This window comes from Chlorocebus sabaeus, chromosome 9, assembly GCF_047675955.1.
Source record: "Chlorocebus sabaeus isolate Y175 chromosome 9, mChlSab1.0.hap1, whole genome shotgun sequence".
NCBI classification, from domain to species: Eukaryota; Metazoa; Chordata; class Mammalia; order Primates; family Cercopithecidae; genus Chlorocebus; species Chlorocebus sabaeus.
In genome coordinates, this window is record NC_132912.1 from 120,952,679 (window position 1) to 121,024,767 (window position 72,089).

Consider the following 72,089-nt stretch of genomic DNA (forward strand, 5'->3'; position numbering starts at 1 on the left):
CCCAAAGCATTGCCTTGGAAAGTCTGATGATAACTAATTTTCTTTCCCCTTTAAGTTACAGGCTTTTTGCTAGATGATTGCTTTTTTTCTTTACCAGCAATTTTACTAGTTTACTACAATTTGTCTTGGTGTTGGACAAGACTCAGTAATTACATTACAGTATGGTTTTGTGTTCGTTATTCTGGGTAACACTCTCAGGTACATAGCATGCTTTTTCTTTTTTTTTTTTTTTTTCTTTCTTTTTTTTTTAATCTTGGGTTTTTTTTTTATTATTATTATTATACTTTAAGTTCTAGGGTACATGTGCATAACGTGCAGGTTTGTTACGTATGTATACTTGTGCCATGTTGGTGTGCTGCACCCATCAACTTGTCAGCACCCATCAACTCATCATTTACATCAGGTATAACTCCCAGTACAATCCCTCCCCGCTCCCCCCTCCCCGTGATAGGCCCCAGTGTGTGATGTTCCCCTTCCCGAGTCCAAGTGATCTCATTGTTCAGTTCCCACCTATGAGTGAGAACATGTGGTGTTTGGTTTTCTGTTCTTGCAATAGTTTGCTGAGAATGATGGTTTCCAGCTGCATCCATGTCCCTACAAAGGACACAAACTCATCCTTTTTTATGGCTGCATAGTATTCCATGGTGTATATGTGCCACATTTTCTTAATCCAGTCTGTCACTGATGGACATTTGGGCTGATTCCAAGTCTTTGCATAGCATGATTTTTCAACATGCGTTTTCAAATCATTTTCTTTCTGATTTTTGAAAATATTTGAAGCAGGGTTTTTAGTAGTTGCTCTGTTTCTTTGCATTAGATTTCCTCTTCGATACTTCTGTTATTTATATTTTGTCTTCTTTTTTAATTTTGAAATTTTTCTCCTTTTCCTTCCCTATTTCTCTTAAAATATTATTTGCCATTTATTTCCTGTCTGTTCCTTCTGGATTACTCTTCTTCTAAAATTATTTTTCTTTGTAGTTTTTTCTCGAATTCTGCTGTCTCATTCTTGAGTTTTTCTAATTCTGATTTATGCTGCTCTTTCACAGCCCATGTCATTTTCTAATGTCTTTTAGCCTGTTTTGAAGCGGTGCATTACAATTTCTGTGAGCTTTACATTTTTTTCACTGCCTGTAGGAATGTCATTAGGCTCCTTATTCTCTTTTAACTTTATATGGCATGTTTTTGTTGTTATCTATGCGTGACTTTAGTTTTCCTAAACTTTTAGAGGGAAGATTGGTTCAATGAGCTTTTCTAACTTCACAGAGTTCTGAACATTCTCTCTCTCTCTTTCTCTTTCTCTGTGTGTGTGTATGTGAGTGAATAAATATGCTGGCTTGCTTTCTGTGAATTTCTGGCTGTTTCCCTCTGTAACAGTACCCAGGACCTTCCCTTTCCTTCTTCATTTTGATTTCATTCTCAGTTTTCAGGACTCTGTTTTGAGAGTTCACAGTGGCCCGGCTGCTCCACCCCCTAAAGGTTTTATTGCAGGTGTCTTGCACCCACCCTTTCAGCTTTACCTGTTCCCAAACTGTGTTGCTCTGCTTCCCCGTGCATACCTGGTGTCTATTCTGAAGTTATCCTGCTCTCCAGCACATACCTAGTGGCTATTTGGAAGTTTTCCCAGATGCCCTGTTGCTTACCTCTGCTTTCTCCTGAAGAGATGCCAATTCTAGGCAGGCCTCGAAGTTGTTAAAGGGTTTCCCCCAACCACTCGAATGTTGGAGTTCACGGTTTGGATGTCTAGTTGCTGTGACTTTATTTTTTCTCTAATGTAGAGATTTGGAGAAATCTAAGAACTATGTTGCCATCATCATCACAATCTTCTGGAGTTCAATAGTTTAATGAGTAAGCAAATAGCCTAGGGGGGAGGAAAAGGGTAAAATAGGATAGGCACAATTAACAGATTTGTGGATTGTTTGTATATACCAGCAAATTTAAAACAACAGTCCTCTTGCAAAATTTTTAAAGTGAAGAATTAGTGAGGTTTTATACAAATCTGTATATTTGGTTTCTCCTTAAAACAGAAGACCTGGTAATACTGGGCCTCTGTACCTGGCCTAGCAATTCCTACTCCACCCATGTTCTCATTTATGTGATTTATGTTATCTGTCTGTTCCCTGAAGGCTTTGGGGTTAGAACCTCCAGTCTAGAGTAAAAGCCACCACGTACATGTGATTCAAAGCTCAAAAACTATGAATGAAACACAAATTCTAAACAGACATATTAGCTCATCATAATTTTAAATTACTCAATTAATTTTACCAAATATATATATATAAGCTTATTTTCTAATAAAGTATGATTAGAAAATAAAGTTGGTTTGCCTATATGAAAAATAAATGAGTGCTACTGTCACACACAACATGAGTATATCTCACAAGCATAAGATGAACAAAAGAAGCTTGACACAAAAGGACCTCATACTTTAAGATTTCATTGATATGAAGTGCAAGAACAGGCAAAACCCTCTAGGATCAGAATGGTGGTTACCTCTGCGTGGAGGTGGTGATTGACTGGGAAGAGATGTTAGAAATACCTTGATCCAGGAAGAGGTGGTTTCATGGGAATTATATATAAATTCATCAAGCTATGCACTTAAAATTGATTACTTTTACTGTATATATATTAAAACTCAATAAAAATTTTTGACTGTCATTTTAAAACCATGCTACAATGATATACCATGTACATCAATTGGAGGTGGCACAAGAAGGCATCAGTAAGGAGTCTCCACATGGCCACCACCACCACCAACTTGAAAATAGGTTAGTCTCAGAAGATTAAATTCCAATTCTGTGCCTAAAAGATGGGAGAACAGACAAGCAGTCACTTTAGAGAGGCCCAGAGGACATGAATCTGATGGAATGTATTGGCATGGAAAAAGGAAGAAGGCACCCATAAGAATGGTGGTGCTGGTGCCGGGTGGGTCAAGGGGCGAGGGGTCTGCTGAAGTTTAGAAAAGGGAGTCATCATGGCTAAAGAAAGCTGACTGTGATTTTGGGCCTCCTGTGTCATTTTCTTACAAGAGGAGACTGCTAATCCACGGATGCAAGAGTCCAGTTCCCTGCGGAGTTTTGTGTCTTCTTGTAAATTAACCAATTAGCATCTTGTTTACATAAATTGGGCTCTTGTAAGTAAAGTTAGCACAAGTCAGCTTCTCTGCGTGGGAATACCTCTGAAACGCTGGCAAGGCCAGGTGGCTGGATCTGCACAACTGGGGGTCAGACTCAGACTCTGGCAACTTCCCCAAAGTCTGGCGTTGCAGGAAAACCTCTTTGTGGCCAAATGGGGAGTCTTCGGGGTGGCCTCAGCCTGCACCATCGTGGCCCCTGGGCCCTGCCCGGGCAGTGGCAGCACTTCTGCCCTGCAATGGGGACATGGAACATGTGTGAGCATGCGTTGTGGGTGACTGGGACTCTCATGGCAAACAGCACATAAGTTGAAGGCTCTGTGAAGAAGCACTGACAGCTCTGGTCACTTCCTATCAGGCAGGAACCCCTAAATATTGATTTATTTGAAAACCTCAACTATAATTCTCCTAAAATTCTCCAGATCAAAAACACGTTGTCCTTTCCTAACAAAATAGAATCATTTGAATGGGATTATTACAACAATGCACCAATTTCAAAGTTCTTATAAGCCACAAAATGAGGGGAATTTGTGTTTAGATATCTTTCAAAGCAATTAATTTTTAATTAAAAATTGAAATTAGAGGAAAAGCTCAGCTCTAACGGAAGGGCTCTATATCCATGCTCTGGGTAGTTTACTACAGTGACCAAGTTGATACAGTTTTTATATTTGCTAACTAGTATCACCTTATTCAAAAATTATTTTGCCGATGGATCTTCAACTGAATCACGCTTGTAGTTACTCAGGAATTTTCTGGCATATGTCCTTTTAACTAGTTGATGATAAAAAATGATGATAATAATAGGAGTGATTTTTCACTAAACTGTAACCATGCCCTCCTAAAGTATCGCATGTCTGCATGGCACCAAAGGCCAATGAACCCTCACCCTTCTACAGAATCCGGCAGGGGGAGCCTGATCATTCTGGGAGTGAATGGGAAGCACCCTTGTATGGTCAGTGGTCAAGCTGCTGCCTTCCTAAGGATGGCTTTTCCACCTGATGAAGCCTCTTTCAGAACCATGGTCCCCTTTAGAGCAGTGGCAGATCATAGCAGATGTAACAGCTCTAAGTAGAAGCTCTTTGACAATAGAGGGAAACAGGCTGTGACTCAATGATGCTGCTCAGAGTGGGTGACAGGTGTGTAGAAAGGCTGAGGGCCACAAGCAGTGCTCCCAATGGAGCAGGTTGCTGTGGGGATCTGGGGCAGGGTGGGCCCACATGCTGTACCTGTTCCCATTAGCAGCCCTGGGATCCACGAGCCTGGACACTGTGTGGACTTGACAAATTCTACTCATTGTGCAAGTGCTTTGGTCAAGCTCTAAGTGTACCCTGCCTCCTTCTCCTCAGAGGACCTTTGCAGAGGCTGTTCCCTCTGCACAGAGCCCTCTTACACACTCTCTTGTTCTAGTTCACTTTCTCCCTTTCTAGAGAAGTCTCCCCAATCAGGTCACATTCACCATCTTACTCTCCCTCCTGAAACCACAAACTCCATTACAGCATTTATCCCAGGTAGACTTTTTATTCGTCTGGGTGATTCTTTGATGACATCTTTCTTTAGCACTACACTGTAAGCTACAAGAGGGAAGTGACTGCACAAGAAAAGACTTCTTCTCCTTCTTCTTCTCCTTCTTCTCCTCCTTCTCCTTCTCCTTCTTCTTCTTCTTTTTCTTGGCTCACCATTCTATCCCCATGACTAGTACAGTCCCTGGCTAAGTGTGTCTTAAATGAATAAATAACTGAATAAATTTCTTCTCATTTTGTTGAGTCTAGACAACCAAATTCCTCTGGTTCAAACTTTCCTCCTTCTCCTAATTCATTCATCTATTTATTCTCTAAACCGGGCAACCACAGTGCTCAAATGCACATCTCATGTCTCCCATCCCTGTTGGCTGCACCAGAAGGGGCCTGTTGGTTTTCCGGGAGTTCATGTCCTAAGTATGCTGCCATTCTTTGCACTGGGTGAGGCCTATATAATCCTATACCTCACTGGCCTCTCAGAAGATGGGGACTTGAACTTCCATGCAGATGTGTGGTCTGCCCAGGCCTTCTTTTTTCTCATTACCAGATGGCCCACTGGACACGCCAGGGGCCATTGTGTTACTAATGGTCTAGCAGAGCTTCAGGCCTTGGGTTTGCCATTTACCATGGGTTTGGTCTTAGGAAAGTTGTGTAACTTCTTTGCATGTAAGCTTCCTCATGTGCAAGATAAGGATAATAGCATTTGCTTCACAGAGTTGTAAAATTAAATAAGATAATGCATAAGAAGTACTTAGCATGGTGTTGGGCACATAGGAAAAAATGGCGGTTCTATCTCAGTACATGTGAGGATCTGCAAAGACTATGAAACTGACACCTGTCACACTGGGCCTCACACCCTGGCAGGTATCACGATCACGAAGTTGGTCTACCCTTGCCTGTAGGGTGTCAATTACTCCACAAGCCAGGTATCTGGTTGGGTACAGCTGAGCCTGGAGTCCCTTCCTGTTAAAGGGCCCTGAGCAACATATATCATACTCTTCTTATCCAGATGAAATTGCACTTAGAGCACCAAAGGCAGCCTGAAAGAACACAAATCTGAAAGGCGCAACCAAAGGCAGTGTTTCTGTAGCTGTACAGGAACAGTATTAGAGGTGGAGGTGGTGATAACCGCAACAATAAAGTCGTAATAGTAATTATTATACTTAACTGCAATTGACCACGTTTTATTGCTGAATTGTCACAGCAGCCCTGACCAAGTAGTTATTATTGCCCTCACTTACAGAAAAATGACCCAAAAAAGTTACCCAAGATCAGACTAGTGAGCAGAACCAGTATAGAAACCTAGCTATCTGCGTATTCCATCCTCCGGGTGGCACAACACTGCCATCTCCTTTATCTTAAATGTGTGTGGGAGTGAGAAAGCTAATGTTATGTGTGGCTTTAAATTTTTGAGCCCCAGTCCATGGAACTAACCCATCTACTTTCCTTCAATCTCTTCCTAAACAGGTGCCCTGAGCCACTGGTGGCTGGGTGAGGCCTCCATAATCCTATACCTCACTGGCCTCTTAGTGATCTGGACTTGAACTTCCGTGCAGACGTGTGGTTCGCCCAGGCCTTCTTTTCTCTCATTACCCTAGGAAATCCACTGGTATTTAAAAAGATAGGCTGTGTGCATGGTGCAGGACAGGCTAGCAGTAACTCTCTTCATCCTGATTTCCCACCCTCTTGCTGGGTACCTCAGTGTCCTCTTGTTCTAAAAGTCATTAGGTATGTTTAAAATCCGAATGCAATGTATATCTGAACAAAGATGCTTATTCGCTCCTACCAGTTACTTTTCATTTTTATGTGTCAGAAAGCGTTTCTTGCATAAACAGGTGTTATTTGCATGTATTTAAGCTCAGGTTCTTTGGATATCATGATTTTAGCTATCTGCAAAGCTTACCAGGGTTAGAACTCCATTCTACCACCTCTCACATCCACTCTTTGCCCATAGAGAAACTTGCTTCAGGACAAGATCTAGCTTGGAGCAGCTGGTAGCAGAGGACAGAGATTACTCAAACTAGATCACTGTAAAGATCCCAGGCCCTACGTTTTACAATGTTCAGAGATTATTATGTCCACAGTGTTATTATTTTTGGCACTAGGAAACATGAGGACCAGTGATGAAATATTTGGGGAAGAGATTTCAGTCAACTGCCACTATCTTCGGCATCCACCCAAGAGTGATCTAACCTTTGCAAAGCCTTCACTGATTTGGGAATCTCAAATGCTTTTTCATTGTTAGGTTGCACCGTTAATTCTCTGTTGCATTACCTTTCCCGTTTAAAAAAATAAATTAAAACAATCTAAAAAGCCAGATAATGTTTAATTGAAAAGGGCAGCGATGGGCTAATGGTTGCCTAGCAACCAGTAGACATTGTTTTGCTGCTTCACTCTAGAGAAGCCAAAATGGCGGCTGTAATCCTTCTCCGGCCCCCTGGACAGTGTACCTGTGAGTGACAGTTCCCTCTGGGCCCATATCATTTTCTTGTCTTGGGCAGCAGATCATTCCTTTTTCAGCTTCCAAATGGGGAAAACTCTTTGCCTGATTCTTGAGTATGCTAATGCCTACACTTTCATCTTCTCAGAAAATCTATGGCTGAACTTTTCAGGTTCTTCCTTTGGGCAGTACTGCTTAAGTGTTTTCATACCATTCTCCATTTCCTGCTTTGAGCTGCCCGTCCTGTCAATCAATTACCAACTCTGCTTCTGTGTTTTTTTGAGGTCAAGCTAGGTACTTGATATGGTTTCGGAAAACCTCCTCCTCTCTGCTTCCAGAAGGGTTTTTTTGTTTGTATTTTTGTTTTTTGTTTTTTTTGAGACAGGGTCAGGCTGGACTGCAGCAGTGCAATCACAGCTCACTGGAACCTCGACCTCTTGGGCTTAGGTAATCCTCCCACCTTAGCCTCCCGAGTAGCTGGGGACTACAGGGGTGTACCACCACATATGGCTAATTTTTTATTTTTTGTAGCAATGGAGTCCTGCTATGTTGCTCAGGCTAGTCTTGAACTCCTAGGCTCAAGCAACTCTCCCTCCTCGGCCTCCCAAAGTGCTAGGATTACAGGAGTCGGTGACCACACTTGGCCCAGAAAGGTCTTGAGTGCTCATTCCCTAAGGCCAAGGGAAGGTTGACAATTATTGGACAACTGGGTTTTCTCACAACTAGAGAATGGAAGAGAAGAGAAATATGGTTACAAAAAGTACATGTGGAATCTTCAGAATTACAAGCATGATCAATAAGACCGAATGAACCTATTTTTACTAACAATTTTTCCATTCGCTTGTTTTGAAAACCACAATTCTGCTATAAATAGGAATCTAAAATACTTGAATTGCTTTAATCCTTTGCTACCCCTAAATCACAAGTAGATTGGAAGTGGGTCTTGTGTGGCCTTGATTAGAGGAACAAAGTAGCAACTGTGTTTGAGGACGGTCCATGACAGCTTGCTGATTTTGGGGAGACGAGTAGGATGTGATTTCTTGGTCATCTCAATAGGCTGGACACCCTGGAATGGAAGTGGTTAAGCAGGGTCCTCTAGAGGGAAAAGTTCAGGTGGTCTCTGAACCACGGAAATTGTGTGCAAAATGCAGTGCTTATGTTCACATGTCCATCTTTCTAGAGAGAGGGTCTGTAGCCCCCAGCAGCTGAAAAACCAGTGGCAGAGAGGGAGGTGAGGAAATGAAGAGCTTTGGGAAAAACTTGGCTTTCAAAAAAATATACTGAGGATGATTTAATGCAGAAATATCTTGAAAGAAAAGATGAAAGGACTTATTCTTTCATTCACTCAAGCCAATTAAATCAACAAATATTTACTGAACACCTACCATGTATGAGTCATTGAGAAATACCCTAGGAATAGTCATGAAAATTGAATGGGCCATTAAATCATGGTGTTGTAGCCGTGAGCACTGATTAACATTGGCTGAACACATATTGTGTGCTAGGACTATTATGCACATTAATAAAATCATCAAAAACAACCACATAAACTTCAAAGCATTATATATCATATTAAATCTCAAAGAATACATGCACTGAGAGCTGTCTGACTCCGAAGCCAGTCCTTTAGCCACCCACCTACAGGAGCTTAGCCCTGGGGAATTCTTTGGGCAGAATCCAGGGACATACTGAGTTGGGGTTTGGTGGTTCCAAGGAAAGCAGCTTCCACCTGAAAGGAAGTACAGTACTGGGGCCTTACTTCCCTAAAGACCCAGGGAGGGGAGAGAAAGTGCTCTCTGCTTGTATCCTAAGCACAAAAGCAATAGAGCAACACCAGTAATGGTAACTGAGTGCTTACTGCATGCCAGGTCTGTGCTAAGCTCTCTCCATGCACTATCTTAATGTTCACAACCTCACAAAGTAAGCATTATTAGCAATAGCACTTTACAAATAGAAATTTGAGGCACAGAGTTGCCATAGCTGGCGAGCATCCATAGCCTACATTCAAACCCAAGTTTTATTCTAAAGTCTGTGCTTTCCTGCTACTGTATGCCTTTTGTGTCATCTTTGCATATTTAACCCCCTTGACTCAAATGGGAACTCTTTGAAGGCTAGGGCCATGAGTTACATTTTTGTTTCTTCCAGAAAATTGGCACGTAATGTGGAATAATAATGACAGTAGTACTAACAAACACACACTTTCACAGAATTGTCAAGAACTATGAAGGGTCTGAGATTTCACCCTACTTGCAAGTTAGCAAGTCAGTTGGCCAGTTTTACAAATGCTGGTAGAAGACACTAGACTTTCAGTTCAGACATTTACTCACAACAGAAATAGCTATCAGCATTTCTGCATTGATTCCTAAAGCATGACAGTAAGAGGGCCAAAAGACACCTGTACACTGCAGGGCTTTCATTCAAGAACAGGAACTCTGAGTTAGGAAACCGAATCTTTTGTAATGGGAGTAAGCATGTCTGTTCTTTGCTCTTGAGTGAGACACTATCTCAATCTTCCAAGGGTGTTATATACAAACATCCTTGCAAAGATAGTTTGGAACAAAAGCGTACTTAGTGCCTTGCTTCCAAGACACGTAGAAATACAAGAATCGTCCAGAGAATTGTCTCCCAACAAGTATATTGTTTGCTATGTGTGAGAATCTATTCTAAGCACTTTCATATTCATTAGTCCCTTTAATCCTCACATCTCTATCAGCTAGCTACTATTATTATCTCCATTTCTCAGAAGGAGAACACAAGGTATAGAGAGATTAAGTAGCTTGCCGGAGGTTACACAGCCTTTAAGTAGCAGAGCTGGGATTCAAATCTGGCTTGCTTCATAGTCCAAGGGTGTAGCAGTTTCACTATTCTAACATTTGCTGGTGTCAGCAACACACCTGCCTCCGCCCTTTTTCTCCATAGTTTATCACCATATGGGAGTCCAGTGGTTCTCACACTTCAATGTCCCATCAGAAGACACAAGGTCTTGCTACCACAGTTAATTCACGTTTGGCCTGGTGCCCGAGCACTTGCATCTCTACATTTCCTAGGTGATGTTGTGTGACATTGCAGAGTCTGCTTATTACGTCTTTCCCTCTAGAATATGAGCTCCATGAAGATCCAGCTGCTTTGTTCAGCGTGGCATCCTCAGTGCCTGCTGTAGTGCCAGACACATCACAAGCCTTCGATGCACATTTATTGAAAGAATGAGAAAAGGAAATGCAGGAAGAGGGATCCATTTCTTCCAGATTCTGTTACCTGACCTTAACCTTGGAAAATCCTCTAGTGCCATCCTGGCAGTTGAAGGCCCTTGAGCAGCCCTCACTGCCACAGGCTACAGAGGTAAAGGAAGCGGGACACCAAATCTTGAAAAAGGCAGCTTGCTCGTGATGGAGCTGCATGAGTTACAAGGTTTTTAACTGCAAGAATTGTTGGAGCCACTTCTGGTAACATATAATTTCATAAAAATGCTTCCCAAGGTACACAGAAACATCTGAGGACTTTAATTAAGCCTCCACCATCGGGAATGGAACTTTTATGTACATGGACTTTGGATTTTCTTTTTCTCTTTTTGAGCACTGCTGGCAAGGAAGCAAGTATCAAGCGAGGATTCCAATTGAGTTCTTTGACACGGAACCTTTCCTTTCGTTTTTTTGGAAAATGGAAGTAATGTACTAGTATAGGCATTGTTTGGGAATATGAGCATTTATGTTAATGGCATTAGACTCAGTGTTTATACCACATGGCACCTCCCTCCCTATGGTTTGTGATAAGACATGTGCAAGTTGCACTGGCTTGCTTTCTTCTTTCCCATCCCAGACTCCCCATGTTAGAAGCAAGTGTTGTTCCAAGACAATGAGTCTTCTTTGTATGCACTAATTACAGAGGAGCTTTTTAAAATGTGGAATCCCAGGCCCTGCCCCCAGAGAGGGACCCTGGAGTTTACATTTTTAACAAGTGATTCTGCTTGCAGGTGGGCATGGATCACACTTCAAGAACCACTGGAATGGGGTGGGGAAGAGGCAAAGGCCTGGCCTGGGTTCTAACATCAGCCCTTTTATGCTAGATGAATGGCTGTAGAGTTCGCTTAAACTTCCCAGGACCTTGATTTCCTCATCTATAAAACAAGTATAATGTGTCTTTGGCTTTCTTAGAGGAACAGTGCAAGAGCACTCTATGGAAAGAGTAATGAAAGAATTGTAGATTTTCAATCTGCTAGACATTTATATGTATGTAGAACCAAGATGTCCCTCCAAGGCAAGGAGCATATATAACAATGAATCCTCAAAATGGTTTTTAAAAATTTACAGAACAATAACAGTAGTTATAAGGCTTATATTCTCAGTCATGACTATTTATTAAATAGTTTAACTGGAAGGACCAGGTATGTATCCTCCACCCCTTCCATCCATCTCTCCTTTAATTCCATGTAAAATGCTGGCCTGCACTGCAGTGCAGGCACTGACTGACTGACAGACTGATAGAGGGTTTAAAAGCCAGCTCCAGCCGGGCGTGGTGGCTCACACCTGTAATCCCAGCACTTTGGGAGGCTGAGGTGGGCAGATCACAAGGTCAAGAGACCGAGACCATCCTGCCCAACATGGTGAAACCCTGTCTCTACTAAAAATACAAAAATTAGCTGGGCGTGGTGGCACACACCTGTAGTCCCAGCTATTTGGGAGGCTGAGGCAGGAGAATTGCTTGAACCTGGGAAGCAGGGGTTGCAGTGAGCTGACATCACGCCACTGCACTCCAGCCTGGCAATAGAGCGAGATTCCGTCTCAAAAAGAAAAAACCAACTCCTTTGCCACAAGCAGAGTTCACAGAGCCCTCTCCCCCCAGCACAAGGCCAAGGCTTTACCCCTTTCAGGTATTCCTGTTCCTCATCGGCTTTGCTCCCTCCCTTACAAATGTTTCCTGAAGTGCATACTTTTACAAATCACCTCCACATGAGATCTGAGGCACTGTTTCTAGGAATCCAACCTAAGACTGCAATTGCACCATCTATTGCAATTCTGGTCTGGATGTCTGATTTGGCCAAGATCACCGGTGCCATCTGACACAAACTCCAACAGCCACCTCTCCACCATTATCTTGCCTGACAGCTCAGCGGCATTTGTTCCTGTTGACGTGCCACCTTTTAAGATCCCTTTCCTCAACCTGTCTCTGCAGCCTCTCTCCCTTCTGTCCTCCAGACTGCTACATACAAGTGTCCATTTGACATTTCCATGGCATCCCACAGGTACCATGACACAAGTATAAATATGACCTTACTAAATACTAAATGTCTAACTCAGTATTACTGAACTACTAATATAACATTACTCTTTAAAAGCCTGCTCTCTGACTTCCTTCTTCATCCCACATCACCATCCATAGACACCCAACTCTTCCCTGCACAAGTTCAATGTCCCCAGCATCTCTCAAAGTTGCGTGTGAGTTGGTTCTGGCCAGCTCTTTTCAACGCCATCTCTTTCTGCTGCTCCACTTCCCTGTTCTCATTCTCTCCCCCGCCCCTGCTAAAGTCTCTGCTGTACTTCAAATGTGTTACGCCGTTCCTTCTACCTAGGACCTACTCGCTTCTATTCGCCTACCTGGTAAAGTCCCAACAGCGCTTTATGATATACTCAGCACTACCTTTGCCTCACCAACTGAGCATGCAGTGCTCTTTCAGCAGGTATCACACTGTGACACCACACCCACTACATGGTAATGAGCGGCTACTTTGACTCAGCTGTCAACACACCCCAGTAATCACAAATAGTAGTTTGTGCTACTCAACATCAGCAAAATGTAAAGTTACTACTTCATCATATGTGATTGAGGCAATGTGGTAGATACTGCGAGCTATTTACTAAAATTTCTTTCCTCCCAGTCTACATTTTCCAGCCTCCCTTGTGGTGAGTGTGATGAAGGAAGTCTGAGCCAGTGTAAAGAGAGAACTAATGTGTTCCACTTCCAGGCCAAGCCCGTAACTTCCCACCAGTGCTCTTCCATGCTGTTTTCCCTTCCAGCTGACTGGCATGGAGGAGACACCCAAGATTACTAGGAAAAGAAGGCAGGGAGTCGCTGTCAGCCTGGGTCTCTGAATGACAGCCCGGAGCAGAGCCCCTGTTGATAGCAAGCAACATCCTCCTTTGTCTCATATACAAGAAATAAACTTGCACTGTGCTTGAGTCATTATATTTTGGGGGGCATATTTGTAGTAGTAGCAAGCATTACCCTAACACGGGCAGGTACTGTGGCCCACCCAAGCTAAAATAAAGGACACATTAATGCAGTCTAAGAAAACTTTAAGCTTAAAATCACTGAGTAATGTGCAGAACAAATATTTGCACTAATTCCTGAATCAAACCCCACCAATGCTCCTCATCTCCAGGGGAGACAGGGCATCAATCCCACCCACTCTGATGTGAGCATGTATGGATTAGTCACTAAGCTGGTGAGCCACTATAGCTGACTGCCTAGCTAGGAAATTCAGCAACCTGTAGAGTAAGTATATACTCAGGTAACTAAAATTTTTAAGTTTACATTACTTCTTATATGTAGATTAGGTCCTTGTATTCAGCAAAGAAAAACTCACTGATTTTCTAATAGTCCACCTGAAAATCGAGTTGTTCAAAACATGGCTTACATATATTTCCTATTAGATTGTGCTTATTCATCTTTTCACCTGCAAGCGTTAAGTTTATCTGACATATAGTAGGCGTTCAGTAAACGTTCCTTGGGCATTATGTAGGGAGCAATTCAAAGAAACGCAAAGCTTCATTGTTTCACTATTCCTTGTGACATTCATAATTACTTCTGGTATCACCCATCTTACAAATGAAAACACTTTTGATTGTGGGCAGTCATAATTGTATGCTATCCATCAAACAATAAAACCTTTATAGCTGAGACACATTCGCCTGAAGATGAAGTGATACATTAACTTCTTGATCACATGCCAGAACTTACAGATGAATATGAAACAGACATCAATAATTACAGCTTGTACTGTAGCTGTTGGTTTCTAAGGTTTTAAGTTCAATGAACAAGTAAAAACTGGACAGACACACCCTTCAGAAATTAGAGGTGGAAAAAGATTACCTCATTTCATACCTGTCACATAGCAGGCCCCCTGCAGCTATTCAGCAAGAGGCAGCCCAGGGCCCAGGAGGGGGTGTGGGCTGGAGCTGCCAGGATGGTGCCAGTGGGCAGGCACGGGGGAAACCTGGCAGGGGAGCACTTAGGAGCTGAGGTTTCTCTTGGGCATTACTCTCCCTTCCCCTTTCATTCCCTTGTATTCTGTTTCCTTGAGAAACCTGGTCCGGATATAAAAGCACATATTTAAATTCAATTTCTTAAAAATGTCATCTCACCTGGAAAACAAACTTTACTTGACTCTAAAAATGAGTTACTACTACTACTAATAATAAAAAGATAATTATTCCTCAGCTAATTCTTGATTTTACATGCACATCTAAAAACATAGCATTCTGCATGGCATTTAATAAACTGTCTCCCAGAAGCCTATAGCTGTGTTCCAGGGATTGAGATCGTGAAAGCCAATGTGGCAGGAAGCTACTCTGAAGCATCGCTGTATTTGAAGAAATTCCAGAAAGGGAACAGACACCTCCAGAATACTCACAGTGGAATAGGAGGAGATACCAAAGACACAACACACTTCACTTTTACATTAGAGCAAAATGGTCCGAAGCCTTTCCAAGTTTCCTCGTGGCATTCTCCACTGGCCACATGCTGTCATGTCCTATACTGAAGGCAGGAATCCCTTTCCAGGAAGTCTGTGCTGATTACAGCAGTAACATTAGAAAATGTGTGTAGGTATTTTTTTCTTTTAAAGCAAGCAGTGTGGAGGGAGGATGAAATAATAAAGATTAAAGAATGCAGTTCTGCACATTTTATCAAAATCTATAGAGTGCCCCAACCTCAAAAATGAAAAATGGACCTTATTGTCTCAGTATCCTACAAAGACCAAGAATATATATTGATAAACTTATTCTAACACATATTCTACTTTCTAGCATAAAGTCACCCACTAATTTAAATTTGAAAACCTAGATACTCTGATTACATCATAATAAAAATCACTTGAGATGCACTGCCGTGGGTTTACACAGCCTTCGACTTTTCAAAGTATTTTTCGACCCGTCACCATGCTAGAAGGCACTGATGTCACAAATACCAATCTACATTTGGTTCTGGAAAAAGATTTTCATGTACATATTTTGTCCAAATATTACTATTTGTTTCGTGAAAGTCAGAGCTAAGACTTTAGTAGACTGTAAATTTTAAGCCAATGAATAAACAGTTGGCAGTAAAAAATATTAAACTGACATGCAAAGCATTTGTTGCTCTGCCAGATACTAAAAATAAAAGCAACTTCTGCCAAAATGGAAAACTTGGATTCAGTTGGTTCTGGATTAGACTAGGTTTCACTAACTTCAAAATGAGATCTGACATAACATCGGCTTGCCTCCTCAAACTTTATCATCTCTTAAAAAATAATGTACAGTTCTCATTTTGCTTAAACAACAACCTCATACAATGTTTTATATTTAGCAAGATACACATTTCTTAAAAAGTAATGTCTCACCAAAAATTTGGACGTTTTATAAATTATATCTTCATTTTTTGAGAATTAAATTCAAACTTGTCTTATTAAAATTATTAATAAGCTAATAGTTAAAAGATAAGATTTTAGACAAAAGGTATAAAGAAAATCAGAAGATTTTAATGTGAGTTCTAAGTTGTGACTTAAAAGTGCAGATAACATTTTATTCCTATCCTTAGCCTGCTGCTCCCTTATCTGTCAGCCTAAAAAAATAAGTGTGTTTAAAATATGGAGTTTGAGATTTATGATCAGTTGCAGAAACCTGTTTACGTACTGATTTACAGTCTTGGCTGAGGTATTTAACTCTGTCATCAGAACTAATTATAGCAAACCTAAGATTATATATTCAATCTCTCCTTTCGGTGAAAGACATAGAATGTTCTGCTGAAAACCAGAAACATCCTGAGGGCTCCCAAACAAGAATGCACTGCCAACTTTACTTCTCAGAACCAGTGCTGTAAAGCTCAAAATTACTATTCTTTAGTAAGTTGTTTTAGCCTAAAGTACTTAAAGAGTAAATCATAGTTCCATTAATTCCATACCCAATGGCCTGAAACATATTAATCTCAGTGAACAATAACTGACGTTTACATTACTGATCTAACTCAGGCATTCTGGTAGTAGTAAATACACATATTGAAGTTTTAGGAACCAAAGTTATTACTGATCCAAAAAGAATCCTTATTTTGCTATGACTAGAATGGAATGGATAAATGACTACATCCTTTGAGCAGCATGTGTACTCAAAGAATAATGTTCCTATGAGCAAAATGCGTAATTGCTATTAGAAAGGATAAAACTGCTCTCAAATGACATGTCAGCAGGGCCAACCCAAGACCTCTCCCCACAACCCTCCAACCCCTCCTTCTGCTATACATAATATTTTAGAGCTTTCCACAACCCATGCCCCGAAAAGAGTGAGGACTTGGGAGACGTGGCTTCCTTTATTAAATGAGCCCCCACTACACTTAATTCTGCTGCAATGCCTGCCTTCCGCTTAGCTAAAATGTTCCCATCTACATGAGAACCCCAAGGGGGCGCTGAGGGGGCAACTGCAGGCATTGGAGCAGGCTGAAGAAGGGCTTCCTTGGCTAGACAGGATTCCAAGTCAGACCCTACAGGAGGCCACTCCAGCAAGGCCTCAATATGGGAAGTGCAACATGCCTGCAGGGGTCACTGGTCACTAAATGCTCTAACGAGTAGAAACAGAAAAAAAAAAAAATGAGACAGAAGTCAAAGGGCAATGCCCATATTGGGGCCCCAAGTGTGAGAATATCTATACCACTCGCCTGCTCAAAAATAACATTTTTAGGATTTCAGACAAAACCACTGGATTGTATAGTGAATATTTCCCCCATAATGGATTTTTAGAGGAAAGGTTTCTATACTAAAAGTCTGTATTTACCTAATTTAGCAGTTTGAAATGAATACTGTAGGTAAGTTTTACATGATCGTATCTATAAAATGGAACAAGGGATATTAAATCATAAAATAAGACTTTCCTTAAATCATAAAGTAAGACTTTCCAACATTTGCTCTGGATACTGCATTAGTATGACACATAATCTTCTAAAACTTTGCTTTCTCTATGCTGGCTTTTTTCAACTAAGTTAAAAAGCAAGATACGATTTTTGGATGCTAAAATAGTAGCTAGGTTCTCTTATTCCAGAACATAGAAAAAAAGCCATTAAATGTGCCACCATAAATTAATAAAATTTTGTTACTATTTTAAGTCTAAAAATAACAATAATATAATTATAATCATGATTCATTTTATATGTTTCTGAATTTATATTATCAACCCAGAAAAGGTTTATATCAGACAGGTAGGAAACCTCTGACAATGACAAAAGAGGTGAACTGATGAAAACTATGCTGAGTGGTTCTTTACCTCTGCTGGGCACTGAGCAGGCAGGTGCCAACATACCTGGTCTTGTTCACCCGCTTGTTTTATGATTTCCCTGAGCCCCTTTTCTGTTAGAACCAGGAAATGTACCTCTAATGAAAATGATTTCCCATGTTATCAATCCTCTCTTTCGGCTCATTAATTCATTCAATCTTTTAAGGAAGAATGGGGAATGGGAGGAAAACCAAACAAATCAGTTCTTAGAAGGTTCAAAGTTATATTATCTTGAGTTATAATTGTCTGTTTAATACAATTACACCATTTTTCTCTTCTAAGAACCATCTCATAATTTGAAGAATGACATAGCTGAGAAAGATACTTAGTAAGACATTTTTAGGCATTGCTGAATTTGAATCATCTTCCAAATACTATATTCTGCCCCTTTCTTTATTGTAATAGTTTATCTGAAAGTACACAAAAATTAATAAATTGCTTTTACTATGCAATTCTGAAATATCAAGTCTGCCTCCAATAAAAAAAAAGTAACTACTTTTATAACATTAAGGTCATTTGTAAAGATAATATCAACTGAGACTTTTTGGCACTTACGACTAATCCATTATAAACAACTGTCAATCTTAAAAACACAGTTCCAGTAAACATGTAGTTACACTGGGTACAGATAAGAAAATACAAGGCCTGCATGGTATCTCATGCCTGTAATTCCAGAACTTTGGGAGGCAGAGGCAGGTGAATCATATAAGGCCAGGAGTTCAAGACCAGCCTGACCAACACAGCAAAACTCTGTCTCTACTAAAAATACAAAAAAAAAAAAAAAAAAAAAAAAAAAAAATTAGTTGGGCATGGTGGCGTTCGCCCGTAATCCCAGCTACTCAGGAGGCTGAGGCATGAGAATCACTTGAACCCAGGAGCAGTGGTTGCAGTGAGCCAAGATCGTGCTACTGCACCCTAGCCTGGGTGACAGAGCGAGTGAGGCTCTGTCTCAAAAAAAAAAAAAAAAAAAAAATTAAGTACAAGACGCTCACTGGCCATGCTAAACCAAATGAATGAAAAGTGCCCAAAGTGATTTTATGCCGAGGGTCCATCCATACAAATGAATAAACAAAATCTTATCCTCTTCTTTCTATATTTTCTTACATTTCTTATACAAATAACAGAATGCTTCATTGTATTCACTTCAACAGGACAAAATCCTTAAAGAAAGACTGAAAAGAGCTGATAATCAAAATCCCAAATTTTATGTTTATTTTTGTTTTAGTGCTATCAATTTTCTGAGGTATTAACACAGGCAGGAAAACATTCTCAGTAAATTGAGCATCTGAGTCTACAAATGTCTTGAAGCACTCTGGCAAGTTACATGTATCCCATGTTGCTTTTGGTTTCCCATCTCTTCTTTGCTTCAAACCTAAAATGAAGAACATAAAAATCTCAATTTATTTCTTAAAATAAAAAAATACTTCGCTGAATACGTTTAGAGACCAAAGCAAAACAATCAAAAATTTTTCACATACTCCAATGATTACAAAATAAACATTAAACAGGATGAAGAAACACCTCCATATTTATAATCTGATAAACATTCAACAAAGAAAAAAAATGAGTAACAGTTACACATGAACTAGATCACAAAATATATTAGCAGAATTTCTACAATTTCTGTGAAGTCAGAAGAATTACTACTAAAAATCTTAAGTAAACTCACCCCCATGCGAGTTTCTTCTTTTTTCGGGCAGCCTGTGAATTTTCAACCTCCTTTTTGGCTTTTACAAAGTTGTGGCAGGCAACTGCTTTGGCAATTTTTACACCAAGCTAAGAATTACAAAGGAGAAAAAAAAAGTGAAAATAAATATTCCAGCTAATACAGTACTCACAGTTATACAAATAATTGAGAACTTATGGGTAAGAAAGCCATGTCTAGAAATTAGAAATTCTACATTCAGTCCCTCTCAAAGTATAATGAATACAAAGATAGGACCCGTATCTCCTGTGACTCCCAATAGACCCTTTACCCTAGTTATACCAGTCTCCTGGATGGAAATCCTTCTCAAACTGAGGCCCCTCGAGGGTCCACAAAGGTAGTAATGAGGATCTTCAAGCTATTTCAGCATTGCAGTAGGCTGAACAGGAATTTACCCCTGATAAGGCTGCAGACACTGACAGAGACATCAAGTTTCTTTGCTCTGGGCTAGAATTACAGCAACTCAGTATGGTCACACCAGTTATCTCATGCTGATCAGAAGCTCTGATTGGCAGTCACAGATGTGATTAATAAAACATGGGAAAGCTAATTACTACCTCATAAATGCACTCTGTATGATGGGCAACAGCTTTTAATTCACTGAGAGAAAAAAAGAATATCAGGGGTACTAAGGTGAAAAGGCTGGGCACCAGGACCACAGTATTAAAGTGTCCCCTGTGCAGGGCCCTCTATGTGTGCCCCCCTTACATCCATCTGCCAGTCCTACAAGGTCCATTCACAGTGAAATCCCCCATCCCAGAAGTCTTCTTTAACTCAACCTAAAACAGTCCTTGTTTCTCCAGCCCTTCAACTTTCAGTTACACACTCTGCTCTACACAGCGCTCTGGCTGCAGAGCTGTTCCCTAGCAAGTCTCTCCAGGATAAGCACTGTGATGATATCTTCTACTTTTAGTGTGCTCTTATTTTTAAAATGCCCACCAATGTGGACAGCTCAAGAGTACCCATTAGGAACCCAGGTTAAACAATAAAAACTAAGTACCTCTTTGGTGCTTCTTGCCTTTTCTATCCCTTGTACTCAACTGATGCACATTAGTAGACAGGCAGACTTGCAAAAAAGAAGAAATGACGTAGAAGCCGCTCTAAAGTCAACAGGTTAAAGCCTAAGTTCTAGGGATCTGCTTGCCAATAGTAAGGCATGGCAGGAGGTTGAGCACATGTGTAAGCAAAGAAGCAAACTTAGGAGAGCAAGGTTTGGCACGCTTGACATGTCTTTCAGCTTAATCTTGGAGAACAGTTTCCTTTAGATGAAATCGACAAGTAGTAATCAAGCACTGTCTGTAGTTTATAAATGAGGGCAAAAACAGATTTGATTTTTCAGTACAGTTAAGAACATATATATAAAGAACTTAGACAAATGGAAGGAAGCTGACAATTGAACTACAGTGCCAAATTGGTCAACATCAACAGGAAAGGTGCCGAAGAAAGGATGATTCATTGTAAAGCAGACTGACCTCAGTGTCTTCCCAAAACTCAAATCCATATTTAGCAGTGCTACTGTTGTCTTCCTCTTTTTCAAAGGAATAACATTCATTCAACAAATTTTACGAAGGCATAAATGCATAATTTTGCCAGGCACTGTTCTAGGTGCTGGAGATACAGCACTGAGCAAAATGGGTTGTTTTCAAACTGTGGGGCTGGGGAGAAGGAGTTGGCAGTTACATTTGACTGCTTTAGTACTGGCTTTGTTCTTTTGGTTCTCTTTTCGTTTCCAGTTCTTTATTGTAGAAAAGTCCACATAAGTCAACAAATAAAAAAAGGCTAAGAATCAAAAGCCTGTATCATCATCATCCCAGGAGAAAATGAAACTCTGGAAGGAGGCTGTGGCATAATTTATCATTAAGATGAAATTCCTATCCACTGAAAAACTATCCATTTGTCATACATGTAAAAAAAAAAAAAAAAAAAAACAAAAAACAAGTTAACACCTGTCAACTAGTTAGGCTAGTCAACCTTGCAGTATCCAACAAATACCCAAATCTCACTAGCTAACTTTTATTTCTTGTCTCGCTTTAAGTCCCTGTAGATGGGCAGGACTCTCCTCTAACTTGTGATGGCAGCATCTCAACATATGGCTTTCAGGATTATCATGGTGGAACAAGAGCTGGAGGGCCTCACAATGGCTCTTCGATGCTTTAGTTCAGCAGTGACACAAATCATTTCTGCTCAGAGCCCACTGGTCAGAACTACTCACATGGCTCCAACTAAATACAAGGGGGCTGGGAAATGTGGAGGTACAGCAGGCTCTGAAGGGAGCAGTAAATATACCTAATAAACTATCTTCTGCTGTAAATCATAGCTGGCTACTTGTGTTTAAGATGCATATAGGTCTCTCAACATTCAAGGGGACAATTCAGTCTCTTTCCTGTTCCCCATCGCCAACAGGTAAAACAGAAAAATCTATATTTTTCCATTAACTCCATTCCTATCAAATGCAAATTCAGTTTTGCTAAAACCACCCACCAAAAATGGCCCACTCAGCTAGCTTCTCTTATATTTCAACTGAGACTATACTGTAAGAAACAAAAATTATCTGAGCCATATTTGCCATGTACCACATTAACAATGTGAGAAAATTATTTTTTAAGACTGTTGTCAATTAAGACATGGCTTACATTTTTCTCACTGGAATTTCCCAACATGGTTGTCCTGGTTAGGACAGCCAAACCAAGCCAAAGAGCAGATCCCTATGTCTAGGCATGCAGTCATTTGACTTCAATAGACTCTTCCCCTCGACATGTCATGTACTCTAAGAATGTAAAAGCTTTTAGTGCTCTGGCAAAGCTAAGGCCAAATCCAGCACAACCAGCATCACAGTAAATACTTACAGCGTATGTTCCTTAATACAGTATATGCTTGTTAAAAATAATTCATTAGAACGTATTAAACAGCTATTCACATGAGAGGGCTCCATCATTTTGTAAACTTAATAAACGACTAGGTACATAGGCAACACTTTCAAACAGACCTGATCCTATAAAAGGTGTATTTTCTAACTGTATTTTACCTTGGCTTAGGTTAAACTATTCTTCAGCTGATAAAACACTAAACAAACCTGGTCTATGTATTCTCCACAGAAAGACATCTTATAGCTTGTAATGATGATGAAAACTCATAGCCTTTTTGTGTCCTTCATATAATTAAAATGAATGTGTCTCACTTATTTCTCTGGAGAAAGAAAAAATATCTGAAAATATAAAAGGATAATAAGACCTTCTATGAAACAGGCAGTTGAGAAGAAATGGTTTCCCAGTCGAGACGACTAACCTGGGTTCCAGAATATAAAAGAATATCATGCTGTGTTGCAGTATTATAAACAAATAAAATAGGCTGAAAAGAATCCCTCTTTCGGTTCTATAAAAAGAAAAATGCATCTTCATGCTCAATGTAAACATCACAAAACCTTGGTCAATGGTTTTATATTTAAAAAATGGTTTTGGGTCATCAGATAACTATAGCAACACAATGTGGAAAGAAATTTCTTTAAATGAATAAAAATATATACAAAATTTCTTGTATGTGTAGCCAAAGTATCAGCATTTTCCATATAGAACATCCAATATTTTGCTGCATTTTAATTAAGGTGTCTAAACATTATCACAAAGAACTGCAAATTGGTCAGAGCATGCAGTAAGGAAAATTAAGCTCTAAAGGCTTTTTATCACCATATTTCAGGAACCAAGGGTGTAAAATGTTCTAATTTGGGATATATTAAAAGCCATAAAAGGTCTTTCAAAAAGATTAATGGTACTTTGCTTGGATTTAAGATAAGGGCTTTAGCTGGTTGGAAAAGCAGGGCCCTGGCTGGACCCTTGAGGCATTCATCTTTACAGCCACTTGGAAGATTTGTAAAAGCGTCTGCATAACCTCAAGCAAATGCACGGCGACATTTTTTTAATTCCTTTCAATTTTACAGGTTTAGCGTGTGTAAATCATATTGGGTTGTAAAATAGATATAATGGCACATCCTTGTAACATAGTACAGATTTTTAAAAGACAAACTTCAAAATAAAGTTAGTTTTTCTTGCAAAATCTTATCATTATAAAGTTTGCTGATAATCATTTGAAGCATCTGATTCAAACCGCTTAATCTAGCATAACTGTAAATTTCTTATCCGTTTCAGAATATATTTTACTCATCTCAAAATTACTAGCTTGTAACAGATTTTTAAAGTTTTCCTCCCTTTTGAACACTTTCAAGGCACTTATTTAAAAATACCAATTATCATACTTTAACTTTTTATGGAATAATAGGTCTCTATGAAAAATATTTATGCCATTCTCTTTTGTTCTTTAATTAAATGAAAACAGATGTTTTCTGAAGTAAAGCGGAACCATTACTGGAGTACTTAAAGTGTTAAGGTCTTTAATTTTTATATCAGTTTGGTCGACAATTCTTGATTGTCTTTACTCAAGCTCAACATTAATGTCAAGCAAGTTACCTAGGAGACGAAAGAGATCAAAGAGACAAAAACCCCTCCAATGTCTGATTAATCAAGCCTGCAAACAGCTTATTTCTTTTAGCCTGCATGCAAGTATGAAAATGAGATTCTGGGAGCCGAACATTGTGCAGATTTGTTCATTCTTATCAGAACAAAGCCAGCGGCAGCTTATTTCATGGATCATTGGCACTGTCATCAGTGCTACACAGAACGGGTGACAGCTCCTCATTTTGAGGCTTGAACAAAATTAGCAAAAAGTCGGCACAAATTAGCCTCTCATCTTTTTAGTAATATGACATTATTCATTTACTTTTTATCCAATTTTTAATTTTTTCCTTGTCAGCTATCCCTTTCTAGTGTCTCTTGCATAGCATCATAAAATGCCTTCCAAAAAACAAGCAAAGAAATAGCCAAAGTTGAAATAACCTACAAAGTTCAAGAAGCAAATAAGAAAAAGCACTTTCAATGACTGGTAATACTGTGTTTTTACAAAATAACTTTCGAAACGCTGCACTAAGATTGATTTTTAAAAAACAGCTCAGAATGCCATGCAGTGAAGGAATTTTAAGAAACTGGTGGTATATTTCAACAAAGAATACAATGTGACCAATGTGTTTCACTCAAACCACAATTCAATATGGTATGTGCTCTAGTAAATTCAAGACATCTACATTTGAACTGGTACCTTTCCCTCCGTGATCACACCTGAGATGCCAAAGCCCTGGTGAAGCAAATAAACTAGGCCATATCCAGTCACTTAACTCCTTTAAATCAAATCATTTTCTGTTCTAAAAAATCACCTAATTTCACTGTCACCTTAAAATGTGCATGGACAGGTTTGCATATGTTTGCATGTTTGTGTACTACATACATCTATATGTATGTACAATTGTATAAACAGCTATCATTTATTTTTATACCTACAACTCCTATCACTTTATTTCAAAGCATAACCCAACAAATCCTGTTTTTAAAACACATCAGATATATATACAAATATCTTTTATCATATATGTGTATATCCACATATCATTCATATATGTGTGTATATGTGCATATATGATTCATATACTCAACTCTGATTTCATAGTGAAATCATTTACATAACACCTGTTTTAATGATGACTATTAAGGCTTCAAATTATATGTGGATTACAGTATTCCAAAGGAGGGAGAAGAAGATGTTCTACTGTTGAAATTACTCCTGGATACAGACATTTATATTCAAGCAACTTATGCCATTCATAAGGGAAAAAAGCATTAAAAATTTAACCATAAGCTGTTAGATGCTTTACACAGCCCCCATAAGAAAGACAGTTTTTTTAAAGAACTGTAGTACTGTTTTCAGCAATTTCTTTATCTCTGTTCTTCTAAGTAAGAAAGCCTATTAACAAGCTTTGAACTTAAAATCACATTTACAATAATGTGCCATCAACAGTTTTATAAGCTAATTAGAAAAAGATTAATTAATGACTGGCTGCTAATAAAATGGCAATCATGAAGAAAGAAACCAAGGGTGCTAAGCTTCAACTACCACCAATTAAGAGCTAATTACAAACAAATTATATATGTGTTTTGCTGTGGGCTTTAATTTACTAAAATGGTTTTAATTAAAAGAGAAAACATGCTGATTAATTGAACTGCAGAAAAAATCTACAGTATAAACTGTGCTTTGTCTGTCTCTTTAATTAGACTTGTAACATCTGAAATCTTTTAAGGTTAGTTAAAAGCACAGATAAACATAATTAAAGGAGAGCATAAGGAACGCCATTCGAGGTGATCACCCAATCATACCCCAAAGGTTAAAAGAAAACATCCTCAATGTAATGAGATCTGAATGAGCACACCTAAAAACCTGAGAGAAAAAAACCATCACTGAACACTAGCCTTATTTTTCTGATGTTAAAATGCTGCAATGTCACGGCTGTGCACAATTTTGTATGGGAACAAACATATCTTTAAACTAGATGTAAAGAAATTCATCCAGGCCCTCTCCTACTTGGGAAGACACAGTTTATTTTCCATAAACTTTGCTAATTGTTGATCTACATGTAATAGCTGAATTACTTGTAAGAACTAAGGAGAACAAGGCTTCAAATAATTAAAATAGCCCTTTAAACGCCCCCCTAGATAATGTGCGGAATACAAAATGATACACAGAGGAACTTTTAAATTAAAAAGCACTGAAAAATGACCAAAGTTAATGAATGAGAGCGAGTTCTAGATGATCCTCAACAGACACACATACCCTTCCCAAAGGCAGAGTTCCCACCTTCCCTAGGTGGTGAATTAGCTGCTGACCAACACAAGCCTATTTGGTGAGAGGTTTTTTCCCTCCCCAGTCTCCTAGATTCTTTCTCATTGCAGATTAGTGAAATATACCAAAAAGAAAATGGTCTCCTAAACTCTACTGCTTTACTGGAAAGTGTAATAATAAGCAAACAAAAGAAAAAGTAAGGGACAGAAGGCACAGTAGTAAAATTTGAAAGAGAGACATAAAATATATTTTGCCGGAGAGTGCAGATATTAGATGACTCTGTATGAAATAACCATTTAAACAAAAAACAACCATTTGCTTTTACAGTAAAACCTATATTATCATACACATCCCTGACACTAGCAATGAAATAACTTCCTTTCCATAAAAATAAAATGTTGATTTGGAGATATTAAATTTAAACCCTTAAAATACATATAATACTTAATGTACTTTTACTATGTCTACTCAGTCTTCAGTGGCTAGAAATCACAATTAAGACAATAGAAAAGACCTGCAACCTTTCCGCAGGGTCACAGGTTCCAGTGGTAAATTGTTAGAACAGTTAATTGGAATACACCGTTAAGCTTCGTATCGGAGCAAACCGTTTTACCTCAGAAACATGGTTGTCAAGACATTTCTACACAAAGTATTCACAAAAACAGAAAAAAGATCTGCTTCACTATAATATTGTCTTTCAATTCACTTTTTTTCAGTTATTTTTTTGATGCAAACATAATGGCATTGACTAGAAGTAACTTTAAACTTAAGTTTGAGAACATCTCTAGTTCAAAATTTAAACAAATGTTTTGAACTCCAGATACAATAACACTCTAGGTACTCTGATCAAAATTGTATTATGTGGGGAGAGGGTTTTTCCCCCCAGGGGGAGGGGACTTCAAGCTCCTTTTCCACCAAGATAACAGCACTTGCATCTACATAAAACTAATAACTGAAATGAAAAGGAAGAATTGTAGTCGAACCCTCTCCAGGAAACCAAAAGCTAACAATAAACTGACTGGAAAAGTCCTCCTGAATACTGGAGCAAGCGCCACAGCACCCACAGCACCTTCAAGAAAGGACTACTTCTCAGACGTTAACATCAAATGAAAAATCTGTCTCCTCAAATGTACATATATAGTCCTCTTCTAGGAGAATGCCTTCAGATGTTCTACGCAATTGCTTTACAGAGTTTAGGCTACAAATTAACAGTCTGCCCAAATTTAGGAAGCATTTAATTCACTTAGTTATAAAATAAAACTTGAACAACTCAAACTTTATTTTTTTTTTAATGGTCATTCCTACCTTCTTGAAATATTGACAAACTATTACTACTTCAACATTATTAACTTTACCTGTATTTTGAAATCCAAAAATTTAAGCAGTCTACTTCATTTATAATAAAATTAAAATTCAATTCCTGGCACAATTCATTCTGCCAAGACCACACTTACTTCTATAAAGAGGGTACCATTAAAATGAGATATATATATATTTATCATTTCTACCTGTGATACACCATGGTTATATACTCAATAATATTAAGCTCAACAGCACTAAAGGCTAAAGTCATTGCCTTAGTTCCTTTTTTATAAGTTCAAAAAATGAGCTTTAAAATATGAAAAATTTTATCATATCATGACTCTAAATCAAAGGGTTTGGATTCAACAAAGATGGCAGTGCATTATAACCATAGGATCTCAGATGTAAATATTATATTAAATGCCTTGCAAATCATCAAAAACCAGTATGATTACTCTTTGTAGCTTGTGCAAAACTATTATAATGTTACAACATGAAATTCTGGTGTTTTCAAGGAGTCAGGTTTACTCTGCCGTCAAAGACCATCCTGTTTCAGCTATTTACAGAAAAAGCATAATCTTTAAGGGCATAAAAAAGCTCAAATGAAATTCACAGGCAACCTCTTTTTCCCCATTCATTTCTGCCATCACACTATACAGGTATAATGGAAATCAACCTGAGCAATAGGTATGATGCTTTGGATGGCAGACACTCACTGTTCTGCAGCCAAACCAAGTTGGTTTTTATCTACAGCAGGCTAACATGAAGATGCCTAGAGAGAAATTCCCTTTTATGTGAGGTTCAATGTAATTAATCAGTAGTAAGCAGCTACTTCTTTAACATTATTAACTTTACCTGTATTTTAAAATCCAAAATTTTAAGCACTCTACTTCATTTATAATAAAAAATTAATTTATTAAATAAAATAAACTTTATAAAATTAAATTAATTTATTTATTACAATTTTTAGTTAAATCTGTTTCCTTAGCTAAATCTAGGCTTTAGCACTTAATCTTAAAGTATTTGTTTCTATTGTTTTCTGTAAATTGGTATGATTTAGATTTTAATAAACATAATGTATAAGAAAAGAAAGTACCAAAGCGTGGCATTTTCAATGATCATTATCAATGAATGGAATGTACATCAAACCAAGTCTGAGTTTAACAAGCCACAAATATGCTCAAATACTTGAATGTGTATTTTATACACATACATACACACACATATTTCAAATTAGAACAGTTTCATCAGTATGACACAAACCCAACTATATGTTTCTACTTCATCTCTCCTCCAAGACTTTTAACAAAGTAATCAACAGGAGGGACAGTCTCAACCACATTACATGATAAAACCAAAGATGATGGCAAAATCTAGGCTTCAAACATGTGAACGTGATTGAGTCATCCCCCCAAACCAGATTCTACACATCTTAATGTCATCATTAATTCAAGAGAACATGATTCTGGAAAACTATGTTCTTGCTGTATCACAACAGGAGCACACTAACAGTCTTATTTTGGAATGCCGTTTGTGTGGGTGTGGTTTTTTTTTTCTTTTTAAGAACTATTTTCAAGGCCTATTCTCAGACATGGTTCTACTTTTGGCTTCATTTTTCTCAATACTGATGCTGCCCCATTGGTTTCATAGGCTTATAAATGTTAAACATCAAAAATTAGTTTCACTTATTATGGTTGGAAAAGGCTTTAAGAACTCTGGGATCTGTGCCTCTGAGCAAAGGCTTTATCAGCAGGTCCCAGTCATTGCTGCTTGAAAAAAGAAAACGGTACTGATGAAAACCAATATACCTGATTTCCAAAAGGACACCTACCATGCACGTATACATTTAATTCATAAAGGGCTTCTGTCCCCAAACTCACACTTAGTTCTCAAAATCCCATCTCATATCCACAGTGATTGGTACCAAGGAGATAAATATGTAAAATTAAATCTCAAACCAAACTATCCATTCAAAAATTCCATCTTGATTATTCTTCACGGGTGCTTAATGAAAGTAACATCAGTATCTTTCCAATGCCTGTGTCTGAACTGCAAACATTTTCCAGATGTTTTTCCACTTATACAGGGCAAAGAACAGGGCCTAAATTATTTTTCTTTTAATCAGAATGCTATAATCTGATTAAAAGAATGCTATAATCCCACATCAAATAAATTTATTTGTATGAACATAAAAAGAACACTGAGGAAAACATTTACTATTCTTACATTTACAAGTGCTGAAAATCTCATGTATCTCTAAAGCAATCTCATTTGTCAAAAAGTATGACAGAAAATAGCCCTTAAAAAATGGAAAACATCTAGTCAGTATCATACAATTCCCATTTCTAAAACTGCAGTATGATAAAGCAAAAAAAAAAAAAAAAAAAAAAAAAGAATCCTAATATCCTCAAAGGAAACTCACATTTCTGAAACCTCTAAGGCACTAGTTCTGTATGCTTTGACAAACAGCTTCAAACTGCACACAGAAGGAAAGCTTGCAGTGAATGGTAACGCGGCAGACAAGGACAGAGTGCATATGCAACTGCTGGTGGGCAGAACGTCACATGGTGACCCTATACCAACCCAGTGCATCATTTAGGAAAACTTTATCCAAATCCCAATTGTCCACATTTACTGAGAAATTTAACAAAGACACATAAAAGATTCTATAATCCAATAGCTCACTTAAGCCAAGTTTTAGTTTGCCAGGTGACGATTAAAAGTACAAAGAGGTCATATTTTAAAGATCAAAAGGAATTTGGCAGTCACCGTAATAAAAACTGCCACAAGCAAGAAAGTCAGCAGTGGACACTAAAACAAATGGGGAAAACATGAGAAAGAGAACATTTACACAGTCTCAGATTATCTCCTAACTCCCCACAAGACACTTATTTATTCCAAAGGAAGAAACAATAACGTCACAGTGGAGAAATCTGGAGACACTACCTGAAGTAGTTAATCAAAGTAACACCATCAGGAAAGGGACAAAGAGACTGCATGAGTCTCTGGATCGCTGACACTGAGAAACACACATTACTCCCGGGATTTTCCTGCCAAAAATGCATAACCTAAAATTAATCATGAGGAAACAGCAGACAATCAAAATTGTAAGGGACATGCTACAATGTAACTGGCCTCTTCAGAAATATTAAGGTTCTAAGAAACAAAGAAAGACTGAGGAAACATTCCAGATTAAAAAAACTAAAGAAACATGATGACAAAATGCAAAGTCATTGACCAGGAAAAAGAACTTTCTTTTGCAATAAATAGAATTAGTGGGACACCTGGCAAACTTAAATAAATTATGTCAAACTAGAAAACATGAAGGCAAATGTTGTAAAATGTATTTCCAGTATCTGAGGGAAAGGTAAATAGGAAACCTTTTTACAAATTTCTCAACTTTTTGAAAGTCTGAAATAATTGCAAAATATAAAGGGTGGTGTTGTTTTTTTTTTTGTTTTAAGTAAAATGCGTTCAACTCAAAACTTCAGCATTACTAACTCTACTAAAAGGAGCATAGAACCTGCAGTAAAATAAATGTTTCTCTGTGAATTCCCCTTGTTTCAGATGGGGGTACTAATAAGCAGAAAAAGATAAAAAGATGGACAGTTGTGCATAGATCACACGGAGTCCACATTTTAACCCTAAAGACTAGGCTTTGCCTTACCTTTTCTTCCTTTAGCAAAGCAAACTCTGAGGAAACTGACTGACTTGGGGGATTCTGCTGGTCAGTCACTTGCTACTTGGAAGAGATCACACAATACACAACTCTGGGATCTTCCAAAAGGAAGAATGGACAAGCAACGGCAATAGGACACCAGTTTGTTAAGTCCTGTGATCCCGAAGAGACCAGCGAAGAGAAAAAATCCATACCATTTCTAAGAACAATAGGGCAGCCATACTCTATGTCTCTGTTAGTTTTTCTTATGCGCCTGTCTTACGCTTTACTCGGAACTATCTCACAGACTCCAGAGCAGCCAGCATCTGACAGCAACTAGTAACACATTTCCAGAATTGTTAAAGGGATTCAAGAGACACTTGTTCAACATACGGCAGGACATGGAATACTTCATTATCACTAGTAATGCATTTAAGTATCCGTTCTCTAGAAGGTTCTGTTTCTGATCCAAATGAGGTAGATATTCAGACCAGACTTCCACCAGCTTCTGCATCCCTAGGGACTGGTTACTGCTGCCTTGTGTACTTTTCAGTCCCTGAAAGCTCCCTTAAATCTTCAGCCACTCCTCACTATACGCCCCCATCCTTAGAGCCAGAAAGGTATCTACGCATTGGAGTCTCTTCCAACCCCACAGGCACTGCCCCTCCCCACCATTTCCTGACATTTTCATGGTCAACTCTTCAAAATTAGGAGATTAGATATACTACTGTATAATTTTGCTATACTTTCAAGTACAATTACTTGAAAGTATATACTATACTTGGAAGTAACTATACTTCCAAGCTGGTCAAGAAACGAAGCCACTATTTCTAAAAGCCTTTCTATGGAAATAAAAGTTTCAAGTCCCCAAAGAGTCTACTTACTAACAAACAAAAGAGATTATGTTTGTTGAATAGAATTTTAAAGAAGATTTTCAGCACAGATCTCATCATAGGGAGAAGGACTCCTACTTTATTCATATTGAAGAAGCCACTGTAATAACAACTAACACTGAAATCCTACTGAGTTTGTGGCACCATTCAACACACTTTCAAATTCACTTTATTAAAATGAGATACCTGTACCTTTCTATTCTAAAATAGATTAATAAAATGCTGTTATACACAATGAAAGCTATACTCAATGAATCAAAATATGGCTACCTTAGAGATGAAATAGAGTAATGGTTAAACTGCACGCACAAGAACTTATAAGATGGGAAGGGGAGAATTGTATCTTATAAGAAAAAAAAAAAGCAGTGAAAATACTTTGTGATCTAGCACTTTCACTTCTGGGTACATACCCAAAAGAACTGAAAGCAGGCATTCAAACAGATATTTGTACACCAATATTCATAGCAGCATTTTCATAATGGTCAAAAGGTAGAAGTAACCCAAGTGTCCACTGAAAGATGAATACATCAGCAAAATGCAATATAAACCCAGAATGTGAGAAGTACATACAACAGAGTATTATTCAGCCCTAAAAAGGAAAGGAGTTCTGACACATGCTGCAACATGGAGTAAATCTGAGGATACCATGTTAAGTGAAATATGCCAGATGCAAATGGACAAAGATTAAATAATTTCACTTATATGAGATACCCATAGCAGTCAAATTCATGGAGACAGAAGAGTGGCTGCCCAAGGCTGGGTGGAGGGGAGAATGGGTACAGAGTTTAATGGGTACAGAGTTTCAGTTCTGCAAGACAAAAAGCTTTGGAGGAAGATGGTGATGGCTGGATAACAACGTGAATGTACTTAATGCTACCGAACCGCACAGTTAAAAATGATTAAGATGGTATATTTTATGTTACGCACATTTTACAATTAAAAAATACCTTATATAAAATGTCAGCTTATTTTCTAAAAGGCCAAATAACTGCCATTTGTGTTATTTCTTGGCTATTTCCCTAAATTAAGTCCACGGCTTTATAATTTCCTTTACATTAGTCATTAATATATATTCTCTCTCTCACACACACAAACACATTCACACAAATTATACACAGAAGTATTTAATGTGACAAATGATTTTAAAAGGTTTAAAGAAAAAACGATAATTTCTGAATCCCCTTTCTGAACTTGTTTTTCCTTACGCCAAAATAAAAAATTCACAAGATACTTAAAGCCTGCAGTCAAAAAGAAAAAGACAAAACGAAAAATGCAAAAATCACAACATCCATCCATCCACAGTAGATATTTTTACATCAGATCTAACGATGAAAGAGTGCAACAGTACTTCCAAAGAAGAATTTGCTGAAATCACAAAGTTATCTCTGGTCTCAGTTTAGGATAAAAAGTCCGAATAGTGAGTGTGGCCAGTAATTTACCCAGATAACCCATGATGCTTTCTATGTAACAAAACACTATGGAGTAGTTTAAGTCTGAGGTGAAGGAGGGAAGGATCAAGGCACTAAAAAAGACTATGGTGGAGATTTTTTCCTAGAAAGGAAAAAAATGGAATTACAAAACAACAAAAATAATAAAAACACACGCCAATATGAGCTCTTTAATCTACACTGACATTAATTCTCAACTGGGGGAATTTGCCCACACCCCACCTCCAGGAGTATAAGTCAGAATCTTCTTGTGGTCTTCTGTACTTGGAAAAAGAATATCCAATATATCTATTAGTTTTATACTATAGAAAAAAGAAAAAAGACTCAAAATTCTTTAGGGCTGAGGGGGGATGTGCTGAGCAAACAGTAAGAAAGCATTTTACCAAGGGTTAAGAAAAGTTTGAGGGATGTGACCTTAGAATACACAGTTGCCCTCAGAGTTCAAATGAGTTAAAGATGCAAATGGAAAAGAAAGCTAGCATTTTAATCATACCTGAAACAAATCTCTCTGATCTAGGTAGAATCTAAGGTTCAGTATCAATCATGGATTATTTCTAGCAAGAGTTTTAGACCAGAATGATTTAAATGACAGAATGAGAGGGAAGAAAATGGACAAAAAGGAAAACCTTAGATGAAATATTTTAATACTGAACTTATTAATGATCATAAAAAGAATACACATTCATTTTAGAAAATTTGAAAACACAGAAAATGTGTAACCCATTTGACTCACCTCTCGAGTAGCTAGCTGGTTGCTAAGTTCCTCAGCCTTCTCAATATTCCACTCCTCCACAGCCTGGTCTATCCTCTTTTCAAGGCCTGACTAGAAAGAAAAGAAACCTAAAATTAGGGGCAGGAAGAAAAGCGAACATTTGCTAGCCAAGACCATGTCACAGGATTATACTGAATGTGTTACACATGTAGACCATTTAATTCTCACAGTAACACCAGAAGGTAGCTGCTACCATTCCCATTGGTACTGGCTGAAACAGTAAATGGCTTACCTGAGGTCATATAACTTCTTGAACTAATAAAAATAAGATGCAAATCCAGATTTTTGTGAATCAAAGCCTATGCTTTCCCTTAACAACAACAATAATGTTGATGACAACAACAGCTAAAAATTATGGAGTGTTTATTACGTGGCAGATTCTGGGCTTAGTACTGTAAGAAGGCTCATTTAATTCTTATAATAACACCATGAATAATAATTCTATCCTGTTTTAAAGGTGAGGAAACAGAGCCTGAGACTCCTGAACTTGGCCAAAGCCACAGTCTGTAAGCAGTAAAGCCATCACATGAATTCAGGTTTGCTCAGAGCCTGCATTCTCAACCACAAGTTTCTTCTGTCTCTTTTCTTACTGCCCATTCCTATAGCTCAAGACTTTCAATCAATAGCCTCCATAGTCTTTGACTATGACCATTAGGCTGAATATTAAACAGCAGAGGAAAATTACACATAAGATTGATTTTATTTTCTTATGTATATGTTTTTATTTACTAAAGATACTTCAGGAAATTATAATTAATATTTTCATGCGATTACCAAACAGACTAGGGTAGAATGCATCACACATTTATAAAAAGATGCTTAGACTTAAATAACTGCAGTTCTAGCTTGTGAAAATAGTTACTACAGATAATAAAAACTTTAAAATATGGTCTAATATATGCTTCTTAGAAGCAAATTTTATCCAACAATGTCTTATCTAGTCTCTTAACTTCCACATTCACTGTTAATACTCTACCTCTTACAGACTTTTCCTTATTTAATAACAGAAGTCCTAAGAATGTCTCTTCCATCAGCATATTGCTTGATTATGCCAGTCAACTGAGAGAATTCTGTTCCTGTGTAGCCTTTGTTGAGATGAGATGTAAAAAATAACAACATAATTTGCCTAAACAGATTACAGAAACAAAGACCAGTAAGGTTGTCACTGATGTCTGTTGCTAAGAGAAGACGATTCCTTCTCACAGACCCCACCTAAGTATTTAATACCTGCAAGGGCAACAGACTTTTCTGCTTGCTTTCCTGTTTAGCTGGAGACCATTCAACAGTGCCTCATAGTCTGTGACCTGAGGCCATAAGGATCTAATGCTCACCTCCCATTCTTGTCCTATGATCATCTACCAGTCTCCAGAAACATCTCTTTCTTCCATTTCTACAGAACTCCTCTCCTAATGGTCCAAACACCACCCTGGGACCTCTAACTTGATGCACTTCAGAAATCTATGCTCTAGGCCAGTGCCGCTTCAGTCACGGCCTGTGGGCCAGGTCTGGTCTGTACACAGTGCCTACCCATGAACCGTTTATTTTGGTCCATGTAAAGATGAGGAGCTTGTGCCAGAATACAAATCAGCTTCATGACTAAACACAGTTTTGTAGTGGCCGGGAGTGCTGATACACACCTTTAGTCCCAGAGCTACTAGGGATACTGACAGAAGAGGACTGTTTGAGCCCAGGAGTTTGAGGCTGCAGTGGGCTATAATCACACCACTGCAGTTTAACCTGGGTGACAGAGCAAGACCCTGTCTCTTAAAAACAACAACAAAACAGTTTGTCTAGACGGCTTTTGCTGGGGGTGGTGGGGGACTAGAATTTCTGCATGAGGAAAGTAGTACACTGAGTTACATTCAGGCACACATTCCTTATCTCTTTGTATATCAGTGCACTTGGAGTAAGATTGCTGTATGTCATGTCATAGACACTGCCCGAAAGTTCCACCTCCAAAACTTCATAATCTAGAATTCTACTCCCTGAATACAATTCTTCCACTCACCCTAAGTCTTTTTACCTAATGCATCTGCTTTGCCTTTACTGGAACCTCATTCCCTGGCACAGTCCTTCAGTCCCTTCTTAGATCCTCCTCTTCTTCCTCTCTAACTTGCAACCCACAATTACCATTATCAACTAAACTCTAAGCCAGTGGTTCTCAAAGTTTAAGTGCTGAACTAGCAGTATCAACATTACCTGGAAACTTCTTGGAAATGCAAATGCAAATTCTATGAAAAACTCTGGACTAGGGGCCCAGCAGTCCATATGATTCTGATGCATGCTAAAATATATGTCAACTGTGTCTTTTTTTTTGGGTGACAGAGTCTCATTCTGTCCCTAGGCTGGAGCGCAGTGGCGCAATCTCAGCTCACTGCACCCTCCGCCTCCTGGGTTCAAGTGATTCCCCTGCCTCAGCCTCCCAAGTAGTTGGGACTACAGGTGTATGCCACTACACCCAGCTAATTTTTTGTATTTTAGTAGAGACGGGGTTTCACCATGCTAGCCAGGATGGTCTCAATCTCCTGACCCCATGATATGCCTGCCTCAGCCTCTCAAAGTGCTGGGATTATAGGCATGAGCCACCACAGTCGGCCATGTCCTCCTTTTCAAAACTACCCACTATCTCCTCTGGTTGTCCCTTAATCACAGTGTTCCTCAAGTTTCTGACTAGCATATTTTTCGTCTTACTTTTCACCCTCCCCAGTAATCTACTCTGCCCTGAAGCTTCAATTACTTTTTATGAGCTGGTTGTGCTCTCTAAATAATTAAAAACACCTGACTTACCCCGTACCAATACCTACATCTCCAGCTACTTGCTAATCATCTTCACACTGAAGGCCTGAAAAGGCAAGGTCTTCAATTTCATGATGTCTGTAACAAGCCCAATACTTGCTGTCCCACTTCTCCTCCTCCGTAGTCACCTTTGATAGAATCCTCAGTTATCTTCAATGCTTCCAACCCCTTGCTCCTATCTGAACTCTATTTTGGCAAAGGTCTCTCTCATTTCTTCGTTCTGTGCTTCTTCAGGGGCATGCAATCCCTTATCTGGAATATTATAACAATCTCTAAACTAGTCTTCTCTTTCTGAAACAGGTATCATTACCCAGCTTAAAACATTACTTCATATTCCCTTTGAATAACACCCCACTCCCTTCACAAAGGGGTCCCCAAATGCTTTCTCAGCCCCATCTTCAGCAATGCTATGCTTTTTAATCTCTGGCCACATTTACCATTTTCTTAATGTTCCCTGTGCCTCTGATGTGCTTCTCTTGGAAAAATATTAATCATTCCTTTAGGTTCACATCGAATGTTACCTTCCCTATCTATGTAGCGCTCCTCAGCCCTACATTCCTATGACCCCATCACCCTCCCCAAACCCCACACAAGGCTCTCCAAACTGTACTGTTGCTGTACCTTGTGTCCCTTCAGCATTTAACTTGTCTGACACACTACAGCGAGTTGTGTATTCTCCCCTCTTGGGTCCTATACTCAGTGGGAGCAGGCTGTGTCACCGGCTTGGTGTGTCCCAGAACCCAGCCCAGTTCCTTCTACATAGAAGACATTAATTCAGTCTGTGCTACTGAGCTGATGTTCACACTGCGGTCATCCATGTTTGCATTCATACTAAAAGGATCCCACTCAAACTGGGAACATTTATTACAACCAACTACTCTGAGAAGCTTCCAAGAGAATTCACAACAGTAATATTGAAGTAATAATGCCCCTATGGTTAAAAAAAGGTACATGTATTGTACTCATTTATATATGCATCTATCCTGGTACTAGAATATATACATTCCTCAAGGGCATGGGGAGTATCTTCTCCATCCTGGGCTCACAGAGCTTAAAATAGTACCTGCACCTAGAACTTTACTATTTAATTTATATTGAAAATAGTTATTTTATTTAAAAAATGTAAATACAACAGTCTCACTTTCCTGTGCAGAATATTAGGCATCGCCTCAAATGTCACTGACACATATTTGTATGTGTCAAAATGTATTTGTACAAAACATTAATATCAAACTACAAGTTTCCTTGCACTACAAATTCTTGCATAGCCTGACCTCAACTCAGAACTTATCCAATCTCATGCAAGGAAGCAATCAACCTAGACCTGCTCCAACCTTTCATCTCAGCAACCTGCTCACTAACAGCTTCCATTCTTAAGCCCTTCCATTGCCCCAGCCATTCAGAGCAGAATCTAAAGGTAATAGCATATTACAGTAGAAAGAGCACAGGACTAGAAGACAGGAGATATGGTCAAAGCTCTGGGTAAATGACATACTTGACTCATAAGCCTCTGTTTCCTCAAAGGTAATGAAAAGACTGGCTTGAATGAGTAACCCTTCTATAAATAAAAATTCTAGATTTCTATCACATTTTCAACTTTGTTCTTAGCCCTTTTATCTCTCTTTCTGGCAATTTATTTAAATAAAATGTAATAGCTTCTTTTAGTTCTGAAAAACTCCTGGTTCCATGTACAAACTTTGTTTCCATAAGAACATATTAATATTCCAAATACACTCAAAACACTTAGTAAAACATTCCCGTCTCCTTAAAGACTGTAAGTTCATAGCAGCTCACAAAGAGCACAGCTGGCAGGGTCAGACCTAGGTTCAGACTAGCTCCTATACTTATGAATTAAGCAACCCTGAGTGAGTTTCTAAACCTCTGTGGGTTGCAGTTATCTCACATGCAATAAAATGAGAATAAAACCACATTCGCTGCAAGATTATGATGAGTCAAAGAACATATATATAAAATACCTAGCCACATTTTTAGAATATAGCAGTCATTCAATAAATAATAAGCGGCTCCTATTATTAAACCTAAATATCAGGATACCATTATCACACAAGAGAAGGCTTATCTCTATAAGGCTACAGACTGTATCATACTTCAAGCTCAGACCCAAGTACAAGACTCAAGCATTCAACTTTGTCAGTAAATAGTCTCATGAACTAGAGTCTGAGTATTAAGGCTTTTTGAAAAGTTTTAAGCTAGACTCAAGAATAGCCTTTATTTGACTTATCTAGGATGTCTTCCACACTACAGGAGTGGCAGGAGGCACAGAGGAGCTATTGATAGCCTGCAGCGCCTTGGTGTGCTTCTAAGTTGCCTTTTGGTTAGAATCAAAACATAATTTACGATATATCTCAACACAAACCTAGGAATGGCAATTTGGCCACAGGTGAAAAATTTATCTAAACGAAGTATCTAACCCACAAGGCAACAATTGCCAATTAATAAAGTTTTACCATAAATGTCAAGAAGATAGGACTACAAATATCTAAGAAATGTGTGGGTACTTGGTTTAACGTTGTGGGCTAACATCTATATGTGCATACGTAGAATAACTTTTTATATATGGTTAAAGCTTTTAAAGTCAAACTATACTACAATATATTTATATGAAAATTCTGCTACTAAATATTTATTCGGTTAATATATTCAATTTTTAAAGCTTAACACAAATGAATTATCCATTGAAGTTTGCATTACTGAACCTAAATATCTAAGAAAAAATAAGGCAATCTCTTCATAAAGAAGGGCAGTGGGGGAGAGGGGAAGAGGTACTTTCATACGTAAATGTAAATCATGTATTTATTTATAATTTTGTTAACTTTACATATATATATAATCATACCTACTTAAAATCACTTGAGTCAGCTGGGTGCGATGGCTCATGACTGTAATCCCAGCACTTTGGGAGGCCAAGGCAGGCGGATCACAAGGTCACGAGTTCAAGACCAGCGTGGCCAATATGGCGAATCCCCATCTCTACTAAAAATACAAAAATTAGCTGGGTGTGGTGGCGTACACCTGTAGTCCCAGCTACAGGAGGCTGAGGTAGGAGAATCATTTAAACCCGCAAAGTGAAGGATGCAGTGAGCTGAGATCGCACCACTGCATTCCAGCCCAGGCAACAGAACAAGACTCTGTCTCAAAAAAAAAAAAAAAAGAAAAGAAAAAAAAAAATCATATGAGTCAGGTAAATAAAAACTCCATTCAGAAAAAGCTAGATTTGGGACCAAATGACTTGGGTTTAAAGTCTCATTTCACTTCTCACCTGGTTTGTTTTCTTAGGCAAATTATGCTGAGCTTCGGTTTCTTTATTCGTATGAGAATAACACTGGACCTATCAACCCACCCCACAGGAATCACATAGGAACCAAGAGGCAATGGTTTGTAACTGATACCAGGAGATCTTCATGGTACCACCTCAACACTCCCCATACCTCTCTCACCACACCCCTAAACCTCCCTCTCCTATACCTCCTCCCTCCACCCACTCAAGGAAGCCAGATTTTTAACTGATCTATGTATTGGAGAACCATGTTAAGAGTCTGTTTGGAAAAAGCACTCTGCTTAAAAAAAAAAAAAAAAAAAAACAAGTTCGAAAAAGCTACACTATACAATAGCCGTTTCCTCTCATAAAAAACTTGAAAAATTCATCAAAGACATTGTACAATTACTCTAACATTTAATAAAGTACCTCTGGATTTTCATGCCAAAAAGTATCCATTAGGTATACATAAAATTACTTCAATAATGACTGCTGACTAATCAAACTGATTCAACTAAAGAATACTTGAGACATTTATAGTGAAATTAATGAGTGAAATTTATTCTAAAGAAATTCCCACAGATTCAAAATAATTATGCTATGATTACAGAATTACTAGTAAGTCCCAGAACTGCTGCCAGAAACACAATTATAGCTGTATTTAATACAAAGAACACTTTAAAACAGCTTTGGATATTAGGAAGATTATGTTTAAAAAATACAAGCCTCTGCATTGTCTGAGGGGCAGGTGACAGCAGTGCTGTAAACAGACATTCTTGGTTGAGCAACAGTTTCAGCTTGGCAGTGTTCCAAAAAAGAAAAAAGGGGAGAAAAAAAGACTGCACGATAGACACAGATTAAGAAGTTTGTTTTGTTTTACCATTCTAGAGGGTTGAGTAAATACAAAATAAAAAGGTTCTCTCAGATATGGTAACAGATCAGCCCTCTGCTCCAGAGAAATAAAATAGTGGATGGAAATTCATGCTAGTTTTGTTCTAACTGCATCACAGATTTTCATGATCATCTCTAGATTTCATGAGCAGTCGCTACTATGTGCTGGATTTACATTTATTTAATTTTTATCTCAGCATCTCCAATGTGGACATTCTTTAAAGTTTATTTACTCTGTTGGATTTGCAGTAGAAACTTTAGCAGGACAGCCAAAGGAGTGCCATTGAAACCAACGATCCCAAACCAAAGAATGAGTGGGAAGCTGCTGGCATGCAATTATACTGAACCACCAAAAGAATATGAAAGAATCTGGCTTCACTAAATCCTTCCTTTCCTCTTATGCTTGGGTTTATTTGTGGAATATTAAATGCGGGAAAAATCCTAGACAGATAGAAGCCTAGCTAGCTCAGGCTCCTTGTTTAGAAAACCACCATAACTTCCTTAGCTAGATGTAATTTATGTGGACGAGTATCTACTGTTAAGATGAATATCATCATAAGGATGAATATCTAAGGTTAAGAAAACCCAAATGTATAAAACAGATCAATGGGCAATTACAAAAGGACTTATGGCAGTCTCCCTTACACAGAGACCTCATTTTTGAAATAGTGTTTGGGTTATAATTTCCTTCTAGAACACATTTAATGCATAATGTGAAATAGAACATTGGTTCCTAAAATTGAGTTGTTTAATTTTGTGCAAAGAATCCTAGTAACCTGTATTAAAGCAACTCCATACAAATTCCAAATCCTAGACAATGAGTAAGAGTAAGCCTGGCATCTAGCCAGTATCAAGGTACAATTTACATGTAGGATAATAAAATTTTAAATAGACTGTAAAAAAAAAATCATGTCTAAGTTTCTACTTTTTAGAGTAGCTAGGAAGTTCATTTCATGGCTTTAACGTCACTAAGAAGCAATTTAGACATTCTAATGTCAACATAGTTATGAGAAAACATAACAAACATGGTAAACAAGTGAAACTCAAAAACCATCTAATTCACAAGTAAAATGTAAAAAAATATTTCCTAATAGAACCAATATTTGACCATTCCTTCCCTCAAAAGAACAATTCATCCAGCAGCTGGAAGTCTATGGCAGGTCTGCCAGAGGTAACACCCAGACCCGGGCTGCCAGCATGGTCCTCCTCCCTAATGCCTTAGAACACATTTGGTCCAGTCAAGAGCATCTCCCGTCATACAGCCACTGCTCGGCCCACCAGCATCACAAGAGAATGGCAATTACACTTGCAAACAGTTATGACCCCTTCTGCATTGAGCCTAGGAAACTGAGACTGCTGTCATGAAACCTAGTTTTTAGTTTCAACTGTACCAGTGATTTTTCTTTGCAAGAAATTTAGCATTTCTGCACCTGCTTGAACATTTGTAAAAATGAGATTGCTCAGGAGCAATAATTAGTTGAGGCAGAAAGAGATTCTGGTTCCAATTCCCCAATGTTCCCGGGGCTGTTTTTGGATGATAAGAAACTTTTGCAAAGTTGGAATCAAAAAATTCACAGCAAAATCCTGTTTTGACAGTTCCTTAATGTGTGCACCCTCAATGACACAGTACCATGCAATGATGGATTTAAAATCAGAGGTACTTTGGAAGAAATACAGATGGATCAGAAAGTGACAAAGGTCTCTAGGTACACACAATAGTCTACAGCAATGATCCATGAGAGAGGCATCTGTCTATTACACACACGATACAATATACTTGGGCTTCAACTAGCCCCCTGTACCTCCAGCTCTAGCACTCAGCACTTGATTTTCATGCTCCAACATTTCCCTGTGTGAATAAGTGAGTTACTCATTCACACAAGCCTCTACTAAGTATTAGTATGTCTAGAGACTGACAACTACAAGTGTGCATCTAAAGGTCAGGCTCTCCTCTGAGCCCCTACCTCATTATACTAACCATCTACTCTGCTCCTGCTTTCCAATAACACTCAAGTCCCAAACTGAACTTTGGCTAGGTCCCACTCTCAATTCTTTCCCCTCCCCAAATTTCTCTTTGTAACATCACTATTCACACCACTGCTTAAGCCAAAGCTTTGAATAGTCCTCTTTCCTTCCACACGCCTCAAACCCTCCCTATCACCTCGCAAGCAATCCAGAGGCAAGTATCATCAATTTTACTTCTACAATATACCTCAAATCCATCCACTTTTTTCCTTCTTCAGCAGAACCATTCTGGCTCAATCCATCATCATTTTATGCCTAGAAGTCTCTTCTGTTCTCATCTGTTTTTGCTGCCTCACAATCAGTTTACCAGGTAACAGTCATACGAATCTTTTTAACATAGGTCATGTCATTCCCTTGACTTAAAAGCCTTTATGACTGTCAACTGCATTGTGAATAAAACCCATTTCTTTACTAAGCCCTTTGAAGTCCTACACAATTTGGTCAGTGACTGCCTGCCTCTATAATCATATAGTGGGCTACCCTGCTCCTCACTGATCCCATTCCAGACAGGCTGGCCTTCCTACGATTACTGGAATGTCCCAGGACGACTCTTCTCTAGGATCTTTACCCATGCCTCTACGCTAGCATTCTTTATATAAACAGTTTTTTCCATCCTTCAGGTCTCAGTGACATGGCACCTTGTATGAAAGGATTTCCCTGACCATCCATGCTAAAGTACAGCCCCCATTTTAATGTTTTCACAACAGCCCATTCTTTCTGTTAGCAGTTTTTTAATAATTTGTAACTATTTACTTATCTAGCACCTTTTTTGGTGCGTAGTAGGCATCTTAACTTTTTAACTGAATGAATTAATGAGAACAAGTACTTTAGGCAAGGCTAATCACAAACATATCCTCCTAGCTGGTATAAGATGCAATAACAAAGATATTACCTTCTCAACTTTTTTTCTTTTAACAGGTGGGTCAAATCTATCATTGACTCCAAAATACTGAGTAAGCTCCTTCCATTGGGTTTCATTTGAGGACGGTTCACTAAAAGAAGATAGTAAGTTTTGTTTTATACAATATATACTGTCTTTACTTTCACTGTTTTTAATTGGTTACTACAATTACTAGTTCATATATGTTTGATTACGATCAGAAACAATTAGTTCAACAATTTCTACAATGGCCTACAATATATAACTATTTTAAATTCCACCTACCTATGAGATTCTTTTTCATTCTTCAATTTATCTGAAAAGAATTCACAAAGTGTCAATACCTAACTTCACTAATTTCAAAACCATATTTTAAAAAAATGGTTAAATTCAGTCACAATTTAGCATTAGCACGACTAACAACCTGAATTAAAACAAAACACCTTTTCTGGAGCGTTTTCTTTTTTTCCCTCTGAATCTTGAGGTTGTGCTTTTCTGTTCAGTATGTTTTTTATGCAATTCTTGAAATTTCTATGTAAAAGAAAAAATATTGAGAAGCAAATACACTTTCCAGAAAAACATGCATTTAAAAAATAATGAAGTAATAAAACAATTATATTTCAGCATGTATAAAGATACCAATTTAATGATGGTAGTCAGTTCTTGAGATGCTCTATTCTCTGAGACTCACAACCTGAGTTTTGATATTCACTTGTTTTGAAATAAGTCATTTCATAATTTGAGAGTGAAGCTCATGTAGGTAACAAAAAAGGTAAATAAAAGATAAAAAAAAGACAGAAACTCCTCATGTACCACACTAGGCAAACAGCTAATCCCACATAGTGGTTTTGGTTTTTTTTTCCCCCTTTGTCTTTCTATGAAAAACAAAACAAAATAAAAGCAAGTATCTAAATGGCCAATGCCTCAGAGAACAGTAAAAGCATTCTGAGTCCATCTCCCTCGCTGTTAAGTCCCAAGAACACATGCACATTCTGACCAGGGCAGAGACACAATGAGGGGTGTGTACACGCACAGGCTGTAGCAAGAGCATTTCAGAGAAAACCTACATTCCACATATCTACGGGAATTCCAGAAGGACACTCTTCATAGGCATTTACATTTGACTCTGTTTCAGTTTGTGGTTCATCTGTTGAGAAATCTATGATTTCTGTTTTTCTGATGCTCTCATCCTCTTTATCTTCCTGTAAGTTAAGTCCAGAGTTCTCCAACGTAGCTTCATCTTCAGAGTTTGACTCAGCATCACTTTCATTTAGGCCAGGAGGTAGCAGCCCACTCCACATCTTTTCTTCTATGAGGAAAAAGATTAATTTACACATGTAGAATAACCATAGAAATAATTTTAAGACCATTAGAAGACATTCCAGGTGCCTAATAGTTGTAACAATGGTTTGGGAACAGTCCATCTAAACTTTTTATTTTTTTCCATCTAAAATGGTATAGAATTAACCTATTATATTAAAATAACTAAAATCTTCACTTGTGTAAGTAAAAAAAAAAAAGTTTAGAAGTTTAAAAGCTGTTTAAACAAGTTTGTTACAACTCACACCTACAGGTAAAGAAAATAGAGCCTTAATTCTCTAATATATGAGTAGCTTTGTCTAAAAAAACATGAAATTCAGTAATGCACTGCTCAAGAATGTTAAAAACCTAACAACATACTTTGCAAGCAATTTAGGATTAAAATACCATATTTGAAGCTATACCAATTAGAGAATAAAACTGCATGTTTCACCTATATTTAATGGACCAAGCTTCCAGAGGGTGTATTGTCTAAGGAGCAGGAAAACAACTAAAGGAAAATTTTTAAGCTATGTAAGTAGCTGGAGGAAGGTATGGTAATAAAAAAGATATCCTACTTTTTAGTTTAATATTGATTGCTAAAATAATATTAAATGAAATATAATCCTAACAATTTAACAAAAATGTACAGCTTTTTAAAGTAACAATACTATATTTGGGAAACTAATGGTAAAGTTCAAGATAATATTTAGCATTAGCTATACAGTCCATTGGTAGAGAGAACCATTAAGTTTAATAAAACGTCTTAAAATAGCAAAATTGTTATCATTTGCTAAAAGTATAATACTCAAGTACACATTCACTATTGATCTCCATGGCACAGTCTATTTTAGCACATACATTGAGTCAAAACCAGCTCCTTCAAAAGATGCTTAAAATAAAGAAGCCAGTTGTACTGCTCATGATTTACTATCAACCTGAAGGAATAAAATAGAAGGACGGAAATCTGTTTTGCAGTTTTCTGTCCCATATTGTGATTAACCTAGTTAAAAAACAAACAAACGAAAAAAAAACCACCATTCTCTCTGAGACAAACACATCAGGGATTTTGCGATAACAGATTTATGTTATCTTTTCAAGAATTCCTTCTAGGTCTGAAGAATCAGATCTTACTTTTTGTGGCTTTGGTCCAGCCTTATCAGTTGCTAGCTCTCTGAAATATCCTCACCAAATATTCTGTTGGCTTTTTATGAGGAAGGACTCTGGCATCTAACTGCTCCAACTAGAATCTTGACTCTGCCACTACTAGTCGTATGAGGAAATCATTTAACATCTCTGACCCTCGATTTCTTTATCTGTAATGCAGGGATAATTATACTGCTTATAGGGTTATTCTGAGGATTAAATGAGATAAGCCCCTCAACATAGTGTTTAGGAGGTCCTAGGGGCTCAATAAATGTTAAGTTCTCCTTGCTATTATTATTTCTATGGCCATGTATTACATTTTTATCATTTCTATTATGAGTGACTGGGTTCATAAGATAGTTTTGAAGTTTCTAATAATTGTGGTGCACTCACTTAGCAATTGATGCCATCATTTGCTTCCTTGATAGTCACAATCTGAGGTGAAGTGTCTATAACAAATATTAATGTTTAGTTTTCTGAATGCAGCAATAAAATGAGGGCAAATTACCAGGAAGATAATGGTAACCTAAGCTCCAAGATTCCTCATTTGCACAGGTCCTTCCAAAGTACTGTACTTTCAGAATTTGTATTTCTTTTTTTAAAGGAAGAGACCCGAAATTATATGAGCTCCAGGCCCCATAAAACCCAGATCTATCCCTAAACCTGTCTGTGGATTTTTAAAGTTGGGACAGAAGTACTCTTGAGATACTCTGAGAGCACAAAAGACATCATGTAAAATATGATAATATTGAAAAATAGGTATCATGCTATTAACGAAAAAGATTTCTCCTGTTCTGAGAGCACGCGGAAGGAAGCAGTAATAAGTTCCAGTATGATTTGGCCACCGGCATATAATATACCTTTAGACTCATTATCATTTAAGGACTTAAAACAGTAACAAATTCCAGGTTTGGATTTCTTAGCATCACTGGAGTCTATGTTAGAAATAAGTGTTTCCCTTCCTGTCCATAAAATGTTTTACATGCCCATCTGTGTGCCACTCTTCAAGACTCTGGGGACAGAAGTATATAAAACAGGCAAAAATCCCTAGCCTCATGAAATGACATCTACACACATGGCAAGTTTCTGTTCAAGTTTTGAGCCAAGTATTCCCTGACCAGGACTTCAGATGTGACTGCTCATGAAATGCATATGCCTCCCCAGTGGGCAGTGACACAGGTCTCCCACCAAACCACTGTTTTAGCATCTCTGCAGGGTGATAGTCTATGCTCTGGGCACCCAAACATACCCCCCTCTGGGGAACAGTCTCAGTTGCCCTGAAGAAGGCAAGATTTTTGCTGCTGTTGTTGCTAATCAGCCTTCAAGTAGTTAGGCATTTTTTATGGCTTTTTAAATTTTCTCAAAATTATATATTTTTAGCTCCTGCTGATGTGGCATCTGCCTGGTATGGTAATTTCTTGAGTGTACCCAAAGGAAAAAAAAAATTAAATAGCTTGAAAAAAGTGGAATCCACCTCTAAATCCAGGCAAAATCCAAATCAGGTAGGTTGTGAACTCCACTCTTGAAAACCTTTAAAGTCATGTGCCATTTTCCCGTGACTCTCAAAACACCAAATACAAGGGAGACTGAGCAGTCACTGATAAACACGGATAACTGCTGCCACTCACTGTGCAGCCTGCAAAATGGAGTTGCCTGTGTAAGCAGCAGCCCAATTACAGATCAGCCAATATGGAGTGGCTGCTTAGTGACTTTTGCTTTGGACTCATGTTTGAAAATAGTCTTTCCATTCATAGCATATAGTTGTCATTCACAAAGTTTCCAACTGGCACCATGTTAGGCCTCCTGTTATTCCTCTTTTGGCTGCAGTGGAGGATGATTATCTGTGTCTCTTACTCATGTCTTTCAGAGTGTATTTCTTTATTTTAAGGCAGATAATCCCAAGTTACCCTTTAACTGTGAAAATTCACTCAGCCAGTCTCAAGAGACGTGGAATATCAGAGAAACAGAAACTTAAATCTTTTTACTATAGATTATAGCCAAGTCCATGTAACAGCCAACGTATTAATTCATAAGCTTTCGTTTTTTTTACCCTGCAACCCAAATAATTTTCAATTTAATCATTTTCGCCCCAAGGAAAATGTAAATGACTCAGAATCCTTTTTCTCTCTATGGTTTTGAATATCACCTTCTTCATTTTACACACCCTCCACCTCTAGAGTTAAGATTTATTCCATCCCACAATTATCCTCAAAGACCTTCTGTGTGTACTATGCAGAACACATCTTTAGTCCTGGGCTAACACAATTTGCCATGAACTGAAAATATTTATATACTGTCCTAGTCTGAATAACTAGGGTTTTTTTGTCTGTCTGTTTGCCCTTGAAAACCACCCATCGTCATTAGTTATCATACTTGGTCAGATAACAATGACTCAAAAACAGGGTACAGTTCAGTAGTTCCCAATCTAAGTATGAATATAGTAACAGGAGTCTCTAAGCTAATTTCAAAAAGCCCAAACTATTTTATTTTTCCCCTCAGTGAGACAGTACCATTCACCATTACAGGAAAAGACAAATTTAGTGAAGCACTATTCTTCACCACATGATAATCAGAGGTTCAATGGTAGTTATAGGCCTGATTTTTATCAGAAAAAAATTCATAAATAAGGTTTAGTAGACACAATCTTTCAAAATATAGCAGCCAGGGAGAAATCAAATTACAATAAAAACTGTTCTAGACTGTGCACTGATTACAGGGGAAAAGAGTTTTCAAAGTTGGAAGATGGTTTCTAGTCCTGAGCAACATAATTAAAAGTCACTGCATTTGTCTGGGCCTCCATTCTTAAGCTATAAAATAAAGGTTTGATCAAATGATCTTTGAGATGTCTTACAGCTCTAAAGTGTCTCTTTAAGATTTTGATATTATAAGTGCCCCAAATGCCCAGAGTCGTCTCACTCCTGGATGTATCACTCCATTCTCTACAGGACTGCAATCCTGATTAGAGCCCAGTATCCCAGTACATAAGGTTTCTCTCCTCTACCTAGCAACTCAGCCAAGAGAATGTTTTCAGAGAGATGCTGTACACTTCAGGACACTGAGAAGGGGAAGGAACCCTAGTTACAACAGGAAACACAAGAACCAGAAAGGGAAAACAAAGCAAGTCACTGCTACACATGGCATACAAACAGTGTGGCAGGCCTTGGTTTACCATTAATCTTCACAACAAACCTTCCACTAGGAATTACTATCTATATCTGCCCCTCCCCTGCCCGCTCCGCCCCCAATTTACAGATAGGATAACTGACTTGCCTAATGCATTCTGATCCACTTGTTTTACAAAAATAGCCCCATGGCTTTAGATTATGAACTTTTACAGGGCAGAGTTGTAAGCGGGGACAAGGATTTGAGACTGGGTCTGAGAACGATCTTAGCCTATAACTACAGACTTGTTAAATTTGGTTAAGAATTCTTTTTCTGTACTTTTTGAGTACAGAAAGCTATGTAAGACGCTATACTAAGTTACATACATCAAAGTCAAAGTCACAGTCAGAGGTTTGAGTAATAATGTCATATTTTCTGGACAACCAGGCAGCTGCTTATAACCAAAACTCAAAAGATATTATTTGAGCAGCTCGATGGGTAAATGTTTTCTGTCTCTATTCCAGAATTTAAATTCCATTTTCATCGTATAAGGCTTATTTCCCATATTTTGTATTTGATTAGAAGTAATCCCAGAAGTCTGAACTTCATCTGATCTAAAATTAATTTCGCTTATATACTAATTATAAGCCACCACATTTAACAATCTGAAGATTGTAATTTACATCATAATCAGTGTCGGTGACTTAAAAATGGTTACTATTTTCAAGCATGTTAACATCAACATTAACGTAAATATATTTACTTTCATGAAATGAATGTGCTCCTTTTCTCAAAAAAGGTACAGAAAGGACAACTGAATTACAGGCCTGAGAGCGAATTTAGGTTGACAATCGGCCAATCCAGAAAACCTACTTATTTAGCAAGATTTTGCATGTATGCAACTGTTTTAATTAAAGAGAGTGTTCGTTTACCTGGCCTGAAAAACATTTTCCCAGACCCAAGATCCTGCATGGAAAGACAATAAACCAAGTTAACAATTCAAGGCTCATTTTAAGTCGATTCCGCTGTGAGAATACTTACAAGGTCCAAGATTGCAAGAGGATGGGTCTAGTAAGGTACACCTGTTCCTGCTTGGCTGCACAACCGGGAATTCTGCAGGCCAAAATTCTTTCTGGCGGCAATGCCCCACTCCAATCCCCAAACAGGCAGAATCCCCTCTCGGGCACAGAACTAAGCGCTGCAGTTTCCGGCGAAGGATGTCTAGCCTGCTGGCAGTCCCATTAACTGGAGCTGTTTTCCGGGATACAGCAACTGTAAACATGAGCCTGTTTCCCCTATCGAAAGCCTCCTCAATCCCCTCTCACTTTGACTGGAGTGGGACGGAGAAACCCTCCCTCATAACAGGCTGGGGAGGCCGCTGCGACGCCCCTTCCGAGGAAGGCTGAGGGTGGCCCCGCCGTCGCTTCCGCAGCCCCAGGCCGGGGGCTTTTCTAGCCTGCTCCGGGAGGCTCGGCCAAGGAGCTATGAGGCCGCCCATACCGCCTCCCTCGGCTGCCGGCAAGGGGCCTTCCCAACTCATCATGCCGGAGCCCGAGCCGGCGGGTAACCAACCCTCCATAAGCCGTACTCACCTGTCAGGAAAGGGTCGCCCGGCAGCCATCTTAAGACTCCGTCAACATCGCGCCTTCTCATTGGCTCCTGCGTCTCAGCCAATGGGCTGGGGCCATTCTGGCCCTAGGGTCGCCTTGGCAACCGGCCTTGTGGGGCGTGCCTTTTTAGTCCGTCCGAAGGAGGTGGTTCCTTGCTTTTTTTTCCTCTCTTTTCTCTTGCCGTTTTTTCTTTCTTCCGAACATTTTTAAAGACTTTATTCTTCATTCTCTGCTGTCGACCAATGCGTCTGGGCGAGGAAAGGGCTGACATAGATAGACCTTGAACTAAGAGTTGATGCCACCAGGAGGGAGAATGTTGCAGTGCTTTCTTTCTAGGCCCTTCTGCAAACGTCTTCATTCATTTCATCCATTCCCCTCCCTCTCTTCCTTTTTTTATTTTTGTTTTGTTTTTTTTTTCTTTCTTCGCCTATTTATTGCACGTCTACTTTGTACCAGGCATCATGCCAATCTCTGGTTAGCAGAAAACGGGCAGACTCCTGCTCTCTTACCATCTGGTGATGGCGCTTACCATCTGGTGATGGCGCTGACTGGACCAAAAGTTTACCGAACTTCTTTTTTCTTTTTTGTGGCAGGCACTGTGTTATGCCCTGAAGGGGGTACTTGGGGAACACAGAAAATGAGGAAACAAGAAACAAAAAACAAAAACAAAAACGAGAAAACCACTGTGAAGAAGATAAAGTATCCTATGTGATAGGGATGGGAATAGTGCTATTTTAGAAATATTTGCATTTTCCGAAATCTGTTTTATAATAAGAATAACATTAAGTGTACCTATTTACTAAATTTGTGATGATTATATAAGAAAAGCCTGGGCGGCAGAACCAGACCCTGTTTTAAAAAAAGAAAGAAAGAAAGAAAGAAAATACAGTTGGCTTCTCTCATCTGTGGCTTCTCTTAGCCTGATTCCAGTTACCTGGAGTCAACCAAGGTCCAAACACATTAAGTAAAACATTCCAGAAATAAGCAATTCAGATGTTTAATTGCAATCCCATTCTGGGTATCCTGATGAAATATCCTGCAGTGTGAATCATCGCTTTGTGCAGTATATATGCATGCTCTTATGCCACCAGGTTCTTAGTCACTTAGTAGCCATCTTGGTTATCAGATTGAAAAACCATATATGGGGTTCGCCATTATTCCAGGATTCAGGCATCTACTGGGGGGTCTTGGAAGGTATTCTCTGTGGATAAGGGAAGCTACTGTACACATAAAGACTTTAGCATGTTACCTGGCCCACACTAATTTTCAATCTCAGCTGTTTTTTGCTGTTAACATTACCAATAATGTCTTCCTTCAAAGAAAGCTAAATGTGTATACAATTTTGCATTGCACTCAGTAATATATCTCAATTTCGCATCAACGGATGGTTAAGCCTATTACTTAACTATCCACTACACCGCCTCACTGCCAACATCTTCTAGAAGATGCACCAAGTTTAGAGAGCAGTTTTATATAACCCCAGCATCATAGTAAAACCTGAATCAACAAGTTAGGATCACTGAGGTCCATCTTCCTGTTCACATTCTCTGATTCTAAAGTAGAAGCAAGGTTGAATGAGTTAAGGATCTGTATAAAACTCTTTTGGCCGAATCTTTTCAGCTTCTCAATAGGATTTTCCTTGAATCCAAATATTTAAAAAGTTAAACAGTTAACAAAAAGGCGTGCCTAAGAGTGCTGTTGTAACTGCATCAGGCCTCTTAATTGCTCTTCATCTGCTCGAGCTGTCATAGCAAAATACTACAGACAAGGTAGCTGAGGCAACAGGAATTTATTTCTCACAATTCTAGATGCTGGGAAGTCCAAGATCAAGATGCCATCAAAGTAGGTTTTGTTGTGTTTGTTTTGTTTTGTTTTGTTTTGTTTGAGGCCTCTTCTCTTGCCTGGTAGGCAGCCACCCTCACCCTGTTATGCTCCCATCACCTTTTCTTTGTGTGCACTGTTCGGAGAGCTCTGGAGTGTCTCTTCTCTGTACTTAAAAGGACACTAATCCTGTTGGATCAGGGTTCTACCCTTCTGACCTTATTTAACCTTAATTACCGCCTTAGAGGCCACATCTCCAAACACAGCCACACTGTGGGTTATGGCTTTACGATAGGAATTGTAGGGGTGCACAAACATTCAGCTCACAACAATTGCTAATATCTGGAAATATAACCAGAATGGGAAAAGAGATAGTAGAGGGGGAAGAACTGAGGCATGGGGTAGGAAGGAATTAATGTTTGTATATTTAAGAATGATCTGGGGCCGGGCACGGTGGCTCACACCTGTAATCCCAGCACTTTGGGAGGCCGAGGCAGGTGGATCACTTGAGGTCAGGAGTTCATGACCGGCCCGGCCAACATGCTAAAACCCCATCTCTACTAAAAATACAAAAATGAGCTGAGCATGGTGGCACGTGCCTGTAATCCCAGCTACTCGGGAGGCTGAGGCATGAGAATCACTTGAACCCAGGAGGCAGAGGTTGCAGTGAGCTGAGATTGCGCCACTGCACTCCAGCCTGGGTGACAGGAGCGAAACTTCATCTCAAAAAAATACCAAAAACAAAAAGTAAAACTCAATTGTTTCTATATAGATCCCATCAAAGAATGCTCATTATTTAGTGCGTATATTAGTAAATGCAAGGGAGAGAGGTGGCATGTAATTATAACTACTGCAAAGATTTACAAACACCAGGTTTCATTGCAAAGGTTTTTGGAAAGTCCTATTTCAAAAATATCTAACATTTTAAAATTAAGTTTCTCAATGCTGATTTGAGAATTCTTAACTACCTAATTGTTTATCACGTTACTGGATGCCTATAATAAATGTAAATAATAGCTCAGACTTTTCTTCTTGTTCTGGTTGTAAGAACTTCAGTTTCTGAATATTATTGTTTTGTCAGTTTTCTAGGGAAAATGTCAGTCCTTTGATTTATGTTGATCAATAAATTTACCTTTCTTCCAGCAAATTCCTGCCCTGGAAGCCTGCCAAGCCATGAGTTTTGTGAATGAAATACTTGTGTTTGTGAGATTTCTATGAAATGTAGAATTGTTGGATACCTTTTACTAAATCACAGTGAAATATCTGATGCAGTTAGCGAATTGTGCTTGAATTGTGTTGCATCTGGCACTAATTTCAAGCATGTAGCTCTCATTTAAATTCTCAACCATATCTTTAAAAACACAAAGCAGTTTTTCTTTGCCAAGAAATATTATAGTTTATGAACAGCTTTTCCTTACATTTAACAATTTTTTAGTGTAGAGATTATAAGTCACACCCATATTATAAAAGATTAATTGTGGGGTTCTTTTTGGTGGCTGCTAAATCCCTGATTGATGAATAATTTCTCAAAATATAATGAAACCCCTTAAATATTTTTAAGTTGGAAAAGTGAATACAACTTTGTTGAACATATAATAAGTGTGCTTCTTGCTGAAACTGAGAAAGAGAATATTAATTTCCTTCTATACGAACACCTCTTTTTTGGCATTGAGAGGAGAAAGTGATTTAGTGACTTAAGCAAAATAATTGAAACCAGGGAGTTCTGAATTTCAGGATTCATGTTGATATCCTTCATGATTAAGGAATGACAATTTCTCTATCTGGATTTTTTTTTTTTTTTTTTTTTACAGAGTCTGGCTCTGTCACCCGGGCTGGAGTGCAGTGGCTGATCTTGGCTCACTGCAAGCTCCGCCTCCCGGGTTCACGCCGTTCTCCTGCTTCAGACTCCCAAGTAGTTGGGACTACAGGCACCCACCACCATGCCAGACTAAATTTTTTGGGTTTTTTTTTTGGTAGACACGGGGGGTTTCACAGTGTTAGCCAGGATAGTCTCGATCTCCTAACCTTGCGATCCGCTCACCTCGGCCTCCCAAAGTGCTGGGATTACAGGTGTGAGCCACTGTGCCTGGCCCTCTATCTGGATTTTTTTTTTTAGGTTTGCAAACTGAAGCATCTATAAACCATGTTAGTCTTCCAAGAATATGTCGAATAACTAACACTACGATATCAACAGGACTTGACGTTTGAGAAAACAAAATTTCTGTAATACAGAACATTGCCAAAGAAAAACACTTTTTATTTATTGGTCATGTCTAGTAATTCTAATTTTTCAGTTCCAACAGGTTGTACATAGGCAGAAAGCAGAACAGGAGAGGGAGGCTTATTGAGCATTTTTGTGGGCTAGGAAATTTGTATCTAATATCTTATGTAATCTTATAAGGTAGCTATTAGTGTATCCATTTTATAGCTAAGAAAATTTGAAACTTCAAGAGCTTAAGAAACTTGTCTAATGTCATGTGCTTAGTAACATGCAGAACCAGAGTGGGGAAGTTTCACTGGACTCAGAAGGTCCTGCTATCTCCACTGTCCACATACCGCCTCTTTTAAGAAGAAGTTCCTGATAAATGCCAGCACAATGCAACCAATAAAGTGTGGATATCATTACTGCCCAGTGGCACGTTATACCCACCGGGAACTCACAAAAAGAGAGGCTTCAGGAGCAGAATGTCTTCTCTCTCTCCTTCCCCCTCAGGATCTAGTGAGTGATCAGATCCCATTCGAGGCATCCTCTTCGATTATTCCTGATTCGTTATATTGAAGTCTATGTTAATTTCCTTTTTCTTAATACTTTCACCTTCCAAAAACATCCCACTGTCTGATTAATGTCTCTGAATGAAGGAATACATGTAAAACTTTAACATAGAGCCTGGCATGTAGTCAGTGGCTAATATTAGCTTCCTTCCTTCCTTCACGTGTACAAACTAAGAAACCCATAAATGTTGATAGAGTATTAGATTATCTATCAATATCTTCATGGTCCTTACTATGTGCCCAACGCTCAGCACTATGCTAAGGGTTGAAGATGCAAAAAAAGAATTGTGTAGAAACTGGCCTCAAGAAGTTTGTAGTCTGAGACATAATAATATTTAAACCATGAGTACTATAATTGTGAGGTTCATGATGTAAATATGAACTATGGAAGTCCTAAGAATGGAAAAGTAAGCTAAGTGGAATTTACTATATACTATTTCCTTTGCCTGAAATACATTTCTCTTTTATATCTGCTAAATATCTTTTCATCCTTTCAAACCAGATCAAATATATACATTGGCTTTTTATCTATACCTTGTTGTCTTATTTTTAAATGGTCACTCTAGGGATTACAGTACTCATCCTTTTTACAGGCTTCTTAAAGTTAACATTTTAACAATTTGTGTGAAATGTAGAAATATTGGAACTGCGTGGGTCCTTTCAAAGCTCTTGGCTCACTCTTAATGTTGTCATATGCACTGCATCTACACACATTGTAAATCTCACATTAAGATATTTTTATTTCCTTGAAACTATTATGTATTTTAAAGGAATACAGAGGAAAAAATAGTCTTTTACACTTACATATTTACTATTTCCAGGGCTCTTCACTCCATCCTGTAAATCTGAATTTACATCTGCTTTCATTTACCTTCATTCTAAATAATTTCTTTTAGCATGGCTTGTAGTGTAGATTTGCCAGCAATGGATTTTCTTAGTATTCTTTTATCTGAAAATATCTTTATCTTTTTTAAAGTGAAGTGTATTGAGGAATAATTTTATAATTTACATACAATATAAATTCACACCTTCTGTATACACTATGATTTTTGACAAATGCATATAGTCATGTAAACACCACCATAATCAGTATACAGAATATATCCAAGTTGCCATCATGCCCATATATAGCCAACCACTTCTCCCTCCCCAGCCCCTATAAACTACTGAGGTATTCCCTGTCCTCATAGTTTTGCCATTTCTGGAATGGAGTCATATAAATGAAATCAAATAGTCTGTAGTCTTTGGAGTCTGGCCTAGTTCAAGGAGCTTAATGCATATGAGGATCATGCGTGTTGTTGCGTGTATCGGCAGATTGTTCCTTCTTATTGCTAAGTAGTATTCCATTGTGTAGCTATACATAGTTCGTCTATTCACCAGATAAAGGATATTTGAATTGTTTTCAGTTTTTAGCAATTATTAATTATAAATAAAGATGCTAAAATGCTCACATAAAGATTTTTGTATAAAAAAAGTTTTCGTTTCTCTTAGGTAAATACCTAGGCATAGGTTTGCTGGATTAAATGATAAGTTTTTATTTAACTACATAAGAAACTACCAAACTGTTTTCAAAAGTGCCTGTACCATTATACATTTTCACCAGTAACGTATGAAAATTCCTGTTGCTCCCCATTCTTCGGTATGGACATAAAAAGTGTGTTCAAGTAAGTGTATAGTGGTATCTCATGTATCAATTTTAATTTATCTAATAACTTATGATGTCTCTGGATTGTCTTTTGACTTTTTAACGGTGTGTTTCAAAGAGCAAAGTTTTCCATTTTGCTAAAGTTTAACATCAATTTTTTCTTTCATAGTTTATGCTTCAGATGTTATGTCTAGGAAATTCTAGGAAATCCTTGCCTTGTCCAAGGACACAAAGATTTTTTTTGCTTTTTATTATAACTTTTTTCTTTTTTCTTTTTTTTTTAGAGACAGGATCTTACTCTGTCACCCAGGCTGAAGTGCAGTGACATAACCATAGCTCAAGGCAACCACAGCTCACTGCAACCTCAAACTCGTGGGCTCCAACCATCCTCCCGCCTCAGCGCCCTGAGTCTCCATTAACCATGACTGGCTAATGGTCACAAAGATTATTTTCAATTTTATTATTTCTGTTTTATGCTACACATTTTTATAGTTTTAGATTATAGGTTTATGATCCATTTTGCATCAACTATATATATGATACAAAGTATATGTCAAGGATTATTTCTTGGTACCTGGATGTCCAGTTGTTCCAGCATGATTTGTTGAAACTCCTTCTTCCAGTGAATTACCTTTGCACCTATGCTGAAAATCAAACTGACCATATATATTCTAGACTCAATTCTGTTCCATTAGTCTATGCATATATTCTTTCTCCAATATACACTGTCTTAATGACAGTGGCTTTACGATGTGTTTTGAAATCAAGTAATGTCAGTCTTCCAACCACATTCATTTTTAAAAATTGTTTTTACTATACTGGTTTGTTTGCTTATTCACGTAAATTTTAGAATTAGCTTGTCAGTTTCTACAAAAATATGCTGCTAATATTTTGATTGGGACTGCATTAAACCTATAGATCAATTTGGAGAGAACTGATGTCTTAACATTATTGAGTCTTCCATGAAAAGTTTATCTCTAGATTTATTTAGGTCTTCTTTAATCTCTCTCATGAATATTTTGGGGTTTCAAGCATATGATCATGCACATATTTTATATTTAAAACTGTTTCATGGCTTTTATGCTATAAATTGTTATAAACTGTATTGGAACTATTTTTAATTTCAATTTCCAACTTTTCGTTGCTATTATATATAAATAATTTTTAGATTTTTATTATGCATTTTGTTGTTGTTGTATGGATTGTTCTGCAGACATGAGTTAGCTCAACTTGCTCGTGCTGTTCAAGTTTTGTATTTCCTTATTGATTTTCTGCCAACTTGTTTAATTGATTACTGAGACAGGAATGTTGAATTCTCAAACTGTTATTATGGATATGTCTGTTTCTTCTCTCATTTATATCAGGTTTGCTTCTGGTATTCGAAGCTATGTTTTCATGTGCCCATATATATGGGGGTTTTATGACGTCTTTGTGAATTGACCTTTTTGTTGTTATATAATAGTCGTCTTTATCCTTGGTAATATTCCTTATTCTGAAGTCTATTTTGTTTGATATCCAGATAGCCACTCTAGGTTTTAAAAAATTTGTATTTGCATGGCATATCTTTATCCCTTATTTTATTCTTAACATATATATGATTTACATTTAAAGTATATGGTGGCTCATGCCTGTAATCCCAACACTTTGGGAGGCTGAGGCAGGTGTAGTGTTTGAGCTCAGCAGTTTGAGACCAGCTTGGGCAACATGGTGAGACCCCGCTTCTAAAAAAAAAAAAAAAAAAAAAAAAAAGTGCAAAAATTAGCCAGACCCAGCTACTTGGAGGCTGAGATGGGACTATCACTTGACCCCAGGAGGTTGAGGCTGCAGTGAGCCAAGATCAATGCCTCTGCACTCAAGTCTGGGCAACAGAGCAAGACCCTGTTCCCCCCCCCCAAAAAAAAAAAAAAAAAGGTGTATTTCTTATGGATAATATGTACTTGGGTCTTGCTTTTTTATCCTGTCAATCTCTTTAAATTGTTGTAGCTGGAGCATTTGTATTTGATGTAATTATTGGTATAGTCATTTAAATCTACCACCTTTCTAGACATTTTGTATTTATTCTATTTCTTTGTTCCTTCTTCCTGTGCTTTTCCCAGGTGAGTCAGTGCTCCCGTATCATTGCTCCTTGAAGGAGCTTGTCATTTCTTAGATTTATAGCTATTTGTTTGCCCTGTGAACTTAGTGTTCTGGGTTCAAGGAAAGTTATACTTTTGTCATTTATATGACACTTTCTTATTTTTACGATAGTGTTAATGCTCTTTGTAGCTTTCTATATCTTAGGTAGAAGTGGAACTCATCTTTATTCTTGAAGGCGCTTTTTCTGGATATGGAATTCTGGGTAGACAGTTTTTTCATTTATTATTTTGAAATTGTTGTTCCATTGTCTTTTAGCCTCTGTTATTTCTGATGCAATCTTTGAGGTCCTTCAAATTATTATTCCCCTATATGGAATGTGTCATTTTTCTCTGACTGCTTGGAAGACTGTCTGTTTATCTTTGGTTTTCAACAGTTTGACTGTAGTGTTTCTACATATGCTGTTTATGTTTTAAATATTTTGCTTGAAGTTCACTGAACTTGAACTACAAAATTTATATCTTTAGCTAAAATTGAGGAATTTTCAGCCATTATTTTTCCAAATAATGTCTCTAGTCCGTTCTCTCATTACTTTTCTCCAATATTGGATATGTTATATTTGTTTACAGGACTCTGAGGCTCTGATCATTTTTTAAAATAGGCCAGGCATGGTGGCTCATACCTGTAATCTCAGCATTTTGAGAGGCCAAGGCAAGAGGATCACTTGAGCCCAGGAGGCCACAACCAGCCTAGGCAACATAGTGAGACCCCCATCTCTATTTAGAAAAAAACTATATATTAAAAAAAAATTTTTTCCTCTGTTCTTCAGAATATATTATTTTTAATGGTCTATCTTCAAGTTCTCTGATTCTTTCTTTTATCATATCCATTCTGCATCTAAGCCATCCAGTGAATTTTTTATTTTACATATTTTATTTTTCTGTTTTAAAATTTCTATTATTTCCTTTTTATAGTTTATATCTCCCAACTAAGGTTTTCTATCTTTTCATTATTATAATATATTTTCATTTCAGTCCTGAAGCATAATTATTTTTTAAATTCTTATCTTTTGATTTCAACTTTGGTGTCATCTCACAATTAGTCTCTATTGATTTTCTTTTTCCTTAAAGCTGCTTCATGTTTTTTTTATCTTTATATGTCAAGTAATTCTGAACTTTATGCTAGAAATTGTGATGGATATGTTGTAGAAACTCTGGATTTTATTATGCTTCTTCAAATGAATATACATTATATATAAATAAATGTATAATGTATATAAAAATGTTTTTTATATATATATATATATATATATATATATATATATATTTTTTTTTAAGCAGACACCTAACTAGGTTAAGCCCAAACTGTAAGCTCTGTCTCCCTGGCAATAGGTAGCAGTTCAAAGCTAAGCTCAGTTATTTTAGCCTTAGCTGGGCTCCTTAAAGTCTGCCCCTCACTTGCATAATTCAACGGTCATCCAAAGATTAGTACATAGCTTATATATAGAAATTAGGCTCACCCTTTCTGCCTCGCTTCTTTTCAAGATTCCAGTTCAGTTTCTAGCAGCTGTTATTCACCCAAACTCTTTCCCCAAGTAAGATTTCTATTCAGTTTCTAGCCTTCCTACCCAGCTTTGGCTGTGACCTGGTCTCAGGATAAAAGCTTGAAAAAAAAAAAAAAAAAAAAAAAAAGGTAAACTAATCCCTTGCCTTCCGCTTCTTCTGAGTATCTAACCTCTCCAGTGTTTGCCTGCTTTTGTTTCTTCTCCAGTGCCTTAGAACAGTTATTTTGCTTCTTTCTAAAGTCTACAGTTATCATGTATGGAAAGATTGGTTGGTAACACAGAAGCTTATTTGGGAAGTGTGTTTGTAATTCAAACAGTTACATACCTCCTTAAACATCCCTTGTGTTTTTCATGGAGTCCTTTCGTCATCATTGTTGTTGTTGTTGTTAGAGTGTATTCATTTTAGTTTATATTATTTAAGATCAAGGACTGTTACATTTTATGTTCAGTACCACTTTGACAACTGTATTATCTATAGTGGTAGATGCTGGGAACTTGGTAAATATTTAAATAATGAATAACGAGTAAACTTGGCATACATTTTTCTTAGCTATACAGAATATATCCTTGTTGAGAAAATTTATTCTATGTAAGAAGACCTAATTAATAATTGCTGTTTTTCATTAAAAATTGCCATTAGAACAGAAAAAACACACTTAGATTTCTTTAAAAACAGAACCTCACTTCTCTTCTAAAATAAAATTTTGATTCCATGTATTTAACATTGACTTAAAATCTATTGATGTCAAAGTACTTTAGAGAACACTATTTTTGTGTGAAAGGGGAGGATAATTAAATATGACAGATAATTCTAAGAACCCTTTTCTGAAAACAAAATTTTTTTAAAAAGACAGAAAAGACATGCTCCCTGCCATCCAAGAATCTAAAATCTAGTTGGGGATACAGACAGAAGTAAATAACTTTAATATAAAGCAAAAAACTGTTAAGTGCTATATTGAGATTAGAACAAACTATTATGTGAGAAGACATGGACACATAGAGGGGAACAACACACACTGGGGCCTATCGAAGGGTGGAGGGTGGGAGGAGGGAGAGGTTCAGGAAAAATAACTAATGAGTACTAGGCTCAATGCCTGGGTGAGGAAATAATGTGTACAACAAACCACCATGGCACAAGTTTATCTGTGTAACAAACCTGCACATGTACCCCTGAACTTAAAATAAATGTTAAAATAAAACTATCAAGATCACAGTAAATAGAAAGCAATGTAATCAGTTCAGGATTCCAAAGAGTTTTTTGGTAAAGGTAGGATATATACCAGCCTTAGGAGGAAGTAAAGAGCTTAATAGGTATATATGATAGGAAAATTTATCTTAGAAAAATTTGGAAAATGTTCTGCCATGTTTAGGAAAGAGTAGCATGGTTTAATGATAAGACCTAGGACTTTGAAATCACAAAGATATGTATGACTGTGTTCAACAATCTAAACTTCCCCAAACCTCAGTTTCATCATCAGAAAAATGGGAAATTTGAGTGGAGTTCAAATTGTGGAGACTGTCTCTGAAAAGGTAGGTTAATAGAGGCCTGTAGACTGTAGTTAGGGAAGCCTGCTAGTTGGCTGTAGCAATAATAAAGTAAAAAGTATTGGCAATAGGACTGAATCCAAAAACAAAAGATCGTATTTTCTGTTCCAAGCATAGACTGGAAAAAAATGAGAAAGAGGGAACAAATATAAAGGATTTGGCCATTGATTCTATGGAGAAAGGAAAGAAGGAAACTCAGGAAGTTTAATGGAAACAGCTAGAACCAATTTAATGAAACAGCTCTGAAACTATTGTAGATTACATATTATTATTTTATATGGTATATACATAGGATTCTTTTTTCTGATATAAAGAGAATTATTTAAAATATATTTTGAAATAATCATAAACTATTTTAAGTGGTAATAAGACTTGAAAGATGCTGCCAAAAGAATTATCAATGTTTACTAATTTTTTAAATTAAAACTTAAAGATCTTTCTCCATAATTTTGCTTGACAGAATTTTTAGATTTTATTTTTGTTTACTATTTTGTTCATTGAGGTCTTATTAACATATACTTCATGTTTTGCCATATATTACATCTCTTTTATAGCCACGATCCACTCATTAACACCTCCTTAGTACTTCATTAAAATGTTTTATCCATATATACTATTAGATTTTAAATTTGTTTTTTTTGAATAGTGGGGAAATATTCACAGAAAGGAAATGATACCTATGGTTCATAAGCCTAGAAACTCTTACTAAATGCAAACAAGCTGACATTCATAGTTAAGTGACTACAAGAGGCAATAGCTTAAAAATCGTGCTGTTGAATTTCAATATATTTATGTCTTTTGTGTTATTAGCATGAATAATAATTCACTAATGTGTGTCTGCTAGGTACAAAACACCATGCTAAGCATAACATACACATTATCTCACTTAATTTTCATGACAACCATATGTGATACTCTGATTATCCCTAAATTAAACTAATGGAAATTAAGGTTCAGAAAAGGTTATGTGCTCGTGATCGTATAGCTAGCAAATGGCAGAGTTTAGATCTGAGCCTAGGATCACCTAACTCCCAAGCCCATATGCTTTCTCCTATACCACATTGCCTCCCCCAGGAAAGAAGAGAAGGGCAAGGATGGAAGAATCTCTAAAAATGAACTGAGTCTTTCCTAACTGGCAAACAATTCCAAGTGCTTTTACATACACTGACTAATTGAATTCTCACAACAGTCATAGGAGGGACGTTTCTTGTTATCTCCATCTAGTATATGAGTAAACCAAAAAAGGTACCCAGATCTTCCAGATGGCATTCAACAATTCTACAACCAAGATGTGCATAACAATTGAGAACTTGGAGCCAAACAACATCATTTGATAGCCACCGGGAACATCTTCCTGGTCCCTAACTCTCTTCTTCAAGGTTTTCCCCTATCGAAACAAAAATAATCCTGGGGGCAAGAACACAGTAAACTTCATTATCCAACTGCACTGCAGTGAAACTGAATGACCATCTGGGTTCAGGGGAGGTCGTTTTAATGAGAGGAGAGCTAGCAGGCCAAAGGCACCCAAGAAGAAGGGGCCGGGGCACACTGGGAGGAGGAAGAAAGGAGTTAATGAGGATGGTTGAGAAGCAGAAAGCTACCCTCACCTACTTCACGTTTTTCTGGGCTTGGTCTTGCTGCAACCAAACTCACATTTGCAATTCAGAAATGGAGATAAGACAATTAGGCGAACACACTGTGTTCCAGAGAAGATGCTGAATTCAAGTATATTCGTTTTTATTATTCTTTATTTATGAAGAACATAAAGCACTCTGCGTGAGATTAGATGTTAAGAGCTATCCATCTGGCTCTGCCAAATATTAACTCAGGTTAATTGTAGGCTGCTCAATCTATCATCCATGTGACAGCTTCACATTTTCAAACAAGGTACTAAATGTTCCTCTAAGTTGATGTTATTCCCATCCTATATATCACATGGGATTTGCCATCTTAACTGCATGAGTGTGTATTGCTGTAAGTGACCCTGTGGCAAAAAGAGAAGCACAGTGTGGGAAGGACTCAGGTTGAGCCCTGATCATACTCCATCCAGGTGTGATAATGAATAAGTTAATCTGTGAGTATTTTCTTAACCATAGACTGGAAAACTCTCATTCCCAAGAAGTTGTTTTGACTTTTAAGCAGGGAATCCTATAAAAGGTAGACTATTATAAACTCTCCTAAAGCAAAATATTTGCTTTATGTAAATAGCCTTCTCAAGGTAATAAATAATTAAGGAACCTCAAAATAAAATAATATATGAAGCTCTGAATCCCTAACCAAAAAGATTTCCAAAGATTTACCTTCAGAAAGAATCCATCTTTAAGAAGAAATACTGAAAACATACCAACTGCCCTAAGTTCCAAAATCATAAGCAACAATTAAGAGCAATAATTAAAATGGAAAGTCCTGTGTTCAGGAGTTGCAAAGACCTGGATATCAATTCTTTTCTCCAAGGCAAGTTACTTAACCTCTAAGACTTTAGATGTTCATCTGCAAAACAGGAATAACAGCACCTGCTCTGCCAGCTTGCACAGCAGTTGTGAGGATCAAATGCAGAGGCAGCAATAAGAGGGCAGCACCACCTGTACCACTGAGACAATCCAGGTATACAAGGTACAGTGAGGTCTGGCCCAGGGGCTGACCTCAGACTGTGCTTTACACTCTGTCTTACTGCATCATTTCTGGAAGATTATTTCAGAAGGTAGTAATTATAGAGAGTAAATCAGGGCTAAAGCAGGATGAGAACTTGCTTGGATATTCTGTTGAGGAAAGAGAGGTGGAAGGAGCAAAGGGCTCAGCACCCAAAACTCTGGGAATCACTCAACTTTAGGGAAAGAAAGCAAATAGCACTCTGAAAATGAGTTAAGTGGAAGACATGGGGGCAAAGGAGATAAGCATCCTATCCTGGAACCTCTGGTTGGAGTGGGTTGAAGAGGGACCTGACAAGACTAGTGATTTTGTTGTCATCTTAAGATAGTATCTAAGTAGAAAACTAGTCTGTAAAAATAGATACCAGAAACCAGTTGTGCTTGTCACTGGGTGGTGGGACCATTGGTGGGAATGTGTGACTTTTATTCTTTTTGTTTATCTGTATTTTTTACTATGAGAATTCCACAATGAGAATGTATTATTTCCATAATGAAAATGTTATTTCTGCAAAAAGTAAAAAAGTATAGATTTTAAATTATATATTATACGTTTAAAAAAACTGGATTTTTTTTTTTTTTTTTAGTTACTGGGCACTTTATTTTATAGGTAACTTCTATAAAGATGGAAGCTGCTTCTGGCTCATCAGCCATCGTTGATGATAACCAGTCCTACAATTCTCATTAGGTGGTTCTGTTACCCCACTATTTCCTTGGGGTCTGTTGTGCTAAGGACAGGATTGGTTGGGTAAAGAGGTGTGGCACAAATAACCCTCAGGAATACAGGCCACAGAGCTAATGAAGGGCCCCAAGGAAAGAAAGACCTGCCCATCAGCGATGAATTCTCTCCCCTCGTGCCACAGACCTGAGGGCACGTGACCCAGGAATGTGCATCCAAAGATAATACTACCTTCAGAGAACTCTACTTATAGGTAAGTAACTCTCCTTTATAGGAGGTATCTTTGTGTGGCAGACTGTTTATGCGAGCAATTTGAATTGAACTTTAAATGAAAAAGGCATATCTCTGTAAGTGGTAATAATTTTAGTCATCTCACTGTGGCTAGGGGTTGTGGAATTCATTAGCACAGATTAACATATAAAGTGGGTGAGATATCTAATAGCAAACGGAGAGGTTTAGGGGCCTTAATTCATCACTGAATGAACAGCGTGTACAGTATTAGGGACTATGAAATTTTTAATTTACACAAAGTGTCCAAGAATATAGGGAATAAATTTAAACCCAAAACAGATAATGGAGCTATGCCCTACCTGGCTGGCAAGTTGAATTGTTTTTACACTGAGTGAAGAAAGCTAATTATCCCAAGCACAAGGAGACTGCTAAAAATAATAAGATTATAAGGAATAATTTGCTGATATAATTACAACAAAATTGGGTACACACAATCGTCAGATACATGTATTGCTTGACCTGGGTGAGAAAGTGAAATAAATCCTTCTTCTATAGCCTTCGTAAATTTGTTTTTATCATCTCCAAGTGGTGTTTGCACAGGCAGCACAATTTGCATGTGTAATGTGGCTGTACAAATTGACAACAAGTAAATTATTCAAGGAAATAGGCTGGTCGCGGGTCTGAACTATCTCGCAAAGCCTATTCATTTTGAAGAATCACTGAGACGTGAAGCTCATACATCAACCGTTTTCTGACAATCCTCAGACTTATTGTCTCCTAAAATGTCATTATGGCTATTATTTATGAAGCTAATTCATTTATTAATATATATTTAACTCTGACTTGTCATGCACCTTAGCAGACATTCTGTGCACTGCATATTTTTGAATAGATGAAAGGCTTTTGCATGCTTTAATGATTACTGTAAGCTGCTATAGATTTATAGAATGCAGCTTTATTATCTACTTGCATTAATACCTTTTTATAAGTTTTTTTCTTAAGGCCATCAAATATAAATGGCAAATGACATATTCAAAAGATTGTGTGGAATAAGATTTTCCGAGAGTTTGTTGAATTTTAGAACAAAGTGGGTTATCTGTCAGTTAAGGCCTAATTCACCTAAAAAGATGAGTATATACCAATTATGTTGAATTTTCCTGCGAAATATAGGCTTTGGTTTTTCAAGAAAAAGTAAAAGATTCATGATTCACTGAGCTCTTTCCTTGTGAGAAGAAAGGCCACTCTTTTATGTGCTGAAGTTGGACAACAGTTCCCGAGGAAGCTGAATTCTAGCTGTTTATTGTTATTGGGTCTTGTACTATACCCTTTATGTTGTCATTAATCAATAAATATGTGTGGAACAAATGATTAGCTAGATGAATGATCTCCAGGTTTTCTGATAATGCCATGAGTAAAATCAGTAGAATCAAACATCTACCTAGAATACTATTTTATATAGTTTTGCTTTCTGCTTTAGCACTTCTAACCTCTCGAGAACATTCCGTAACTCCCACTATGATTTAAAAATAAGCCATATGTGTATGTAATCAAAATACACAGCACATGTTATTTTATGGTCTGCATAATAATATATCAATACTAGGCATGTATTGCTACTTCTTGTTGTCACTGGATATATTCTGCTCACTAAATGTGACCTTGACTACTGTGTGTGTGTGAGTGTGTGTGTGAATGTGAGTGTGTGAGTGTGTATGTGTCTGTGTGTGTGTTTATGTGTTGGGAGGCAGTGAGAAGAAACTGAAGAATAAAAAGGAAGGACGATACAGTTGCCTCAGCTGTTCTGCTGTGAGTATGTTTCGTGCTAACCATTCAAATATTCACCATATTTCTAACTTAACAATTCTGCATTTTTGTAGATGCAAATGTAAAGCTCTTAAAGTACTAACCAAGCAGAAGGGCAGCACAGGCAAACCTAACACTCCTGCCATTAAACTATGGATCTGAAATTGTGATAAACCAGATGCTTCATTTTAAAGGTAAAAATTGTACAACGATGAAAAATGTCATATACCCGAATATTATGTTGAATATATTAGTTTTAATAAGGTCATGAAATCACCAAAACTTTGAGATAATTAAGACATGTTGCTAAAATGTTGCTTAATCTATGAAGATAGAAAGTAGAATTAGCTGGGTGTGGTGGTATGCACCTGTAGTCCCAGCTACTAGTGAGGCTGAGGCAGGAGGATACCTTGAACCCAGGAGGCAGAGGTTGCAGTGAGCTGAGATCACGTCACTGCACCCCAGCCTGGGCAACAGAGTGAGACGCTGTCTCAAAAAAAATATGTAGGTTAGTGGTTGCTTAGGGCTGGTGGGAAGTAACTGCTAATGGGTGTGGGAGTTCTTTTGGGGGTGACAAAAATGTTTTAAAATTAGACGGTTGTGATGATTACATAACCCTGTGAATAGACTAAAAACCACTGAATTGTGCTGAATTATGCTCGTTAAATGTGTGAACTATAATGGTATGCCAATTATATCTCAATATGGCTGTTTAAAAAGTACTGCTTGATCTGTGCCAAAATTAGTTTGCTATATATAATCAATGCCATATACTATGAATAATAGCATAAGAAATAATTTAAGAAACTAGCTTATGAATGAAACCAAATTTAAGTATAAGATAAATGATCTATCCACAAAAGCATAGGAAGGAGGCCTGCTTTCCAGAAACTCAAACTTCAACAAGAATGGTATTCATGTTACATGATCTGATAAGAGAGACAAAATTCTTATGTCTCAAACACTGATATAAGCTACCAAATGTAGTCAGGCAAAATCTTAAGTAAATGTACAGGAAGATACAATTTTTCTTTAGCATTATTGAATAAGAACAACAAAGCATCAAGAATCTATTTTTAAAAGTAATTTTCTTACATTAAGTTGTCTCTCAAAATGTCATATTAGATATGGAAAGCAAACCACACACGTACATACGAAATGTCTTTCTAACTGCATCACCCTGGCAGGGAAGGCTGATGACATTTTTATTAGTAATATTAATCACATGCTTAAAGGGGAAAATGTCTTGCTTTTTCAAGGACCATAATATTTACCTATTTACACCTTTTAAAATTTCAATAAGTCCATCTTAGAACCCTTAACCCCCTTCAAAAAAACAAGTAACCTTCAACAAAACAAGTAAAATGAAAATTAATAAATATTCCTTAGTGTGCTATGAACCATTAATTGTACAGACTGAACAGCTTTAGCCTAATAAGAAACATGCCTTCAGCAGAAATGTGAAAGTCACCTGATGCTTATGATTTAACGATAAAAATGTGTAGTCAATTTGCAACAAAGTTAAGACCTACAACCCTGGAATATTTTAACTACAAATTCTTGCAGATACCTGAGGAACTTTGAAAGGTGAACAACCTGAAGTAATGAAATGTTCTCAGCATGAATTAAGTAATTCATCTCCAAAGTGGTCTGAAGATAGAGGCAATAGAATTTCCAGTAATAACAAATGATCAGAGATGGATTTGGCCTGACACTCCAAGAAAGTACAGACGTTGCATTAATCTGGCAACAAAATAATTGTATCAGTAATTTTTTAGAGAAAAGATATTATAATATTAGAAGTAAAGACATGTTAATAGCATCATTAATCATAAACCTCATATAAATTTTTAAAATCAGCTCTAGGTTTAGCAATAAAAGTCCTAAAGTATAATTCATTCATTCAAATAAATAAATACTTACATAATTCTTACTGTGAATGAAGGCTGGAGTAGACAATCTGGTGCTAAAGTGGGCAGATTCCAGGGGATATAAAGATGAATTAAACACAGTCTTATCTTTGAGGAACTTAAAATGAGAGAAGTGTGATGTTTTTGCCAAAATTTCACCATTCTTGTTTGATTCATTTCCACTGAGCAGCGTTTTACTTTTATAATCAGAACGAAGAGTGTTGATTTTATTTTTTAAGAGATTTAAATGCCATTGAGTGAGATACAAAGTTTTATAGGTGTTTGGAAGAGAGATCCCTGTCAAGGAAAATTTTCGAGGAAGAGTGAGTGTGTGCTGGGCATGGAAAGAAGACCATCTTAATGACAGACTGAATCAGGGAAGGCAATCCAGGTGGAAGGTATCGTATCAGCTAAAGCTGGAACGTGAAATTAATGGAAAGCAATGCAGTATGGCTGCAGTATGGCAGGGTAGGGTACCTACAGAGCAGAAAAAGCTAGCATGTAGTATTGGGGCTCAATCATAGGAGGCCTACACTATCACACTCAAGAATGCAGATTTGGTTTGCCAGGCCATGTATGTAAGGTACTTAGCAAACAGTGCCGTGTGCATCAAGATATACGAGCCATTATCATTAGTGTTCAATGTCTCATAAGAAGATGGAGCAGAGGAAAGGCTATAGATCTCCTGGGCAGCCAGTTCAGTGTCCTTCTGTTTATCCCATAGGTAGGCTCCAGATGAGTGTGCCCCAGCAGGTAGGTCTGTACTGGGGTGTGACTCACTTTCAGATTGTCCCTGACTCACCATCTCCCCCAGCACTCATATCCCTCAGTGTCATGCAGTGACACTCTGAAAGTTCCTTCAGTGCAAAGACTATGTCCTCTTCTATATCTTTGTTCCCATGGCCTTAGCACATATTAGGTGTTCAAGAAATGCTCATTGAACCAACTCCACATTAGGTATGAATACTCCCAGACAAATAAATACACTGATACTCTGGCCAATGTGTCAGAACAGATGGCCTATTCATTTAGTAATTGAGTTTGTTATCACTGGACATACTAATGATAGCTAGTTTCTGGATCTGCCAGGTTTCCAAATGAGGCATTGTCCAGAGAGGCCCTTGTTTGCAGTCCTCTGGATATAGACATTGTCTCAGTTCTCCTCCTTTACCCCTAAACTACCACACCTACCTCTATAGGGATATTGTGGGTGAAATAAGGGTTTTCACATGCCTTGCATTGTGTCTGATGCATACTAAAATTCAGTAAGCATGCTTGTTCCCCTAAACAGAATTTCTGACTTGTCCACCCATTGGCTACGGCATGGTAGACCACTTAGTGTACCACTTTGGAGACAAAAGAAGTAAGAGAAGTTTCTTTCACAATTTTCATCTGAATGTCTCCTTTAGACAGACGGAGCCACCCTTATGGACGTTGACATACTCTATCCTTTTCTGCGATAGTACACAACTCCTTGTGGCTGAGCTCGGTTCTTGAAAATCCAGAATTACAAAGTTCAGAACTGCAGCATAGGTCAAGTTCCTCTTCCCACCAAGATCTAAGGGATTGAAGTTCACAGTGAAGAATTAAAGGAGGGATCAAGGCCCAGAGTGGTCCAGTGACTTGCCTCTGATGAGCACCGTTATGAAGTGGGAGAGAAGAAGAATGTTCAGTTTTAATCAGACTCTGCCATCACGGAGACAGTGAAGCTGAGTGGTTAAGAGCAGGGGCAGCCAAACTGACACATGTACAAAATCCCAGCCCCCCACCTATTTTTACAAATAAGGTTTTATCAGAACAGGGTCATGCCCGTTAATTTATGCATCATCTTTGGCTGTGTTTGCACTATGGCAGCAGGAGCAGAGATGAGTAGGTGCAACAGACATCATAAGTCCAACAAGGCCTGAAATATTTGCTATCTGGCCTTTTGCAAAAAATGTGCGCTGACCTTCTGTTAAGAATAATGGCTTTGTTAAGCAGAATTGAGTTTAAATCCTACTTCCAACTTGGGTGAGTTAACTTGTTTACACCTCAGTTTCTTCATCTGTAAAGTGGGAGTAATAAAAGCATCTACTTTGAGGAATTATCATGAGGATTAAATACCCCAAAGTACCTAGCTCAATGCTTGGACCATAGTAAACTTATTGAATGTGAGCAATGACAATGATGATGGTGTACATATATGTAAAATCGTCATACTGAGGACACTATACCTCAAAAAGGCTTTAACAATGTGTTTTAAATGTACCTGGGATTTGTTTTAATCAAGGATGCTGAGATAT

General features: G+C 37.8%; 1 protein-coding gene across 2 annotated transcripts; it reads right to left on the bottom strand.

Moving 5' to 3' along the window:
• Positions 1 to 18,787: 18,787 nt before the first annotated feature.
• Positions 18,788 to 51,204, bottom strand: FAM204A (family with sequence similarity 204 member A). 2 transcript variants are annotated; one of them, XM_007964233.3, is made up of 9 exons: positions 51,102 to 51,156; positions 50,551 to 50,760; positions 45,030 to 45,271; positions 44,406 to 44,493; positions 44,248 to 44,278; positions 43,975 to 44,074; positions 34,055 to 34,144; positions 19,268 to 19,374; positions 18,788 to 18,970 (listed from the first exon to the last, which is right to left on the bottom strand). In XM_007964233.3, exons 3-9 carry the CDS (start codon positions 45,261 to 45,263, stop codon positions 18,919 to 18,921), a joined length of 702 nt encoding a protein of 233 aa, XP_007962424.2. In that variant the 5' UTR covers positions 45,264 to 45,271; positions 50,551 to 50,760; positions 51,102 to 51,156; the 3' UTR covers positions 18,788 to 18,918. The 2 variants fall into 2 exon arrangements, with proteins under 2 accessions (XP_007962424.2, XP_007962423.2); XM_007964232.3 differs by lacking the exon at positions 50,551 to 50,760 and having other exon boundaries at positions 51,102 to 51,204.
• Positions 51,205 to 72,089: the final 20,885 nt, after the last annotated feature.

Bases quoted from the DNA above. Each gene is read 5' to 3' on its own strand.
- FAM204A (XM_007964232.3), bottom strand. From the start codon at position 51,162: ATGAGAAGGCGCGATGTTGACGGAGTCTTAAGATGGCTGCCGGGCGAC. The intron at 44,494-45,029 runs GTAGGTTTTCTC...TCTTTTACATAG, and splicing joins TTCCCGTAGATATGTGGAAT to AAATTTCAAGAATTGCATAA. The intron at 44,279-44,405 runs GTGTTTTGTTTT...AATTCTTTTCAG, and splicing joins AAGAAAACGCTCCAGAAAAG to ATAAATTGAAGAATGAAAAA.